Source organism: Anomaloglossus baeobatrachus, chromosome 2 (genome assembly GCF_048569485.1).
Source record: "Anomaloglossus baeobatrachus isolate aAnoBae1 chromosome 2, aAnoBae1.hap1, whole genome shotgun sequence".
In the NCBI taxonomy this organism is placed as follows: Eukaryota; Metazoa; Chordata; class Amphibia; order Anura; family Aromobatidae; genus Anomaloglossus; species Anomaloglossus baeobatrachus.
The window spans coordinates 125513235-125585323 of record NC_134354.1 but is presented as its reverse complement, the minus strand read 5'-3'; positions in this window follow the sequence as shown (position 1 = coordinate 125585323).

Genomic DNA, 72089 nt, shown 5'->3' with positions numbered 1-72089 from the left:
AATTTGACCCCACCAACATCGCACCTGCGATGTCGTAGTGTGCAAAGTGCCCCTTAGTCTCAGAAATGACACAATCAGGCTGAGCATGCTCAGTAGGCAAAACACCGAGCTTAGACTCTGGCTGGGGTAAATCGGAGCACGCATGCGCACTAGCCGCCTCTCCACACTTAGACGTGGTGGAAGGAGCAGCCAACTGGACAACCCGAGGCACGGCCAAGAACGGCAGCCGGCGCCTGGGCGCAACAGGAACAACAGCAGGCTGCTTGCGGCTATGGCGGCGCCGGTTCGTAACAGCATGTGTATGTATCTGTGCATGTCTATGTGTGGATGGGGCCCACTGAGACTCTTTCACCTAGGGCACACAAAAACCTGGAGTCGGCCCTGTTTGTATATTTGTCATGTCTATGTATTTCTGCACATATGTGTATATGTTACCCGTGTATTTATCTGTATACATCCTTGTATTCACCTGTATGCTAATATTATTTCAGCTCCATTACAAGTGTGAACAAGGCCAGATGTGGTGAAGTCACATATGAGCATATAGTTTGAATACATTCATATAAAGAAGCCTCCTACTCACTTTTTAATTAATGGAATTGTTGAGGATAACAATTAAGTAACCAAAAATACTTAATTCAGCCATTTCATAGACTCGCGTATATAGTTTAGTAGATGTAAACTAACACACATATTTATGAATGCTTTTGTTTCTTACTAACACTTATATATGTATATTGAATATTTAGTGATTTTCCTTAATACAATATACCAGCACATGTAATTTAAAGATGGCTGCTGCATCCTGGACAACTCCCAAAGAAGTTAAAGAACAAAGGAATTCCTAAAGTTTTGACTGACCAATACAGCAGAGACTATGCTAATTCCTATACGTCCTGAGTCCAGCCTGCGATACTTGATTGGACTGTATTTTGTCTACACCCCTTACTTCTCCTGAACTGTATAAAGTTTCAAACAATAAAGAGAGCCAGTTGCTCAGCGTCCGTCATGGATAAGGTCCATAACTGATATAGTGTCTGTTATCGTTCTTTCTCGCGTGCACTCATGACAATATAATTTGGAACAGCAGTCAGATCCCGAGAGACCGCTTGAGTCTCGTCCTCAACAGCTGGCGCTCCAAAAATCGTGGGGCTACCGTAAGAAATATTGGCTGAATCTCTCTCTCAGATCCAGGAGGCTGTTTCCCAGTACCCGGTGGGTTTAGCTTTTTCAAGGTGGGGAGCCTAATTTGAAAAAGCCTTGAAAAAGCTAAACCCACCCGCGAAACGCGCGTTGGATGGAGATCCTGGGCGTTTTTTAGGGACACCACTTGGTCCAGGGACTGCATTTGGGTTGCTGGCACCTCAGGCGCACTGTGGACTTTTTGATCCTGCACTTGCACTTTAGGTAAGTGAAGCGTACTTCATTCTGTGCCTTGCTACAATAGTCACTTTATTTATCATGTAACTTTAATTGTACAACTGATTACTATTGGTGCCTCATTTACTAGCCACCATGGCCTCTCCTCGCCTCCTGCTGGAGACTCCGTGACGACTTATTTGCACCGCAATCCCATATAGTCCCTGTTCACACTCCCTTTACTCTTTGTGGTCCTGACTAAAGACTTTGGCCAGTCCTTATTTCATCTATCCTCTACTCCATTATTGGTTGAATCTATATACAATATTTGGGCTGCAATCTGTCATGACAATGCGACTACTACTTGTATCCCTATTGACTTGGTAGTATACCTCTTTTAACTTGTCTTGTTGTGTCTGTTCTAATAAAATATAGATTTTGCACTTTACTCTTTCCTCCTGTGTTTGATTAGTACTATGAGTAGTGCTGACACCCCTCCCGTCTACCTTGGTGGGTACGGTGTTTATATAAATGGCTCTTAAATTGAAATATGTGTTTATAATATATGTAGGTAGGGGCTGCTCCAGCGAGAGAGGAATTTTTTAGCAGCAGAGGGAGGGGGGCTGGGAGCTCCAACCTTTTCACAGGGAGACTCAGTGGGCTAGCATACAGGACGCAGCTGCAGCCTTTACATTGAGGAACCAAGAAGGAGGAAAGCGAGGAGAGGAGGGAGACAGAGGGGGCTGCTTGCATGACAGTCTGTTTTGGATTGGAACAGAGAAATAAGGGAATCGGCGTTTCCCCCTGTGTTTGTATCACATCTATTGTCGTGTTTATAGCCGGAGAAATAGGAACACATGGAGAACGGTATATAAGTATCCATGTGTTGGACGCGAGAATTGTGTCCCCTTTACATGGCAAGGAGGGGGAGGGATTCAGGTGTTGGAGGATAGAGTTTGAATCAGCGTATTCCCCTGAGTATTAACTCATGCACTGCTGTGTAAGAAGCCGGAAATAGGGACGTATGAGGAATGGTATTGTATTCATACGTTGGACGTCGTAAGTGTGTCCTTATTACACAGCAGGGGAGGTGGGAAAAGTATTCAATTGGAACCGTCCGGTCCAATTAGAGCACTATGTATACTCTGTTCAAGAAGAGATTGTTTTTTCCTACAGGAGCTGAGAATTTCAAGAGGTTGTATAAATTGGTGGGTTATGATTGACATGGGTAGTGTAAAGAATCTAAGATGAGATTGTGGAGTTATCACTCCTTAGTTCAGTTTCAAAGATTCTCCTAACAGGATCCTTCTCCAAAGAAAAGATGGGGAAGAGACTGGCAGCACCTCCCCCCCCCCTCCCCTTCGCGAGCTTTAATGCACACTGCCCGAACATCTGTAAAGGGGGGCTAGATAGCTACGGAGAAATAGCAGAAAAAAAAACTGACCAAGTGTTAAATGTACATGTAATTGTGGTAGGTTTTCTATCTTAAGAGCACGTTTTGATAATTAGGAGATTTTTGTGGGATTCTTTTAGCCTAGTGAGAGTATTGAGAGTTTACAAGTACAAAATTTGTTATTTTGAGTCCCTTGTCCTGCATAGGAATTATGCATAAATGTAGGCGTTTATAGAATAGTAGCCTATAGCAGAGCGCGTAAATGCATAATAATGTAGACACTCCCCATATACACCCAGCTTAGCCACGCCTCTCTTTTAATGGTTCTTTGTCCAAAGTTCTCAACCCATCCCCTTTAAACTTTTTTTCTTTTTTAGGGGGGGGAGAGGTGAGAGGTGTTTCTGCCCGGTATATACGTAAAACACTTAAATAGTATATTTGCTTACTCAGTTATCCAATAAATGTAAGTCAGAGATAAATAAGTGAAACTTTTAAAGAATTGGTAAATAGAAAGAGGTAACTGCCCACATAAATCAATTGGTATTCTAAAAGTCCAGCAGTATTATATCTTAAAATAGAATAGAGGTAGGTAAATACATATCTTTGTATCGTATTGGCTAATCTAAAAATCTTAAAAGACATACCCTACTGATGTCAGAAGGTATTATATCCATTTGTATAAAGGAAAATATATAATGCATCCAGCGGAGATGTGTATTGTGGAGAGTAGATGTTTCAAGGCTATGTCTTCCTTAACACAGAAGGAGTTTTTTTCTTTGCTCTGGCTTATACTAAAAGATAAGGATGGAATGTGGCCTTCCCAAATGATGAAGTAAGTTCTGTTTAACCCTTTAAGTTCAGGATTTCACATTTTAGTTTTCTGTTCATACCTGAATGATTAAATTAACTTTGTAGAGAAAATTAGATTTCATGAGATATGTGAATTAGTTTTTGTGTTGTTTTGCTTTTTATGGTGATTTATTCGAACAATATGTTTTTATTTTGTGACTCTGTATACAGACATCTACCCCCTTTTCTATTTCTACAATTCTTTCTAAACAATTTATATTTTTTGCAGGTTAGGTGCCCAGTCACAGCTGTTATCTAACCATGTTTCAGTTATTTTTACTATCAAAGGTTTTCTTTCCTTATAGATACAGTATATACGAACTGTGTTTATCGTAAGGATCCCCAGCAATGTATATTGTTGTAAGATATACATTTTTCAGTGTTTGTCTAAGTTTAGTTTCTAGTATGTAGCTAATTTATTACCTGCTGTCTTATTTTTCCTTTTAGGGAATACCAGTATAAAACTCTGAATTTTGCCACATTGAAAACAAAAAACAAATAAAAAAAAAGGGGGGAAAGAAGTTATTTATTATATTCTCCAACAGTAGAGGGCTCAGCAGGCATATTAAATAAGCTTTGAAGCTGGCCTTTCCCTTGCAACAGTTATGTTTACTAGACTACTATGAAGCATGACTGTTATAAGAATAATCTAATGTATATTTTTAATCTAATGTATATTTTTTTAGTTTTTGTTTTTATAGATGGAATAAGATGTTGGTCGATTCTACACTGGATATGCTACAGTTTATACAACATGAGGTAGTCTAAATTTGAACCACTCCCTCCCCTCCTATCGGTACAGTAGGCAGTGATGTATTAATGCCCTCTCTAGATGGGTACAGCACTAGTGGAGGAGTGGATTAGATGGTTAGAGGTGTTTGTAGGTTGTAGATTTTTTCCTGTTGTCAAATGAACTAGGTATGCTGAAGAGAAAGTCTAGATCTGAGCTGATGGAATCGGATGGAGATCCTTGCACAGGTGCAGCTGACCAAAAAGTAGTGAACGGGCCTAGAGTTGAGAGTTTTTCACCAATATGAACCATACCTCGGTGACACCTGTCACATCAGTGACTTCTGTCACTCCTTGTGTTCTTAAATCCCTACAGGAACAAGCAAATCAACAAGGAATGGAGTGGGAGATGCAGGGAGCCAGCTGACTGAGGAAGGTCTGTGGATAAAGGGTGGTAAGCTTTCTCTGCCATGAGATCTCTTCTTATTGATGGCCCAGGTAACCTATGGACTAAAATCTGTGAAAGACAATTGTCAGTGTGTGACACCAGGGTTCAGTACTCAGGTGGACAGACTCACCCAGTCTTGTAAGACATATGCCTAAAACGAAGTGAGAAAAAACTGTAAAGAATCCGCAGAAACACCCTGCACTTGCTCTACCTATTTTTAGAGACTGCAAACTGATTATAGATGTATATCATGAGCACATTGTATGCAAGTTCGTGCGTGTTGTGTAAATTTCTCTCCAGGTTTGGTCAGAGGCATTCCAGTGCAGAAAACGACGTTATTGCTGAAAAGCACATGATGAAGGTGGTATGTAAAAAAAAAGGGTTTACAGAAGTAAAAAAGTGTATATTTTATAGAAAAGTAGAAACTGGCAACTTGTGAATAAATTGTATGTTTTATTTTCTTTTCGTGATAAACAGGTCTTTATGTAAGATATTTTTTGGTTTAGCACAAGCATGCACATTTTTATATGATTGACTAAATAGTGTGATAATCAGGTGTATTTTCCAATTCCAGATCTTAAATCAGAGCTAGTAGTATATGGTTTTCAGTCAGGGGACTGATTGATCCTAAAGGACAAGTGAGGAAGAGCCATGAGTCAACACTAGATGAGCCGATCCAACCGCAGAAATATCTATGGATCCACGCCTCGCATTGCAAAAGGGTCGACCAACCAGAGCTGCACTGAGCGTTCTGCTCATATTTATCCTTTTCAAAAGACCTGTACAGTCTCAGACCATCATTGCCAAAACAGTTAGAAGAGAGGACTTAGAGAGCCTTGAGACATGGGAAAGTCCAACTACAAAGGGTGAGGACTCGCCTAGGAGTCCTTGGTCTCAAACCGGTGAAGAAAACCCCTTTCCCTTTCCGCCCATGCCTCAATGTTCAGTTATGTACAGTGCCTACAAGTAGTATTCAACCCCCTGCAGATTTAGAAGGTTTACACATTCGGAATTAACTTGGCATTGTGACATTTGGACTGTAGATCAGCCTGGAAGTGTGAAATGCACTGCAGCAAAAAAGAATATTATTTCTTTTTTTATTTTTTTTTTAAATTGTGAAAAGTTTATTCAGAGGGTCATTTATTATTCAACCCCTCAAACCACAAGAATTCTGTTTGGTTCCCCTAAAGTATTAAGAAGTATTTCAGGCACAAAGAACAATGATTTTCACATGTTTGGATTAATTATCTCTTTTTCCAGCCTTTTCTGACTAATTAAGACCCTCCCCAAACTTGTGAACAGCACTCATACTTGGTCAACATGGGAAAGACAAAGTAGCATTCCAAGGCCATCAGAGACAAGATCGTGGAGGGTCACAAGGCTGGCAAGGGGTACAAAACCCTTTCCAAGGAGTTGGGCCTACCTGTCTCCACTGTTGGAAGCATCATCCGGAAGTGGAAGGCTTATGGAACTACTGTTAGCCTTCCACGGCCTGGACAGCCTTTGAAAGTTTCCACCCGTGCCGAGGCCAGGCTTGTCCAGAGAGTCAAGGCTAACCCAAGGACAACAAGGAAGGAGCTCCGGGAAGATCTCATGGCAGTGTGGACATTGGTTTCAGTCAATACCATAAGTAAAGTACTCCACCGCAATGGTCTCCGTTCCAGACGAGCCTGTAAGGTACCTTTACTTTCAAAGCGTCATGTCAAGGCTCGTCTACAGTTTGCTCATGATCACTTGGAGGACTCTGAGACAGGCTGGTTCAAGGTTCTCTGGTCTGATGAGACCAAGATCGAGATCTTTGGTGCCAACCACACACGTGACGTTTGGAGACTGGATGGCACTGCATACGACCCCAAGAATACCATCCCTACAGTCAAGCATGGTGGTGGCAGCATCATACTGTGGGGCTGTTTCTCAGCCAAGAGGCCTGGCCATCTGGTCCGCATCCATGAGAAGATGGATAGCACGGCCTACCTGGAGATTTTGGCCAAGAACCTCCGCTCCTCCATCAAGGATCTTAAGATGGGTCGTCATTTCATCTTCCAACAAGACAACGACCCAAAGCACACAGCCAAGAAAACCAAGGCCTGTTTCAAGAGGGAAAAAATCAAGGTGTTGCAGTGGCCTAGTCAGTCTCCTGACCTTAACCCAATTGAAAACTTGTGGAAGGAGCTCAAGATTAAAGTCCACATGAGACACCCAAAGAACCTAGATAACTTGGAGAAGATCTGCATGGAGGAGTGGGCCAAGATAACTCCAGAGACCTGTGCCGGCCTGATCAGGTCTTATAAAAGACGATTATTAGCTGTAATTGCAAACAAGGGTTATTCCACAAAATATTAAACCTGGGGGTTGAATAATAATTGACCCACACTTTTATGTTGAAAATTTATTAAAATTTAACTGAGCAACATAACTTGTTGGTTTGTAAGATTTATGCATCTGTTAATAAATCCTGCTCTTGTTTGAAGTTTGCAGGCTCTAACTTATTTGCATCTTATCAAACCTGCTAAATCTGCAGGGGGTTGAATACTACTTGTAGGCACTGTAGGTCTTTCGCACAGATATCTCCACCTCTCTTCCTAAGGGAACACAGTACCCTTAGAATTCAGAAATGGCAGAAATAAGTCTTTAGGGGGGACTGTTGAGGATAAGAATAAGGTAACCAAAAATACTTCATTCAGCCATTTCATAGACTCAGGTATATAGTTTAGTAGATGTAAACTAACACACATATTTATGAATGCATTTGTTTCTTACTAACACGTATATATGTATATTGCATATTTAGTGATTTTCCTTAATACAATATACCAGCACATGTAATTTGAAGATGGCTGCTGCATCCTAGACAACTCCCAAAGAAGTATGCTAATTCCTATACTTCCTGAGTCCAGCCTGCAATACTTGATTGGACTGTATTTTGTCTACACCCCTTACTTCTCCTAAACTGTATAAAGTTTCAAACAATAAAGAGGGCCAGTTGCTCAGTGTCCGTCATGGAGAAGGTCAATAACCGATATAGTGTCTGTTATCGTTCTTTCTCGCGTGCACTCATGACATAATTTGGAACAACAGTCAGATCCTGAGAGACCGCTTGAGTCTCGTCCTCAACAGAATGAGTCTGTGCAATTAATGTAGTGTGAGTGTATTTATATATTCACCTAATGCCGCTCTTTTACTTTTCTGAGTGCAGTCACCACTCTCCGGTAACTCGGGTCACACTACACTCTGAGTCAGTAGTCTTTTACAATTAAAGCCTTTCTGACACTCCATAAACTTACATTGTAAGTCACTTTCAGGTCCTGCAGAGCAGTGTGACCCGGAGATGCTTGAGAGTGGGGATATCACTGAGAAGAGGAGCAGAACAGCGTTGGACACTGGAGAGCGGTGACATCACTGAGAAGAGCAGAATAGTGCTGGTCACCAGAGAGAGTGAAGGTAGGTGAGTATATTATGACACCACATGCATATACACATACTGTATTACATCAGTAAACAAATTAGTGAGACCTTCTTTAATGAGGTCCATGGTGCCGCTGTTGTTTGTTGTATTTCCTCTGTTTCTCTTCTGTCCCCACCTGTGGTATAGAGCGCGGTTTAGGCTGCTTTCACACTTACGTCTTTTTCCATCAGTCACAATCTGTTTTGTGACTGATGTGACGGATGCGTTGAAGATTGTGATACAACTTATGGGACGGATCCGTAAAAAAACCAAATCCGTTGTAGCAGTTTGTACCTGGCAAAGAGAATCCAGCTGTGGCCGCGGGTATCCTGAGTGATGTGACCACTGACAGCGCGACTCACTTCAGTTGCTCCGTGGAGCACACAGCGAGCGGCGGTGCTCTACGGCTGCTCCTGTCAGCTTCCGATTTAGCAGAGCAGAAAGCGTCGTGGGACCTCGTGTGGATAACGTTGGACCTGGAGGGGTATTTTGGGATTAATAAAGTGGTGAAAGAGGGTGTTTTTTGTCTTTTATTTAAAATAAAGGATTTTTCGGTGTTTGTGTTTATTTACTTTCACTACAGTTTAGTGATGGGGGGTGTTTCAGACACCTGCCATCACTAAGGTTGGACTTAGTGGCAGCTATGGGCTGCCATTAACTCCTTATTACCCCGATTGCCACCACACCAGGGTAATCGGAATGAGGCGGGTAGTCTCGGGACTGTCGCATCTAATGGATGCGGGAATTCCGGGTGGCTGCTGGCTGATATTTTTAAGTTGGGGGGCTCCCCATAACGTGGGTCTCCCCATTCTGAGAATACCAGCCCTCAGCTGAGTGGCTTTACCTTGCCTGGTATTAAAATTGGGGGACACTTTTTTAAATTATTTATTTTACTGCAAGATATAGACCTGCCCATCGGCGGCTGTGATTGGTTGCAGTGAGACAGCTGTCACTCAGGGTGGGGGCTCATCTGAATGCAACCAATCATAGGCGCCGGTGGGCAGGGGAAGCAGTGAATACGAGATGGAATAATGAGCGGCCAGCATTTTCAAAAGCAAGAGAAGCCGCCGGAGCAGTGTGACAGCTGCGCAGCGTAGCACCGGTGATCGGTGAGTATGAGAGAGGGGGAGAGAGTAAGAGACTGCCAGACAGAGAGAGACCGACTGACAGACAGAGACCGACAGAGAGAGAGAGAGACTGCCATTGACAGAGAGAGAGAGATCGACTGACCAACAGAAAGAGAGAGACCAACCAACAGAGAGAGAGACCGACAGACAGAGAGAGACCAACCGATAGAGAGAGAGAGAGACCGACCGACAGAGAGAGAGAGACTGACTGACAGACAGAGAGAGACCGACAGACAGAGGGCGAGACTTGCCGCCCGACAGACAGAGAGAGAGATATTTTCTAACCAGAAAGGAATTTACACATCTGAGCATGCTCGGTTGCTAAAAGACGGAACTGTCACCGGAATACGTCATTTGACGGACTGCACTGCTGCCCCCTCCCTGAAATAAATTGTCATCAGTGACGTCCATTTCAGGGGCTACGCTCATCCCTGCTCTATTGAGTATACGTCAGCTGTCAATTACCACAGATACCCAGTAGAATCTTGTAACTGTGCAGAATTCTTCTCAGTGCATAATGGCAGCGCACTCCCTCGCTGGCACTGATTAGAAGTGACAAGCTGGCAGCAAACCACACTGTCAGACTGTCAGTGCACATAGTAACTAAAGAACGAGCAAGCAGAGACCAGCGCCATCCCCGCAAGTCACGTCACTTCTGATCAGAGCCAGTGAAGGAGTGCACTTTCGGGGGGCGTGGCCTGGACGGCAATGTGAGGAGACGTGTCTCTGGAGCTCTCCTGCAAACACCCACAATAAATACCTGAACACCGCTGTTATCGCTGCCTCAGCCGGCTGTCTGGAAGATACGGTGGTGGGGACTTGTCTGAGGTGAGTCTGGTGGATCCGGAGTGGTGCCATTGTCCGTCGCAGGCAGAAAGATACTGGAGGCGGGAAAGTCCCCAGCTCTCAAGATGGTGCCATGATAAGGGAGGACGCTGAGAAAGCTGATGCAGCCTGTCAGTAGAGGATGCAGGTCGCTGCAAGGCTGGAAAAGTTTGCTTGGAATTCAGAGAGATCCCTGCAGCATACAGATAATGGAGGTGAGGAGGAGGAGTGGATAGACACTGCCAGTTCTGATGAGATGGGGGATGGTGAAGAGCAGCAAGATAATACACTGGAGGTGGAGAAAGCCCATAGTACAGAAGAGGCTACAGAAAACCCCACTCTAAAGGACATTTTTGCAGTGGTGTCCTTTTGTAAACAAGCTCTGACTACCCTGACAAAACAAGTTACAGGAATACAGGCAGAGGTGGCTGGCATTAAGAAAGACCTCAAAAAAGCTGACCTGAGAACAGGAGCTGTGGAAGAAAGAGTTGGGATAACAGAGGATCATATCACAAAACTACAAAAGTCTGAAAAAACATTTGCACAGCAGATAGCTGAAATCATAGCAAAAAACGATGACTTGGAGAATCGCTCTAGAAGGAATAACATCAGGATTGTTGGCATCCCTGAGAAAGCGGAAGGAAGAAACCCCACTGAATATGTAGAAGGCTGGCTCAGGGGGAAAATTGGTGCTGATGCCTTATCCAAGCTCTATGCCGTGGAACGTGCACAAAGAGTCCCGATGCAGCCACAGCCAGCGGGCAGGGGCCATCGCACTATGCTAGCCAAGCTCCTTAACTACAGGGACAGGGACACTATATTACGAAAGGCAAGAGACATGGAGGATCTTATGATTGACGGCCAGAGAATTTCCATATACCCGAACTACTCCATTTCTGTTCAAAAGCTACGTATGACTTTTACTGGAGTAAAGAGGCGCCTGCGAGAGATTGGGGTGCAATGATGTTCCCAGCAAAGCTAAGAGTGACGGCGTTGGAGCGGGTGCACTTTTTTACAACTCCGGAGGAAGCCATGCAGTGGTTGGACGCAAACGAAAAGCGGATCCGTTTGAAGGAATGAGCTGACTGTCTGAATCTGCAGTGTATTGGAGAAGGCCGTCTGAGACTCTACAACATCCTTAGGAGCTTACAGGGGACCCTTCTTGTTTTTTCTTTTCCCCCCTTTTCTTTTTTTTTCCCTCCTTCCCTTTGGGATTGAGGTAGTATGCAGGGGGAAAGCGAAGGGTTTGATGTGAGCTTCGCAGGACATGGGGACTGCCTAATTAGGCGAGGTGGTGGTGTTTACAATTTGAGATTCCAGTTTAATTACTGTTCGCCATTTTACTGTTATATTGGTTGAGTGGAATATGATTATATATAGAAAGGGTGGGAGTGGAGAATTGTTGGAAAAGGGACAAGTTTCAAAATGTGTCTAAGAGGGGAAGGTGAGGGAGGTGGGGAGGAATTTAGTAGGAATTCTGGACAAGGTTTGGAAAACCCGATGCTTCACGGGAGTACTCAAAAACAGGAGGTGGTGGGGAGCAGGAGGGGAGGGGAGCAGTGGGTGAGGGGGGAAAGGGGTAGGGTAGAGGCTGCATGGGGAGATACTACAAGGTTTGATGGTTTTACTGGGTGGGATAGAATTAATGTGTTGAGTTGGAATATTAGAGGGTTATCAGATAGGTCTAGGAGAGCGGCAATAATTAAATATGTTCAAGACCAGAATCCGTCAGTAATATGTCTACTAGAAACGCATTTAACAAAGGAGACAACACATGTTTTAAATAGGCCTTCTGCACCCGTCTCCTATCATTCCACCTTTTCCAACTATGCAAGGGTTGTATCACTGCTGATCCATAACTCTGTGCAATATGAAGAGATAGAAGTGTATGTGGATAAAGAGGATCAGTGTGTAGCCGTCAAGTGTAAAATATTTGGCAGACTCATGTGTATAGCTGCAATATATATACCACCTCCATTTATGTGCACCAAACTAAGGGAGATAAGCGAGTTCTCTGAGAAGGGGGGAGTAATCCCTTTTTTACTGGTGGGGGACTTCAATAATGTGATAGACCTGTACTGGGATAGGAGTAGTAGACCTCCAGGTATTCAGAATAGTTGTATGACTTCGTTTGGCACTCTTATTGGGGAACTTGGAATGGTGGATGCCTGGCGAGTGAGGAATGGGAGGGTATCCTGCTTCTCTTGTTATTCGGCTTCACATAACACTTTGTGCCGCATTGACTTGGCTCTAGCTTGTGATCTGATGGATGCAATGATAGGCGAAGTGCAATATTTGACAAGAATAATTTCAGATCATAGCCCAATTCTAGTGTCCATACGACGGGGGACTCTAAAAGGGGGAAGGAGGGGAGAGTGGAAGCTTCATCCAGCATGGATGCGTCATATTAATATGGGGAATATAGAACGGGATCTCGGAGAATTCTTTATCCACAACGAGGGTAGCACTGGTCCCCTGGTGGTATGGGATGCGATGAAGGCTTACCTCAGGGGGCTCCTGTTCAGGGATATCTGTAAACGTAAAACACAGATGAGGCAGGATGAGAAAAATAGCCTGGAGGCCTTAGATAAGGCAGAGCTGGAAGCAATTCAGAGTAATACTACGGACGTGAAGCAAAATCTTAGGCAGGCGCATGAACAGGTTAATAAGATGCTTTTGGAGAAGGCGGTAAGGAAGCAGGCATTCCAAAAACTGCATTTTTATGAAAAGGGAGAAAAAGTTGGTCATCTATTATCGGTCAAAGTGGCAGCTCAAAGGAGTAGCTCATTTATGCATGGTATGGACACGGTGGAGGGGACAAAGGTCACTGAGGTTGAGGAGATCCTTGGGGTCTTTAAAGATTTCTATCGCACGCTATATTCTTCTAGCGGAGAGATGAGGGTGGAAGAGGTGGACTCATTTCTTGAGCGAAGTGAGCTTCCTGTGTTGTCTGTGGCAGATAGAGATAAATTGGAGTCACCTATTACTATTGATGAACTGGAGGACGCTCTGCATGGTGTGAGCAATGACAAGGCACCGGGAGCAGACGGGCTACCGGTTGAAATATATAAACAGTTAGAAGAAATCCTATTACCCAAACTATTGAAAGTCTTTGAGGTGGCGGAGGGGGAAGGTGTATTGCCTGAATCTATGAGAGAAGCAATAATAGTAGTAATTCCTAAAGAGGATAAAAATCCAAGGCTTCAGACCCTAATCCGCCCAAAAGAGGTGGGCGGGACAGGCCTGCTGGATTGTCGTCGCTATTATTTTGCTGCCGCACACGCTCGTGTATTGGACTTAATCCATAACCATGCGTTGAAATTATGGGTTTGCATGGCGACTGATGTACGCCCGACTCCGGTTGGAGCCCTGCCGTGGCTACGCTCATCTTCCCCCCCAAATAGTCCAGACATATCCTACACAACAGCTAACACACTGAAAACCCTGAGTGGCCCCTATATGAAAAAAAAGTTGCTGGATGGAAACGGCCCTATGTTCCCCATTTCAGGAAACCCTAAGTTTGGTCCGGGATGTACCGCTCCGACATTTCTGGGTTACCCCAAGACCCGCCCCCTACGACTATGCCACGTGGCTCCTAACGGGGAGTTGTTGCCAATCAACACGATCCTAGGTGACAATCCTCCCAACCCACGCCACAAATTTGAATACAATCAGCTCCAGCACTTTTTTGCATCAATCCCTGAGAAAGAAACACTAATACGCCCCCTGTCAACATTTGAATCTCTTTGCCTTACAAAATCTTTTATTCCACACACGACCTCGGTCATATACAAATTGCTCTTTGAAAAAGACCTCCTCTCACTTCCCCCATTTTGCAAAGCTTGGGAATTAGAATTACAGAAAACCTTCACGAAAACCCAATGGGATAAATGTTTTTCCCTCTCACACAAATCAGTTATAGCATCTAAATCACAGGAGATAAGTTATAAGATCATATCAAGGTGGTATAGGGTTCCAATTACATTAAATAAATGGTTTCCAGGGGTTCCGGATATATGCTGGCGTTGTGGAGCAGAGGTGGGAACGATGTCGCACATATGGTGGTCGTGCCCAACCCTGAGCGCCTTTTGGAAGGGAGTTCTCAGGGCTATTCTGGAGATGACGGGAATCTCAATCCCGCCGTCGCCGGAAGCAATCCTGCTATACATGTTCCCCATGTCCAAATCCAAGTATAAAAAATCATTGCTCAAACACCTACTGCAGGCTGCGAAAACAGTGATCCCCAGACACTGGAGATCGCTGGACCCCCTGTCCATGGAGGAGTGGTTTTCAGAGGTGGCTACAACTTACCGTATGGAGTGTCTGATTGCGTGCTCTCAAAAAGACAGAGATATAGTTTCCAAGACTTGGTTTTATTGGGAGGCGTTCTTATCCTCTTCTCTATACCGGCAAATCCTGACATAAAGTGCAATGCCCTGTGTTTCTTCTTCTTCTCCTCATCTCCTCTTACTTTATAACTTACTCCTCCTCTTTCCCTATTTCAAATGTTCTTCTTCTTTCTTTTGGGAATAAGAGTTCCCCATGTAGGGAGATCAAAGTTGATAAATCACCTGTATACATGCTTGAATGTACAAAATATTTTTCTTTTTGTTTATGTTACTCCCTGATTTGGGGATTTGCTACCACTAATAATTCTGGTGATACAACATGTCAGAAAGTTAACACTGTACTAAACCAAATTCCTTCCAAATTGATATACCAAATCTCATGGTGTAAGTGACTAATCACATCTCTTTAATGTTTTTCTTTCTGTACTTTAATACTCTGAAAATCAATAAAAATCTATTGAATAAAATACAAGTCCAGTGCTGCTTCGATATCCAGCTCATATTCCTTAAGATTAGCAACAACCAGGACAGTTAAAGCAGACTTATATAAGGTAAAAGGCAACAACTTCAGGGACATATTGAAACAGCAGAAAAAAAGTCTTTAAATTTGCCTTATATTACATCATATCCCATGGCCCAAGAACCACCAACACCAAAGTAAGTTGCACATAGAAAAACTTTAATTGGTTGGGTCAAGCATATAAATATTACATGGGATATAAAAATTGTGACAAGTAAGAAGGTTAAATGACACAAAAGAGCGAATAAAGAACCCCATGTGGGGCTGCATGGATCAAATTAGGTGCACACAAAAGGGTGTACTCCCAGCAGGGCCAGTGTAAGTGCCTTTTACAAAACGCAGGTTCACCTAATCAGGAACTCTAGGCACATTACAAATAAATGAACAGGAATATATTCCCAGCAGAGCCAGTGTAAGTGCCTATACAAAAGATAAATTCACAGTCAGTGACAGAATAACACTTTAATAGATGACAATAGGCATGTTACTCACACACATCATCCGGTGAACAGGGATATGTTCCCAGCAAGGTCAGTGTAAATGCCATTGCAATAAACAGGTTCACAGTGAGTGATAGAGTAACACTTAAGTATATGAACATAGGCACACTGCCCAGGCATCTAGTCCAATGGACAGGGATATATTCCCAGCAGGGCCAGTGTACGTGCCATATCATAAACAGGTTCACAGCAAATGACAGAGTAACACTTTAGTGCATGACAATAGGCACATTACACAAACACATGGTCCAGCGAACAGGGAAGTATTCCCAGCAAAACCAATGTAAGTGCCTTTCCAAGTTCACAGTAATGACAGGATAACACTTAGTACATAATCATAGGCACATTACCCAAACACATAGCCCGGTGGATATTCCACCAATTATAGCACTCACATGCAGTCACACAAGGGGAAAAAAGTCCCAATACGTATTTCGTGATGACTTCCTCAGGGGACCAAGAGGAAGTCATCACGAAATACGTATTGGGACTTTTTTCCCCTTGTGTGACTGCATGTGAGTGCTATAATTGGTGGAATATCCACCGGGCTATGTGTTTGGGTAATGTGCCTATGATTATGTACTAAGTGTTATCCTGTCATTACTGTGAACTTGGAAAGGCACTTACATTGGTTTTGCTGGGAATACTTCCCTGTTCGCTGGACCATGTGTTTGTGTAATGTGCCTATTGTCATGCACTAAAGTGTTACTCTGTCATTTGCTGTGAACCTGTTTATGATATGGCACGTACACTGGCCCTGCTGGGAATATATCCCTGTCCATTGGACTAGATGCCTGGGCAGTGTGCCTATGTTCATATACTTAAGTGTTACTCTATCACTCACTGTGAACCTGTTTATTGCAATGGCATTTACACTGACCTTGCTGGGAACATATCCCTGTTCACCGGATGATGTGTGTGAGTAACATGCCTATTGTCATCTATTAAAGTGTTATTCTGTCACTGACTGTGAATTTATCTTTTGTATAGGCACTTACACTGGCTCTGCTGGGAATATATTCCTGTTCATTTATTTGTAATGTGCCTAGAGTTCCTGATTAGGTGAACCTGCGTTTTGTAAAAGGCACTTACACTGGCCCTGCTGGGAGTACACCCTTTTGTGTGCACCTAATTTGATCCATGCAGCCCCACATGGGGTTCTTTATTCGCTCTTTTGTGTCATTTAACCTTCTTACTTGTCACAATTTTTATATCCCATGTAATATTTATATGCTTGACCCAACCAATTAAAGTTTTTCTATGTGCAACTTACTTTGGTGTTGGTGGTTCTTGGGCCATGGGATATGATGTAATATAAGGCAAATTTAAAGACTCATATTCCTTAAGACCCTGGTTTGACTGTATGCGACTTTTCCTGTCCAAATTTCTGTGCATCTCAAGCCTTTACTAAGAGGGGGAAAGTCCCGTACACAGACTGTTTGAACGGAGTGTGCGGAGCTTGCGGAGCAGCGGTTGGAGGCGGCTGCCAAGGGAGCATGATCTGAGCTTTGAAACAGCACTGCAATAATAATAGAAAAATTAAAAAAAAAAAAATCCAAGGCTTCCAGACTCATATAGACCAATCTCGTTATTAACAGCGGACGTGAAGCTTCTGGCTAAGGTGTTGTCAAACCGGCTGACTGGAGTTATATCTAACCTAATACATACGAATCAATCAGGGTCATGGCCAATAGGTCGACAGCTGCTAATATCAGGAGATTATATCTTAATGTACAGTTGCCGCCTGACAACCCTGGCTGGAGGGTGATCGCTTCGCTAGATGCCCAGAAAGCGTTCGATAATGTTGAGTGGGGGGTATCTGTGGAAAGTGTTGCAGCATATGGGTTTTGGCCCATGGTTTGTAAAGTGGGTGCAGCTGTTGTATAATAGGCCTACTGCTAAAGTTAGAGTTAACGGCATGACCTCCGCAGAGTTCGAGTTGCATCGGGGTACGAGGCAGGGCTTCCCGCTCCTATTTGCTATTGCAATAGAGCCTCTGGCTGTGGCCATTAGGAAATCGAAGGAGATCCATGGATTTACATATGGGCATTTAGAGGAGAAAATAGCTCTTTATGCTGACGACTTATTACTTTTCTTGGGTGATCTGTCAGCCTCATTGGATCATGCCATGCAGATAATAGAGAAATTTGGAGAAGTTTCGGGACTGACCATTAATTGGTCTAAATCGAGCCTCTTTAAAGTGGATGGGGAAGTAACCTGGACACATGATGATACTGGGGCTAACAAATTGAAGAGTGTGGACGAATTTAAATATCTAGGTATCCAGATATCTCTGCCAGTAGAAAAATACATACAGGTGAACTTATGGCCGCTCCTTAAAAAATTGAGAGCCAAAGTGGATGCCTGGAACAAGCTACATTTGTCAGTTGTTGGAAGGGTTAATTTACTAAAGATGGTAGTAATGCCTAAACTCCTATACATACTGCACAGTGCCCCTGCTTGTATTTCAAAGAAAAGATTTAAAAGGGATAGATTCTCTGTTTAGAGACCTGGTGTGGGGTAAAAAGCAGCCTAGGGTGCGATTAGAGACTTTACAAAGGCCGAAAGATGAGTGGGGTCTAGCAATCCCAAATCCGGAATTGTATTATATGGTGGCGCAATGTCAACACCTCAGTGCTGGAATACATAGTGGGTAGAAGTCCATTGTTACTGGGACTAGAGGATGGTGCGGTGGGGCTCCTGGGTGGAACATCGCCTACAATGGCACTTATAAATAAGACCTGGGAGAAGCTGAAAAGGGTGAGAGGGGTGACCTGGTTAACTAAGTTTACACCTATCTGGTATGACAGTAATCTCCCGGAGATTCAAAAAAATGGGGAATATTGAGGAATGGAGACGCAAGGGTGTAATATACATGCATCAGATATTGGACGGAGGAATTTTGAAATTGTTCCCAGTTACAGAGTGAGTTTTAGTTGCCGGCGTCTGGCTGACTCCACTACAGTCAATCGAAACATGCGATTGCAGCCCAAGCGGCTAAAAAAAGTGTGGACATACAGACTGACCTGGTACTGGAGTATGTATGTAATGGGGGAGGAAGCACTAAAGGGATAATTTCTGGCATGTATAAAGATATACTACATACCTTTCTTTTAGACTACCCACTTAAGACTAAATCTAAATGGGAGGAGGAAGTTGGGACGATAACAGAGGAGGTGTGGGAGACTATCTTGGAGTATGTCCCTAAACTTTCCATGAGCGAACCGGCCAGACTATCTCACCTATTCGTGATTCACCGGGTATATAGGTCTCCCTTACTGATGTTTAAAATGGGGTTGAAAAGGAATTCGGAGTGTCCAAGGTGTCAGGGATCTGACGCAGGTATTTTTCATATGATGTGGTCTTGTCCGAGACTGGTCTCCTTTTGGACTAAGGTTATTTACAAGATAGGAAGAACATATGGGTGTGTCCTTTCCAGGGAACCATTGATATGCCTATTGGGATATGTTGAGGAGCTTGGGGTGGAAAATACTATGAAAATTGCCATTGCTAGGCTGCTGTATGCGGCAAGAAAGCTAATTGCCAGGTCCTGGATTAAAAAAGACCCCCCGGACCAGGGGAGAGTACATTAAAAGGGTGAAATGTATTCTTTAGCTGGAAGAGGGAGTGTATGAAAGAAGGGGGAATGTTAAAATGTTTGAGAAGCTATGGTCTCCTTGGCTGCAATGCGAATAGGATGAGTGATGGACCAGTAAACTGGTTTGGGAACGGGATAGCCATCGGAGACCTCTGATGTGTGTGTTTTGTTTTATTTGTGTTACTAGTAGTTCCTCCTGCACATCGGGGGGAACGGGATGGTTGCTATACTGCAGTTGGAGGGTATTCTAAGTGTGTACTAAATGGGATGTAGTATCGGGGAGGAGTGTTGCTGCCGGGGAAGGGGGCGGGAGGGGGAGTTAAAGGGGTAATAGATATGATAAACTTAATTTGGATGTCGATTTGTTATTCTGTTGTATGTATTCTGTTTTAATAAAAAAGTATCTGATTTAAAGGAGTGCACTTTCATTATGCACTGAGAAGAATGGTGCACAGTGACAAGATTCTACTAAGCATGTGTTGGAATTGACAGCTGGTGCATGCTAAGTAGAACAGGAATTAGCCTGGTCCTGAAATGAAGGTCACTGATGATACTTTGTTTTAGTGAGGGGCAGAGGCTGCAGATTGACCACAGTGTCTGGCCCTTAATGACGTTTGCGTATCCCAGGGTGCATTGGGGATTTTCAAACAAAGTGTCATCAATGAGGAAGTAGTAAATACAAAAAAAATAAAGCAGAGTAGTGAGGGAAGGAGAGGGAATTTTTCGTTAACATATATTAGAAAAAAGATTGGCTTATAAGAGAGATTTAGGAGTAAAGTAAAATTCAGTTTTAGACCACTTTTATTGAATCAGAACCAATAAGTATAGGCCCCTGCTTTGTGCTTGACCCCCAGGCCAAAATTTGCCAACCAGCCCCTCATTCCCAGCCAGGCTGAGTGTCAGACTGGCAGTGTGGCGCCCCTGAGGCTTCAGTCGCCACAGGGTATTGCATCTCACTCAAGGTGCAGTATTCATCCTGGGTAAGGAAGAGGTTAACCAGTGGTGTTCATCACTTACACAACATACTTTAGGTTCTTTCCCACTGGATCTGGGCTAGAGGTGGTCACCATATCAACTGGACATCCCCTGCCACTAGTGAGTCATCAGGGAGGTGGGGGCAGCATGAGAGAAGTGAGGAACACACAGACTTTTACCTCAGAACAGTCTGGGATGCAGGAGAAGCAGGGTCGCTGAGGGGCATGCTTCAGAGTTCCCTCAGAGAGACCGACCGAGGGGAGTGCTTTAGAGCACCCTTGGGGGGAAAGAGGAAGAGAGTGCCATGACATCAGGGACTCGCAGAACCACGGCCACTGAGGGTAGTGCTTCAGAACACCCTCAGTTAGGACCAGGCAGACTGGAAGAAGCAGGAGATGACCAGTAGAGCTGGTGAGACAAAGGAGCAACACGGTAGCCGAGTAATGAGCCTAGCAGCCCCTTCGGGACCGGCGCAGTCAGGGTGCAGAGCCCTAGGGTGGCGTACAATCCACGTTGTACCATCAGAATCTGCTGGGAAGGGGGATTTAATGTCCTATTGCACGCCACAAAGGTCCCGGGGCACAGCAGCATATTTCATCAGGAGTCGGGCCCACATTTGATTCGTGCTGCCTGCGAATGGAATAGGAACTTAATTACCAAACGCAGGGGTCTCCAAGCAGCTTCACGCCATGGGGATCTGCACTACAGAGCACAAGGAAGGAAGGTCTCACACTCCACAACATCGGTGGTGGTCTCTGAATCATCCGGAATCGGCTGGGGCCCATCACGGCGGAAACCGGCACTCCAAGGGTGACGACCTGACAGTGAGTAAAAGAACTTTGTCCCCAGTCCTGGTGTTGTCCCGTCATTGCTGGCGCCCCACACTCGGGCACCTTTGGCCGCTAACCCCCATCATCGTCCTCCCTGGGGACTAGCTCTGCCTGTGGGGAGCCGGACCATCTGAGCTGAGTTTCGATCTGTTCCAGAAGAGAGCAACATCTCGCAGCGGCGGCTAATTGTTGGCCTCATACCACAGGTGGCGCTGCAAAGCAAACCCCCATCAACACCTATACTTGTCACCTTGCACCTTTTATTGACTCCAATGGGGTCACGGAGCCGGGTCAGGCCATTCACAGCAACCCCAAATACCACTGGCCCAGTGACAAGTAGCCCTGAGGCACTGTGGGCGCATCAACAGCATCTGCAGCTCAGCGCCGGCGCACCGTGTACACTTCCTAGAAGTGTCCTAGAAGTTCCTCCTGCTCTGTTGCTCTTCTTCTTTGGCTCAACTTGCATGTGCCCCTGGCTGACATAGCTTTAAAGCAAGAGAGAGGAGTTTTGGAAGCAGGTGGGTGGGCGGCAGCCATTGGTGGTTGTACTGCTAGCGGGTGGCTCAGCATGGCGTCTGCACCCAGCAGAGACTCAGACAGGCGAATCATACACAGTCACAAAACAGGCGCATACCATTACGTAGACTGGTCCTCTGCAGATGGAGCCGGGCCCGGTAATAGTCAACTTACTGGATTGGTAAATGTATAGCCTGGCTAGGATTAAGTTTAATTCATAAAGTGTATATACGCCTCTAATACCTTGTATGCTGTATGTGTGGTTTGAAGGTCAGGGCAGAGTCAAGGGTTACTATGAGGCAGCAGACAAGAAAGATTATGAGTTTGGTTTTGTCCACATTGAGCTTTAGGAATCGAGAGGCGAAGGAGGATAAGGCTGATGGACTTTCTCAGATTCCGGACAGCAGTGAGGGACATCTGGGCCAGAGAGTAAGGGGTACTTTGCACACTACGACATCGCAGGTGCGATGTCGGCGGTGGGGTCAAATTGAAAATGACGCACATCCGCCATCGCAGGCGACATCGTAGTGTGTAAAGCCTAGATGATACGATTAACGAGCGCAAAAGCGTCGTAATCGTATCATCGGTGTAGCGTCGGCGTAATCCATAATTATGCTGACGCGATGGTCCGATGTTGTTCCTCGCTCCAGCAGCAGCACACATCGCTGTGTGTGAAGCCCCAGGAGCGAGGAACATCTCCTACCGGCGTCACCGCGGCTCCCGTAGGATATGCGGAAGGGAGAAGGTGGGCGGGATGTTTACATCCCGCTCATCTCCGCCCCTCCGCTCCTATTGGCCGCTTGCCGTGTGACGTCGCAGTGACGCCGTACAACCTGCCCCCTTAATAAGGAGGCAGGTCGCCGGCCAGAGCGACGTCCCAGGACAGGTGAGTCCATGTGAAGCTGCCGTAGCGATAATGTTCGCTACAGCAGCCATCACAAGGATATCGCAGCTGCGACGGGGGCGGGGACTATTGCGCTGTGCATCGCAGCATCGGCTTGCGATGTCGCAGCGTGCAAAGTACCCCTTAGATCTGAGTGTCATCTGCAAAATCAGAATTAACAGTTTGCAAGTTTTTCCTATGAATGTGTGCGAGCAAGACCTGGAAGACTACCAATGTATTTTGAAATGGAAGTAGAAGTGCAAGAAACCAGATCAGCAGATGAAGATTGGGACGCTACTCTTCAAGCCCAATATAAAAGAATACAAGACTATGTTGAACAGAACGTGAATCGCAGTCGAGAAAAACCCTCTTACACCTGGAGAAACTGTTCTCAAAAGAAAAAGAAAATTTCACAAACTCGATGACCAATGTGAAAAGGAACCCTATGTGGTACTACTTTATAATTTTCATAATCAGAAAACCTGCCTAATCAGTATAGACCAAGGAAAAACCACATCCACTGTTTCACGGGATCACTCAAAAAAATGCCCAGAACTATTGAAACTAACAGCAGAAGTGTCAAACCAACCTCAAGTCACAGAGAAAAAAAGAAAAAAGTGATCCACCCCATCTTCGGAGACTTTCCAGAGAATTGGCCATGGTACAATGGAGCAGTCATCGTACCAGTCATCACATTCCCACAACCTGTGGAAGAACCAGTTCCAGAAGGGCCTTCAAACAATATACTTGCTAATTTACCAAGGGTACACAGACAATTGCCAAGTCCACCTACAAACAGTAGTGAGACACTTGTGTAGCGCTCCTGAGACCATCAAGGTGCTACAAGGTTCTGCATCCCCACCAGGATGCGGGGCCTACCCCCTTAGGTACCCAGAGCCCCAGTGCCGGTACTATCAAAAACCCAGGTAATCCCAGTTTCCCCCAACAATCCCCCATACACTGGTACCTAGCTAGGGTGGGACCATGGATGGCCGCCTAGAGGTGGAGCCACTCCAGTCCACTAGTTGACCAGGTGGGAGAGGCAGACTGTTGAGAGTAGTCGGGAACACAAGAAGTTAGTAGGCAGTCTAACGGAGTTAAGAGTTGACAGCAGAGGTGTGAAGAGGCAAGTGAAGTGACTCCCTGACTCGGGTTGACGGTGACCTGGTACCCAGGAGAGGTGGTTGCCGGTGGAGTATGCTGGAGTACTCCCGGAACTATGCACCAACGGGGTACAGGACCCTAGGACAGGAAAGAACTTCAAGCCGACCTGTTAACACCTGCACAGCAAAGGGGACTATCAAGGACCTTGCTGACCCTAAAGAATCTGAAGACTCAGTAGCAAAGAGAGAGTCGGGGACAGGACCAGAGACTCCATCCCCACAGCGTTCACGCTACCGTCAGGCGGACAGAGGTGGACAAACCACAAACCAGGGACCCCCAGTGTTCCATACCACGGGGATCCATTTACCAGAGACAGGTGCAAGGGAAGAAGGTACCAGAGAACCAGACTTGCACTGGGACAAAAGGGACTGGAGGCGAAACTAGTCAGCCTGGGCAACCAGTTAACACCCGAAAAGTGAGTAAACCAGTTGCACTGAATACCTGTCTGGACTCCTTCTTCCGACGTCCACTGCACCATACACCTGCTAGGGCAATACCCTACTTGCAGAGGGACTACCACACTAGCTGTCATACCATCAGCCCCAGTAGAGACACTGCAGCGGCTGCTCCTTATACGTAGCCGCAACACCGCAAGTGGGTTCACGAATAACTTATTCACAAATCCACTGTAAATAGACACCAGAACACAAAAGGGGTTAACTGAAAGATTAGAGTTACGTAGATCAACCCGTAGCAACTTAGGTCAGCCCCCACTTAGGCATGGAGAATAGAGGAAAGTAAGAGTAATGTACAGTCATTAATGTAAATAATGTTGAAAATGTTGAAAAAGTTACATGACCCTGTATAATACTTGAAACGTTAATATAAATATGGACCACTGGTCATTGGACTGGGAATGACCCGAACTCTCCTGCGATCGCAACACAGCCGGGGAGGAGGGGGTGCGCACTGCAGAGGAGAGGGAGGGACTACTCTCCCTATCTCCTACATTGTCAGCTTGTTACGCTCACCGAGGAGCGGCGAGCGTCCAGAGGTGGACCCACTGGACCGTGCACCGGACTCCCCTGAGAAGGCGACCAGCAGCGAACCCCTATACAGGGACTGTGCGGCGCCTCCCCAGAAGGCCTAAATGCACAGCAGCCAGGAACCGGTAGTAGGAGTCTCTGTAGGGCCAGGTGTAGCAAGGTTGTGACGTCCACAGCCGGCAGAACACGGAAACTGCACCGGAGATGTTCACAGCAGGTGACATCCACAGCAGGTACGGCACAGATAATGTCCACGGCAGGTAGGGCACGGTGACGTCCACTGTCGGTATGAGCGGTGACATCCACAACAGGTACGGCACAGATAATGTCCACGGCAGGTAGGGCACGGTGACGTCCACTGTCGGTATGAGCGGTGGCGTCCACAGCCAGAATCGTACAGATGGCACTACGGTGAGACAAGTATTAGTAACGGGCAGATAACAAACAGGTAACAGAAGTACAAAGGGGCCTGAACACTAGAAGAGCTCAAGTAGAAGCGTTACTCGGGTGCCTGCTGCCGGGGGAGGTGAACCTAAATACCTATTAGGTAACAGGTGACCTCTGAGGTCACTTCCAGAAAACGGAGCATACCACTTTAAGAAAGGGGGCATGGCCTCGCGCGCTGCCTAGAGTCACTTACTGCAGTTCTGTGTGAGGAAGGGAGACAGGAAGAGGCTGCAGTAGGCCTGGGAGTAGGAGCAGCGTCTGCAGAGCCATGGGACCGGTAAGAGGAAGGCCTTCGCTGCCTGGGACTGGGACCAGGAGTGCACGTGGGAGCCATGCTGGGACTGGGCAGATGTGAGGGAGAGCTCCCCCCCCTGGGGTCTGGTGGGACCAGGCGTTACAGTACCCCCCCCCCCTGAAGCCCCCTCCTCCTCAGGAAGCTCCGGAGGAGACGAGGAGCATCCACGTCCTCCGCAGGTACCCACGTCCTCTCCTCAGGACCGAACCCCTTCCAGTCTACCAGATAGTAGGTTTTACCTCGGACCTCCTTAGCCGCAAGGATGGCTTTTACCTCATAGACGTCATCATCACCAACAGGAGGAGGCGAAGCCCCAGGATCACTGTGGAAACGGCTTAGGACCATCGGCTTGAGGAGGGACACATGGAAGGAGTTCGGGATGCGAAGTGTCGACGGCAGCTTCAACTTGTAGGACACCTCATTGATCCGTCGGAGCACTTCAAAGGGGCCAATGAAGCGGGGACCCAGCTTGTAAGACGGCTGTTTCAGGCGGACATACTTAGACGAGAGCCAGACTTTATCTCCGGTTTGAAAGAAAGGAACATCCAGACGGTTCTTGTCAGCGTGTTTCTTCATGCGGACAGAGGACCCTTCCAGAGCCGACTTGGTCTCAGCCCAGACGGCGGAGAAGGACCTCATGAGGTCATCAGCTGCAGGGTTGCCTGAAGAACATGTCACAGGGCATGGCACTTTGGGTCACTGTCCATACACCACCTGGAACGGGGATTTAGCAGAGGACTCACTTTCATGATTGTTGTAGGAGAACTCGGCCCATGGAAGCAGTTTGACCCAGTTGCTGTGGTGTTTGTCCACGAAGTGGCGGAGATAGTTAGTCAAGACTTGGTTAATGCGCTCCACTTGCCCATTGGACTGAGGGTGGTAGGCAGAAGAAAAGTCCAATTCCACATCCATCATCTTGCAGACTGCTCTCCAAAACCGAGCGGTGAACTGGACCCCTCTGTCGGATACGATATGGAGAGGCAAGCCGTGAAGCCGGAAGATGTGTTGAATGAATAGTTCAGCAAGAACCGGAGCGGACGGTAGCCCGGTGAGTGGTGTGAAGTGGGCCATCTTGGAGAACCGGTCCACCACCACCCAGATGACTGTGCAGCCAGACGATTTTAGCAGGTCTGTGATGAAATCCATGCTGATATGTTGCCATGGAGCGGATGGTACGGGTAAAGGAAGCAATGGGCCTGCTGGAAGAGTCTTTGGGACCTTGTTCCCGGTACAGGAGGAACAGGATGAAACAAAGTCCTGGACGTCTTGACGTAGCCCTGGCCACCAGTAATACCGGGATATCAATTGCAGAGATTTCTTTTGACCCACATGACCTGCTATTCGGGAAGAGTGTCCCCACCGGAGAACACATTCTCTATCGACCTCAGCGACAAACGTCTTACCGGGAGGAAGGTGGTGCATGTCAACTGGTGCCGCCATTAGCTTGGAAGGTTCAATGATGTGCCGAGGTTCATCTTCCTGATCCTCTAACAGGAATGATCGAGACAGCGCATCGGCCTTCAGGTTCTTCTCGGCTGGACGGAAATGCAGAACAAAATCAAAGCGGGCGAAGAATAATGACCATCGGGCCTGTCGGGGGTTTAGCCTGTGGGCTGTCTGGAGATATGCCAGATTCTTGTGGTCAGTATAGATGGTAACTGGATGCAATGACCCTTCCAGCAGGTATCGCCACTCCTCCAGGGCCAACTTGATTGCCAGCAACTCACGGTCTCCGATTGAGTAGTTTCGTTCTGCTGGGGAGAAAGCCTTAGAAAAGAAGCCACAGGTTACTGTCTTACCCTCTGACGTTTTCTGTGTAAGAAACGCACCGGCTCCGGATGAGGAGGCATCTACCTCAAGGATAAACGGCTTGTTAGTGTCGGGTCTGTGTAAAGCTGGAGCAGAAGCGAAGGCTCGTTTAAGGGACAGGAACGATTCTTCAGCTTCCGGGGTCCATTTCTTTGGGTTCTCCCCTTTGCGAGTGAGAGAGGATATGGGACGCACCAGAGACGAGAAGTGTGGAATGAATTGCCGGTAATAGTTGGCGAATCCCAGGAATCGCTGGATAGCCTTCAACCCTTCCGGACGGGACCAATTCAGTATGGCTGATACCTTATCGGGGTCCATCTTCAGGCCGGTATCAGAGACTATGTGGCCAAGGGAGGGTAGCGAGGTCTGCTCAAACAGGCATTTCTCGAGTTTGGCGTAAAGGCGATTCTCTCTCAATCTCCGCAGGACAAGACGGACATGTCTTCGATGGGTATGCAAGTCCGGAGAGAAGATAAGGATGTCGTCCAAATACACGACTACACAGGTGTATAGAAGATCACGGAAGGCATCATTCACGAACTCCTGGAAGACCGCCGGAGCGTTACTGAGCCCGAAGGGCATCACTCGATATTCATAGTGCCCATCTCGAGTGTTGAACGCAGTCTTCCATTCGTCCCCCGACCGAATGCGGACCAGATTGTACGCACCCCGGAGATCTAATTTGGAGAAGATCTTGGCACCTTGAAAGGGATCAAACAGTTCCGGTATCAGGGGTAGCGGGTATCTGTTCTTCACCGTGATCTTATTCAATCCACGGTAGTCAATGCAAGGCCGTAGACCCCCGTCCTTTTTCCCCACAAAGAAGAAGCCCGCTCCGGCAGGAGAGGAGGATTTTTGGATGAAGCCTCGTGCTAGATTCTCTTTTATGTAGTCAGACATGGCTTGGGTCTCTTCTCGGGACAGAGGGTAGATGCGCCCACGCGGAGGAGTTGCCCCGGGGAGCAGGTCGATGGGACAATCATAGGGTCTGTGTGGCGGCAACGTGTCAGCCTCCTTCTTGTCGAAGACATCGGCATAGGCCCAATAGGCAGGGGGTAACCCGGGCAGGGGGTAACCCAGGAAGGGTGACCGGTTCAACGGGTCGGTGCGGAGGATGCACTGGTCTAAGGCAGTTGCTGTGGCAAGACGCACCCCATTGCAGGATGTCTCCAGAATCCCAGTCCAGTACTGGCTTGTGTGACCGAAGCCAGGGTATGCCCAGTAATAGGGCATGCGTCATGCCAGGGAGTACGTGGAAGGCGATTGTCTCAGAGTGTAGCAACCCCACTTGCATTGTACAGTTCTCAGTGATGTACCGGATGGGTTCGGAAAGCGGTTTTCCATCCACGGAAGAAAGACTGATGGGGGTAGCAAGACATCGGACGGGAATCTGGTGTAGGTCCACCACAGATTGTTGGATAAAGTTCCCGGCAGAGCCAGAATCCAGGAACGCATGCTCTGACAACCGGATTGAACCGCAGGACAGGGATACAGGTACATGGAGAAAAGGAGAGGACTTGGCATGACCTAGGGTGGATTCTCCGATGGACCCTAGGCTCTGCAGTTTCCCGGCTTTACTGGACAGTCCTGAATCAGATGTTTGGCACTTCCACAGTAGAAGCACTCTCCTGCCATTCTCCGATTTCTCTGTCGCAGTCTGGACTCAGTGACGCGATCGACCTCCATGGGCTTGTGCCGAGCAGTAGGCCTGGTGGAGGGAGGTGACATCAGCCTTTGGAAGGTGGGCGCAAGCCGCGGGGTTCTTCTCGCCCGGGTGACTTCTCTGGCACGCTCTTGGAAGCGGAGATCAATACGGGTAGCCAGAGAGATCAGCTCTTCCAGGGTGGTAGGTACATCCCGGCCAGCCAGTTCATCCTTGATTTTTCCGGATAACCCTTCCCAGAAGGCAGCTACCAAGGCGTCATTGTTCCACTTGAGTTCGGAGGACAGAGTGCGGAATTCGATTGCATACTGTCCCACGGTGAGATTCCCCTGGTGGATTCTCATGAGCGAAGAGGCAGTAGACGAGAGACAGCCTGACTCATCGAACACCTTACGGAAGGTGGTCAGAAAGACGGACAGGACTTGAACGGTCGGGTCATTCTTCTCCCAGAGCGGATTTATCCAAGCCAGAGCCTGACCAGTCAGATTAGACATGATAAATGCGATTTTCGAGCGATCAGTCGCTCGCTGCAGCGGCGACAGCTCAAAGTGCAGGGAGCACTGGTTTAAGAAACCGCGACACAAACGGGGATCCCCTCCATACATGGGTGGAGAGGCCAGGCGGGAAGGAGCCATGCATGTCGATAATCCCGCAGAGTCGGGGGTTGTTGAGGAGGCCGGATTCTGCAGGGCGTATAGATGGGAATCCACGGACGCCATATATTCTTTAGGTCCTTTCCCAACCAAGACCCGACTGAAGACAACAGCCCAACCAGAGGGATAGAAAGCCACCGCCCAGGCATCGAGATCCCACGGGCCAACGTCTGCGGGCAAACGGGCTCTGCTGGCACACACAAAGCCGGGGAGTGGACTACCGTTGCTCAGGCATAGGAGTCACCATTCTTCTAAGGCCTCTGCCACACTCACGTGAATTTCACGCACGTGCCGAGAGACACGTATTTTCCCTGCGTGTTGCGTGCAGGTAAGTACGTGTCTCTGGTACGTGCGTGACTCGTGTGTTCTACGTGTGCTATCCGCGATAGCACACGTAGAATCAGTAATTATTATACTCACCTGGTCCTTCCTGATGTCCGCGCTGCTGTCCGTGGTGCTGATCCTCGGTCTCCAGCCCTCCCGTCTCCCCGCTGCTGCTGCTGCCAGGCAGTGAAGTGAATATTCTATGAGATTAATGAGCGGCGGTCGGCAGCAAGAGGCAGCAGCGGCAGAGACAGGAGGGCTGGAGAAGGTGAGTTAATGTTTTTTATTTTTTTCCCTGACATGTGTGTTTACTCCGGCGCGTGTCACACGGGACCGCATCCACACTACACCCGTGTGGTACGGGTGCGGGCCGTGTAACACCCGTGCTGCCGGAGAAAACACTGACATGTCAGCGCTTTGAAAATCGCACACACGTACAAACGCACACGGACACACGTTCCGTGTGGTTTTACGTGTGTGTGCCTGCTACCATAGGGTAGCATTGCTGTACATGTCTCCGTGCCGCCGGTACGTGTAAAAAATGACAAACACGTGCCGGAGGCACGGATGTGTGGCGCAGGCCTAAAAGTGAGGTGCAGGAGAAAGGTGTAAACCACCAACCTGAAAAAGGGGAGAAGCGCAGCCGGCTGCGGGCACCGTCCACCATCTTGTTTGGTTTACCAGAGACTCCAGCGTATCTGTCATAGTGAGTACAACAGTGCCCTCGGGCCGCGCAGCGCACCGCACCACACCAACAACCCAGCACGCATCCCTCCTCCTCAGCAACCCCCTCGGGCCCCGGGGACCATCACCCCCTACCCACGGAGGGGTCAACACCATGCTGTGCAACACTGTGCCCGAGAGCCTTGTCAACAGCAGCGGTGGTGTTCATCCATTCACCACAACCCGTGGGTTGCGTCATGAACTTAACCCCCCGAAAACAACCGCGGCCTCGGCCGTGGACCTCCCCACCGAACACCACCCCTCGCGTAGCACCAGCATCCCTTCAGAGCGACGTGACCCCCGGGTCCGGGAGGAGCTCGAGCCACCCACCGACGAGCCCGGATCCGAGCGGCTCGGCAGCCGGCCGGGTCCCAGGGCGGTACACATCGACCTCTTCTGGCGTCACGAACAGGATTGAACCCATCCACTTACTGGTGGAAGTGCGCCTTGAAGTTACAGTCAGCGGTGTCCCGCTGAAAAATTGCGGAGTCCGCCATCTTTGGGCGTGAAGTTTCCCACCAGAGCCGTCTTCTCCAAGAAAAGAGCGGGAGAGTGAAGCTTCACCCCCCATAGAACAGAGGGGTGCAGAAAGAAAGTGGAGTGCCCCGAAAAGACCAAGGGGGGTGGGTGAAGACCCTGTTCCATGTGACCAAGTGGATAAAGGGCAGGGACTCCAGGACTCTGCCACCCGTTTGGTTCCTGGACCTCGAGAGTGCACCATGTCCGCCCCGTCTGGAGAGCCAGAATTCCCAGAGTCCGCGACCGGAACCGCGGCGTTGGTGGAGGTCCGGATGACCTTGATGTGCTGCCGTCTCCACGCACAGGTGCGCTTCCTCATGGAGCGATGGGCGGCCGAGATGGAGGGGATAGCTGCCGCCGTGCGGGCACGCGAAGTGGCGGCAGTTTTGGAGGAAAGGGTATGCGACCCACGCCCCTATGTCCCGGAGGGACCGGCCGCTGCTACTGAGGGACCCGGTCTGCTCCTGCCCTCCATACTGCCTCCCTCCCCGCCCATAGCGGTTGCCGCTACCTCTCCACCCGGTTCCCCACCCCCGTCACCGGTGGCAGAGCCCGTCCCAGACGCCTGTGAGGATCCGCCTGTGGAGGCAGCACGCAGACGGCCGTATGTTCGGCCTGCACCACTCCCGCTCCCGTGGAAAGACAGTTCCCGGAGGATGCCCGCTCCTGATGTGGTCCCGTCAGTCCCGGAAGTGACCGTGCTACAGGAGGTCCAGGCCCCGGCAGTCCGCCCGGCCAAGAGGGAAGTGGGCACGACCCGGAAGAAGGCCCAGCAGGTGAGGATGGTCGTTCCCAGGTCTCAGGCCTCGGCTGAGGTCCCGCGGGGTTGCCGCTGCCAAACAGCAGAGCCGGCCGCGACACAGCAGAGTTCCCCGCAGAGGGTGTCGGTCGTTGCCGACGCCGGGGAGCTCCGGCTGGGCACCAAGAGACCCCGGGCAAGCAGACGCCCCGTACTGGGAGCGGCAGCCAAACCAGCTGGGCCAGGAAATCGAGGCCCGGGAGAAACGGAGAGCGGAGATCCTAGCCCGTACTATCCCCGAAAAGGAGAATCTGAGGAGCGCCACCTACCGGGTGCGGGGCCCGAGGTACGAAGGCCAAGTCTGGCGGTTCGACTCCGACAGAGGATGGGGGTTTGTGTTTGAGCCCGGTCTGGAGGCTGACGTTTTCGTATCCCATCGGGATGTGTATCCGCACCTGCCCATGGGTCACCCGGACCGTGACCTGGTACCCGGTGAGCTGGTCACCTATACCCGCCATTGCGGGGAGAGGGGCTGGTTTGCCCTCAGCGTCCAGAGGAGGGCGCGCCAGGAAGGCTCGGGGCGCTCCCAGCCCCCTCCCCCACCGTATAACTCCGAAGTAACGGTGGAAGCAGAAGTAGATGATGAGTAGAGGGTAGCGGATTCCGGCTGCCCAGTTGGAAGTCCCCGTTGGGACTTTGTTGATTTTCTGCTTTAAAAAGATACATGGCTGAGAACTTGCAGGCCACCCAAAACCTTTTGGGCTTGTAAATAATTCTGGACCGGCCTGCCCCGTTTCACAGTCTCCAGAGAGGCAGGTTGGAGGATGGGCCTGCGGGAAAGTGATGTCCGAGGCCCGCCACCAATGCAACCGGTGGAGATCCTCCGGGTCCAGGGGTCCCTCGAACATGGGGCCCCAGAGAGACAGCCGGGTGTTTCCCCGGTTCGGTACCGGCGGGCCACTACCCGATCCCAGTCCCTTACGGTTCCGCCGGCTGTAATCCCAGCTCCTGCAGGCGGCCACCACCGTCTGCCTCCTGGCCACAGGGTATCCGGGCTCCGATCCAGATCCCTGACAGACGTCTACTCTTTGCTACCACTCTCCTCCACTCCTGTCACTGAAGGTGTTTGTGTAAGGGCTACCTGTGACTACCTGGCTAGTGCAGGGCATCACATCAACAATTTGGCCATATCGCCAGAGACTGCTCTGCACAAATGGGGGCCGAGTCGGCGTTAAACTACCGGCCGCCGCAGTAGTTGGGTGTCCTGTTGCGGTACACCAACAGTCAAGCCCAGTGTATGAGGAACACGACCTGTATGCCAGAAGCCCCGTAATAGAAGCCGAGTTAGAAGGTCAACTGGTACGCTGCCTAGTCGATACCGGGTCGGAATACACAATTATGCCGCTGGAATTCTTTGAAAGACAATTTGGGCACTTGATGGAACCAGAAGATGGAAGTGTCATTCGGCTGACAGCTACCAATAACCACGAGATGGATGTACAAGGGATAGTCTGGATGCATATCCAATTGTTCGGCCAGAGCATTGGCAAGAAGGGGGTTGTGCTTGTGAACCATTTATGTCGGAGAGGATTGGACGTGACGCTGGGAATGAACGTGTTCAGAGATCTAGATCACCACATGTATGCCAACGAAGGGCCTAAGTATTGGCAACGGGCCACCACGCATCGGCCGACACAGAAAGTTCTACAGCAAATGGTGAGGAGCTGTAGCTTGCAAAAGAGCGCAGTCAGCCCATTGGACGAGTGAGGGTGCCGCTAAAGACTCAGGTGAAGATCCCACCAGGAAAAAATATTGATGCTGTCTGTGGGTGCTGGGAGACAACTGAATGGGCTGGAGGTCCTGATCGAGCCTGTGACTCAAGGGGAAGCATCGACCCGACCACTGATAGTCTGGGCTCTTGTCACCGTAAAGAATGGATGCACACCTGTACGATGCATTAATGTCCTAGACAGTGAAATAACCATTCCTGGCAATGCCCTGCTGGCCGAAGTCTATGTGCTTGATGGGGAAATTCTTTGGCGGAGGGGTTTCACGCTACATCCAGATAGTAGGTCAGCCTGGACTTATGCCGTAGGTGTCCAACAAAGAGAGACCCGGACAGCTGAATGGAATGGCCAAGTGATCATGTCTCTGATGGGAGTGGACTGACGAACCCTCACTCCAGGGCAACAAAAGCTTCTCGAAGACACTCTTTGGGAATACCAGGAAGCGTTCTCAAGACATGATGAAGAGTTTGGGTGTACTTCCGCCATCGAGCACGAAATTCCTACCGGTGATGCTGTGCCAATCCAGGAACGCTATCGGCAAATTCCACCCAAGATGTATCAGGAAGTGAAAGATATGTTGGCCAGCATGTTGGAAAATTGGGTTATCCAAGAGAGCCAAAGTCCATGGGCAGCACCAGTGGTCTTGGTGAGGAAGAAAGACGGATCCCTCCGATTCTGTGTGGACTACCGGAAACTGAATGCCCAGACTGTCTGGGATGCCTACCTTCTTCCGCGGATTGAAGCGTCGTTGTCCCCCCTAGGCCATGCAAAGTTTTTTTCGACTCTTGATTTGGCCAGTGGGTACTGGCAGGTACCGGTGGCCGAGAAGGACAAGGCAAAGACGGCTTTCATTCTACCCATGGGACTCTACGAGTTTAATCGCATGCCATTTGGCCTGTCCAATGCCCTGGGGACCTTTCAGCGATTGATGGAGCACTGACTGGGTGATCTCAATTTTGAGTCGGTATTGATATACCTGGATGATGTGATAGTGTTCGGAACTTCATTCGAGGATCACCTCCAAAAATTGCGACAGGTTCTAGGGCGGTTACGAGACCATGGTCTCAAGATCAAGCCTAGGAAGTGTCAATTGTTTCAACATCGGATAGCGTACGTAGGACATGTGGCCACCCCAGAGGGGGTGCAGCCAGCCACCAGTAAGGTGGAGGCAGTTTAGAAGTGGCCGCGGCCAAATAACTTACGAGAGGTGTGGGCCTTTCTGGGTCTGGCCGGGTATTATCGAAGATTTATACCCAAGTTTGCTCATCTGGCCGGCCCAATAAATGAGTTGTTGAGAGGCACGGCTGGGGAACCCAAGACTCGGCCCATCGAGTGGGGACCACATCAGCAAGAAGGCTTTGAAGCTCTGAAAAAGGCTTTGATGAGTGCCCCGGTTTTGGCCTATATGCGGTTCGATGCTCCATTCTTGTTATATACGAACGGAAGTTTACATGGTCTGGGGGCAGTACTATCACAAATTTAGGATGGACGTGAGAGAGTAATTGCTTATGGCAGTAGGTCTCTGAGGGAGTCAGAGCGCAACCTCGTCAACTATAGTTCCTTTAAGTTGGAGCTTTTGGTATGGGCCATGACAGAAAAGTTTGCTGAGTATCTGACGGGTGCCGAAGTGACTGTAATGACCGATAATAACCCATTAGCCCACTTAGGGAATGCCAAACTAGGAGCTCTTCAACAGAGGTGGATGGCTCGCCTTTCCAAGTACCAATACCGCATCCAGTTTCAGTCAGGAAGGGAGAATAGCAATGCTGATGCACTCTCCCGAGTTCCTGTAGGATTGCCCACCCAGAATGCTGATGAGGAACTAGAGGACACTGAAACACCGAATCTCGGTCAATTACATCTATTCCGGGACTTGGCACATTCAGGTGGGGTGGCTTCTGGGATGACAATGGTGTTGGGAAAGACTTTGGATGATTGGGGGAGAGTCCAGGATGGTTGTCCGGACCTACGGAGAGTGAAAGAGTGGGTCTGGACCAAAGTCTGGCCACGGCTGAAAGAGAGGGCCTGCCTGACCACAGAAGGCCAGAAGTTGCAGAGGCAATGGGATAAGCTAAATGTTATCCAGGGAGTCCTGTGTCGGACTGTATACTTAAAGTCTGAGTTGCAGTACCGACAACAGATTGTTATTCCTATGTCTTTGGGACCAGAGGCCGCCAGAGAAGCCCATGAAAAGGGCGCTCATTTTGGTTGTGATAAGACCTACAAGTGGCTCCAGCGGCTAGTGTGCCACCCCCGTGCCAGCAGCCGGTGCTGCTCGGATCTGAATCTACAGTATGGCTCGAGGGGGTTCTCTGGACCCGGGGGTCGCGCGGACACTCCGAATAAAAAGGGGACGTATTTATACGGGATTGATTGTAAAATGTCTGTGACGCCACACACGGTGTGTGGTGAGATGTAGCACCACCGCTGCTGTTCCGGGGCTCCCAGGCACGTTGGGCTGGCAGCTAGATGTTAACCCCTCCGTGGGTAGCGATGGATGTCCCGGGGCCCAGTGTCTCTATGCTGAGGATGGTGATTGCAGGGGCTGGCGCACCCGGCCAGGCCGGGGATATTACTCATGGTCGAATAAAGCACACAAGTCCTGTGGTAAACCAAGGTGATAGTGGCTGGCTGCCGCAGACGGTGTATCTGATCCCACACCCGAGTTGGTAGTCAAAGTCTTTCTCCTCTGCACTTTGTGTATTGTAAGTAGGACTTCCTGGTCTGAAACGTGGGAGTCCGCTCCCGATCCTTTGGTTGGGAACCGTGCCCGTCTGACGCTGACCCTTGGGATCTATGGGCCCTGTCGGTGGCCCTATCCCTTTCGGTGGGTGGTTGTCTACTTTTCGGGACTTAGGTTGGGACAGGACCTAAAATCCTGTCCTCAATTGGTTAATTAGCTAGGCCGTCGGTGCCGATCCTGACTTCAGGGTCCAAGTACCCCCTCTGTGCACACGGTTTCCGGGTCGATTCTCCGGTGTCTGTACCGGCGGGCTACAACCCTATCCCGGTCCACCTCGGATCTCCAGCAGCCATCTTCCCGTCTCCTGCAGACTCTGGCTACCATCTGCCACCTAGCCAATGCACCAGGACTCCGACCCTGGCGCCTGTCAGCTTTTACCTCCACTCCGACTTAAACTTGAACTCACACTAAACTGAACTCTGTTTTCCTGCCCCAGGTTCTCTAGACCCCTAGGTGGGCATGTCCCAACCGCCTGGTCCCGCCCACTGGTGTGTCTGTCCTACCCTGAGGGGGGGTGACTAGGGTTTCAGGTCGGCTGATTATTTTTTTATATTTATTATTTGTGGGATTGGTGTTGTGCGGGGGCCTATCTGTACCTCTACCTAGTTCTCCAGGGCGTTACACTAGTATATTGCCCTGACTTGGGAGATATGGTAACTGAGGCATGTCTGAAGTGCCAAGCTTGCGGGTTGAGTAAGAGTCCCGAACAACAGGCCCCTATCCAGGCCATCTTCACGTCTGCACCCCTAGAAATCTTGATGATTTACTGTGTACAGATTGGGTATTCTGCCTCAGGACACTCATTCTGCTTGGTCATGACAGATCATGTTACAAAATATGCAGTGGCTGTACCTACCATTGACCAGACAGCAGAGTCAGCAGCTGAGGCAGTTTGTAAACACTTTATACAGGTGTTTGGGTGTCCAAAGAGGATTCATTCAGATCAGGGGGCATGCTTCCAGGGCACCCTGATGACTGACCTGTACCAGCTTTATGGCATAGAGCATTCCCGCACGACCCCATACCACCCCCAAGGGAACGGGACATGCGAGGGTTTCAATCGCACCTTGCTCCAGATGCTGCGGACTCTGGAGGATAGTCAAAAGGCTCGGTGGCCTGAATACTTACCTGAACTGATGTGGGCCTATAATAACAGGGTACACAGCACCACTGGTTACTCACCACATATGCTCATGTCCGGGAGAGCCGGACGGGAAATCAAGGATCTCCATATGCCTGATCCAATGGAACCGCCTCTGAGAAATACCACTGGATGGGCGCCAGAGCACCGAGTTGCTGAGGACGTCAACCTCAAGTGGGGTGGCATGTGATAGGGTGAGGGTGTATTGATGACTGTTCTTCACTGTAATGCAAAATGCTTATTTACTGTCCATTGTATGCATTGTTGCTGACTGGCCACAAGGGGCCGTTGTTTTGCATCTGCCTTTGACTGTTTGGTCACTATAGCAACAGCTAACTGTCTTCTGCTGCCGACTGACAGACCGGAGGAGGTGCTGCATGTGAGCTAAAGGGAAAATGAAAGGTGTGCACAACAGAAAGAAGCCGCCGCAGAAATACTTAGGTGGATTGTGAGAAGACTCGTGTTAGAGTTTGGTGAGGAGGACCGTGACGCGTGTGAGCAGCATCCTGTGCCAGTGATCACCATTCTTCAGTTGCTGGCTATACTGATCACCGTGAGAAGATCTTCAAGTCTCCATTTATAACAGCTGGACACCATAGTACCCGGGGACGGTAGGCTGGGCTCAGAAGTGCGTGCACACAACACTTTGTTTTGGTACCAAAACACATATCTGTTCTGCTTAGGTCGACTATATACACAGTGGGACTTGCTGGCTCTGCCTTGTTAGTTTGCCAGTTACAGTTAAAACCTTAAAGAAGGCAGGTTCGCTTCTGGCACGAATGGCAAAGGGAATAACTCCTTTAACATCCATAACTCATTTGAGGGACCCATCTGGGGCTAGCCACAATGACCCAAAGAAAGTCAATGACATATTTGGAGAATTCTACAAAAAACTATATGAACAAGGGCCAGCAAATGACACAGAAGGAGGCATCTTCCTAAACAATCTGTCATTACCCACAATTTCGGAATCGGACAGGGAAATGTTAAATGCCCCAATAAACGAGGAGGAAGTGGGAACAGTTGTGAAAAACCTTAAAAATAACAAGGCCCCAGGCCCCGATGGAATGACGGGGGAATTTTATAAAATACTACAGGAAGATGTTATGCCCACTTTAGTAAAAGTTTTCAACTACACTCTCCAAAATAAAATTCTACTACAGTCTGGCCATATGGCGTATATAAAGGTAATACAGAAACAAGGAAAAGACCCCTCGGACCCTTCATCATATAGGCCCATATCGCTGATAAATCAAGACATTAAAATAATCTCTAAAATCCTGGCAGACCGGCTAGCATTGATCCTCCCATCGATAGTAGGACCATATCAAGTGGGGTTCGTTTAAAAATAGGTCAGCAGTATTCAAAATTCGCACAGTGTTGGCGGTACTAGATGGAACAAAAAGACCGGGCCTGATAAAGGGGAACCCTGCGTTATTGGCCTTAGACGCGGAAAAGTCCTTTGACAATGTAAATTGGCATTGGTTAGGGCTAGTATTAGATAAATTTGGCATAATGGGTACTTTTCGGAACTATATGGAGGCACTTTACGCTACGCCTGAAGCTAGAATTTCCACAATGGGCTTTCTGTCAAAATCTTTTCAGCTACAGAAGGGGACTAGGCAGGGGTGCCCCCTGTCCCCTCATCTGTTTGACTTGGCCCTTGAACCACTAGCCCAATACTTAATAAAATCAGAAGATTTCTCAGGAATCAAGGTGGGGAATAGTGAGATAAAACTAACCTGATTTGCAGACGATATGCTTTTATTTATGTCAGACCCAGACAACCATCTGAAGAAGGTAATAGACAAACTGACGTACTTTGGCTCCTTTTCAGGCTACAGGATAAATATCAGTAAAAGTCAGATTCTATATTTGACACCCCTGGGAAATAGGCAAGGTGAGAGAATAGAAGTAGTCATAGCCCAGCACTACATCACTTATTTAGGAATTAAAATAGGGAGAGACTCAATGTCATTATATAGACTTAACTATCCACACCTAATTGAAAAAATAACTAAAGAGCTAGACAGGTGGAAAAATCTTTCCCTGTCCCTGTTTGGCAGAGCACATCTGATAAAGATGATCAGCGTCTCCCACTTGCTCTATCCTCTACAAACTATTCCCTTACTGCTGAAACACACCGATATCAACAAGTTGCAAAAAGAGTTTGTAAAATTTTTATGGCAGGTAAAGAGACCAAGAGTATCCTACTCAAAGCTGTGTCTACAGAAAAAAGACGGAGGGGTACAAATGCCCATGATTAGATTGTACAACTTAGCGGCACTTGCCAGACATATAAAAGACTGGATCAATGGGACAACCTTCTTTTCTAACGTTCAGCTGGAGAGGGAGCTAACAAGCCCTTTTAACTTGGTAGCGGTATTACATATGAAGCTAGATAAAATACCAACGTACGTGAAACAGAGCTGTTTAATAAAGGACACGGTGGGGGCCTGGAGAGCACTGAGCAAACTGTATAGACTCCCTTATTGTCTTCCAAATTTACCCCGCTGTGGGAGGATCCAAATTTTATTCAAGGTCTCAAAACAAATTATTTCAAGGATGGAAGCAGAGGGGGATACGGAGGTTGGGTGATTTACTGAAAACAGAGGAGGGGAGAGTTCTGAGTCGGGCGGAGGTATCGGAAAAATTTAACATGGAAAATCACCATTACCTACAATATTTACAAATAACAACACATTGCACATCAGTGGTAAAACAGGTCGGCAAGGCTGAAAAGAAGGGGAGTTTTGATGTGTTGATTGGTCAGGGAGCGGGACATGAATCCCTTTCAATCATATACCAACTATCGAGAGATCAAGTACAGGGCCCCTGGAAAGAGCAAATATATAAAACCTGAGAGACGGCTCTGGGCAATCCGGACATCTATGATAAAATTCTAAGGCTATGTGCCCACGGGGAAAGTGTCCTGCGGATATATCCGCACGACATTCCGCAGGTGCTCCCAGGAAACAGCACCACAACTTTTGTCTGTTTCCATGCTGCGGAATGTCGTGCGGATATGGTGCGGGCATTCTGCATTGAGGATACAGTACCATGGCTTCGGCACTGCATCCTCAATGCAGAACAAGTGCTGCCGTGATCGGGGAAATTTATACTTACCTCCATGATGCAGCACCTCGCTTTCCGGCGGCCGGGTCACTGTCAGGCAGCGTCTGGTTTCACTGTGCTGGAGGTAGGCGGGCCTGAACCAGCTCCGGCTGTCACATGACCGCAGCTCGTGCAGGATCCGCCCACCTCTTTCTTCCTGTACCTGGCTGGATCCGCTGCCGCTACACCGGACGGAGAAAGTGACTCGGGTCTCTATCAAGGCAGGCAAGTATATGGGACCCTGCGGAGAAATCCGCTACAATAATTGACATGCTGCAGATTTTTCCGCACGGAGATCCACACGATTTCCGCTGCGGAAAAATCCGCAGCGTGGGTACAGCATTTCCCAAATGCCATAGAAATGGCTGGGGAGTAGCTGTGCTGCAGATTTTCGGAAAATCCGCGGCTTTTCCGCGAGAAATCCGCGGCAAAATCCACGCATTTTCCGCAGCGCGGGCACATAGCCTAAGGGGGTTGGAATCTGTTAAGAAAGTAATGATAAATGAACAATGGAGGGAGATGCAATTTAAGCTAGTACACAACGCAACATACGCCTTTAATATATCACATAGCAGCTCACCAGTGCATTTCTTGGACCATTGCCCTAAATGTGGACTCCATAAAGCAAAACTGTTTCACTGCATATGGGAATGCCCACAGGTGAGGGGGGTATGGGAGGAAGCGGTGGCGTACATATTGAGGATTTGGAAAGTAGTTATACCCGTCACCCCTCAGGCCTGTTTGTTTCACTGTATAGAAGCCCCTACGGAAACTGACAGAGCAAGTGCTCACATTCCAGGTGTAATACATATAGTATTGCTTGTAGTCAAGAAATGCCTACTTAGGAATTGGCTGATAAGACAGACTCCGAGAAATACAGAAATAGTTGATACCCTAAAAACAATAATGATGTACGACAAACTGGATTCGGAGAAACATAAGAAGTCCACTAAAAGATTCTTCAAAAAGTGGAGAACATTTATTGAGCAAAGCTTCACACAGACGGAAATCACCCAGTTAATTAAAGCATTTGAACACACGTCTTGGTATTGTTTGCAAGACACTGCAGGGACACTAGGGACACTAACAATATTGTTAAGATAATTCTATGGAGATGAAATTGTTGTGACAATGAAAAAGAAAATGATGTAACAGAAGCATTGTACGATCCGGAGAAATTTTATGGAATGTAACAACTGCTCTCTTGTTGATGATATGTGCTTGCTGACATCAAATAAAATATGTTTAAAAAAATTAAAAAAAACAACAGCAACAAAAAAAACCTTAAAGAGACAGCGCCACCTGTTTGCATTGACTGTTGCTTTAGAATATTTCCAGGACTGTATTTCTAGCTGTGTGGTTTGCCTTTCCACTTTTACCATCTGCCTTATCTGTGAGGCTTCAGCAATCAAGGGTATTCAGGGGGGTTAGAGGGTTTTGTTTATGTTTAGGTAGATAAGATGTAAGCTCTTATGCTGCACCACTGGTAGGGCGTGTTTACACGCAATTACTCCTGCTACCCAGAGGGATTGCCAGGTATTCGGCGGCTGTTTAGACAACCCCTTGGTTAGGCAAAGGTTGGTGAGAAGGCGGTATAAGGCTATGTGCGCACGTTGCGTAATTACATGCAGTTACGCTGCGCTTTGTAGCGCAGTGTAACTGCATGCATCCTGCATCCCCTGCATAATCTATGGAGATTATGCAGGGGCCGTGCGCACGTGGCGTTTTAGAGCACAGCGCTTCGGCTGCTGCCCGAAGCACGCGTTCTAAGAAGTGAGATGTCACTTCTTCCGTGCGCTCTGCCTGCAGCCCCTGCTCTGTCTATGGGAGGGGCTGCAGGCAGAGCGCATGGAATCGGCTTTTTTTTTCACTACGGACATTTTCTGCAGCGATTTGAAGCGCACGTGTGCTCTTCAGATCGCTGCAGACATTTCTGCAGTGACTGTACGCAACGTGCGCACATAGCCTAAATCTCCATTATGAGTGGCGCAGCATAGGGGTGTAGGCTTTTGGCCTTGTGAATATATTCTTCTGTTCTTTTTGTTTTCTGCATGTTTTTTTTTGTTTTGGTAAAGTAAAACAATCATTTATCAATCAACTGCCTAGAGTCCTTTTCCTGGTGCGTGGTTTTGCAGTATACTGGGGAGCCCACCCTGTACACGACTTACATAAACACCCCTTGTGGCCGTGTTAACATGCTAATGAATGCGCAGCATCAGAGGCATGGTCGGGCAAACCCTAGGTGTCACCGCTGGTTTTCGGCTCAGTGCGCATGATCAGAACGTCCCCGGCACTTCCAGTCATGCGCACTACACCAGTGTGAAGCCAGGGCGCTCCACCCGGCTTCATAGTGCACATGACTAGAAGTCTAAGATTTCTGATCACACTCACTGAGCCGAAATCCAGCGTCTGGTGCGGTGGCAGCAGAGAGCAGTGAGATCGACCATGCCTCTGACGCTGTGCATTTATTAGCATATTAGCACGCCCACAGGGGTGTACTAACATCCTGAGGGGCCTACTAGCAAGGGAAGCAACACACTTGCGACTAGTCGCTGGCCTCATTAGCATATGATAAAAGATCTTTACAAATACTTTTTCTAAAGATCTCTTTATCTATGCTACCAGATACAGGGACAGTTAGGCAGGGATTAGCAATATGCACCCAGAACTGCTCGTGGGTGCATATTGGAACTGACAGGTTCCCTTTAAGTACAATGAAGACAGGTATTGCACATACCACTGCAGTAATTGTAGTATGAGCAAAATGTCTATGGTGTGTGTACAGCATGTAAGTCATGTGTAAAGGTGGCTTTACACGCTACGAGATCGCTAAAGCGATCTCATTGGGGTCACGGACTTTGTGACGCACATCCGGCCGCTTTAGCGATGTCGTTGTGTGTGACACCTATGAGCGATTTTGAATCGTTGCAAAAACGTTCAAAATCGCTCATTGGTGACATGCCCCCCTCTTCCCAATTATCGTTGCTGCTGTAGTAACGAGGTTGTTTGTCGTTCCTGCGGCAGCACACATTGCTATGTCTGACGCAGCTGGAATGACAAACATCTCCTTACCTGCGTCCACCGGAAAAGGAGGAAGGAAGGAGGTGGGCGGCATTTTCCGGCCGCTCATCTCCTCCCCTCCTTTTCTATTGGGCGGCGGTTCAATGACGCTACTGTGATGCTGAACAAACCGCCCACTTAGAAAGGAGGCGGTTCGCCTGTCACAGTGACGTCGCAGCACAGGTAATGTGTGTGTGACGCTGCCGTAGCGATAATGTTCGCTACGGCAGCGATCAACACATATCGGCCGTACGATGGGGGCGGGTGCTATCACGCTCGACATCGTTAGCATCGGCTAGCGATGTGGCAGCGTGTAAAGCCCACTTAAGTGACATGTGAAAATAAAAAGATGGAAAAAAAACTGTGATTCATAAATGCTAAACACAAAAAAGCGATACATGAAAATATGAAGCTAGAGGAAGTAAGGTACAAAGGTTTGAAATGTTAATACTTTGCCACTATGCGTGGCGCTGAAGCATGAGACACAACACTGATAAATTGTGAATGGAGTGTGAGGGTACGTGGGACATCACATCGTGTCTCCATGGCAACGGCCTTCAATGATCATGAAAGTGGCAAATCATAAAGCTACATTCCTGAAAGCTATAACCTTGCGAAGAAATGCATGTGTGGGCACAGAGGAAGATCAGAGCGTGTGTCATCATTTACGTTTTTATGAGATAATCAGTATTCAGTAACAAAAACTTACCAATATGTTCTCTGCAGGCAATGGCTGATGGAGTGGGACTTAATGGAGCAGACTGTGTCTGATGATCCTGACTATAATCCCCAGAACACGCATCATGTCCTACCCAAAGTGGATCCCAAGAACTGATTATGTAAAACAGTACATGTATATACTGTATTTAGATTATTCTATGTTATTCTTCTTCTATTTTACACACACATTATCTATCTATTATCTATTTATCTATCTACCTATTGTCTATCTATCATCTTCTATCCCTTTAACATGCTTTTTTATACACAGTCATGTGATTAATTGAAAATTGACCCCAGCTGTTTTTCATTAGTGCCATTTACTTTTCCAGCCTTTTGAGATGTGCGGTTTTCATCAATTTTTAAAGTTTTTTTTTTCTTTTTTTCAATTAAATAAAAAATGCTAACTCTCACCTTCAGATCTGTGTCTGTTGTGAATAAAATATAGCTATAGGAGATTTCTAAAACATTGCAATATTTTTTTTACATTTTACACATTGTTCTAACTTTTTTTTAAATTATTGCTGTATATGTTAGGCCTCTGTCACACGTTCGTGCCTCTGGTACGTGTTTGCCAGTTTTTTCACGTACCGGAGGAACGTACACACATGGACATATGATGTCATAATTGTTTGGACACACATAAGTATTTTGGAATGGAACGTGTGTCCGTTCCGTACTTACGTGTGTCCGTGTGTTCCTCACGCCGACATGTCCACGTTTTCTCCAGCAGCACGGGTGTCACACGGCCTGCACTCGTACCACACGGATGTAGTGTGGATGCGGTCCCGTGTGACACGCGCCGGAGAAACACATGTCATTATTTTAAAATAAAAAAAACTACATACTCACCTCCACCAGCCCTGCAGATTCTTCAGCTGTAAACAGTTGCTGCCGGCCGCCGCTCGTTATGAACGTGTTATGGAGGTGGGCGTGCTGTCACGGGCTCTAATCTCCGCCCCTCCGCTCGGCCGGAAGCAGCATCAGCAGGGAGTGAGTGGGGCTGGAGCCGAAGATCAGAACCCAGGACAGCAGCGTCTACCACGTGAGTATGCAAATTAGCGGTTCTCCGTGTGTTATCGCAGATAGCACACGGAGAACACACGTGGACCGCACGTACCAGAGACACGTACTTACCACCTGCAACACGCAGGGAAAATACGTGTTTCGCAGCACGTGCGTGATTTCCATGTGAGTGTGGCAGAGGCCTTAGGGAGAGGACTGAAATAATATATACACATGTGCCGCCCCAGCTGCGGATGGAACCGCTCGGATCCGGGGGTAGTGATAGTTCGTGGCTCGAGGGTCTCTGTACCCAGGGGCTTAGGGGCCACACTCAAATGGAAAGGGAGTATTTACAGGGGATTTGGTATAGTTCGTGACGCCACCCGTGGAATACGGTAATTGAGAATACCACCGCTGCTGTTGGGAGTACCCGGGGTGATGGAGTGGGGCAGCTAGGTGACGTTGCCTTCCACGGGTAGGGGTAGGCCCCGGGACTCTGGTTGGTGATACGGGGACGCAGTGCAGGGGTCAGTCGAGTACTCACTCAGCAATGAAGCAGACACTGACAACAGGGTAAACCAAGTCTCTGAACGCCGTTGCCACTCGAGGGGAGCTCGTCCGGGTCCCATCCCCTACAGTACTGCCGGTGGTCCGTAACCTGCCTCCTGGCACTAAGTTTTAGATTGTCCGTTGTGACCCGGTAGCTTGGAGCTGTCTGGGCCCCGCTCCCCACTGTGGCTAAGTGGAGGAGCCTGCTCTCAGGGGCTCACGCTTGGGATTTCAGTGGGCTGCTTGCTAGGAAAGCCCCATCCCCCTCGTTGCACTAGTGCCCCGATCTCTGGGCTGGTGGGAACAGTCCATAAAGGCTCTGTCCTCCGCAGGTTAATTGCCGGGTTGCCGGAAGCTTCTCCCCGACCTAGGGTCCGTGTACGCCGTCATGCCTTCGGTCCCGGACCGGTGATAGGACCAGGCTGATGACCATCCTCCTTGACGGGTCCCAGGCATCTAGCTTAATCCCCTGCGACCGGGGGTCCGACTCCTCTAGGTCGAGACCACCATCTGTGACCTAGTTTACTTCTCCCCTGGGAGCTCCAACTCCCAGCTTCCTCAGAGCTTCTCACAGCTCGAGGGCTACCACTCTACTCAACTGACACCTCCCACCTCCCTGTCTGACCCCTAGGTAGGCGGGCCTATTCCTGCTTAAGCAGCCCACTGGTGTGCTTGACAGGTGTGGTGCAAGGTGTATCTAGCATTTGTGAGTGCTGGTGGAGGCAGTTCTGTAGGATAGAGACCCAGAACCATGGGAGGTTGAATACTGCACGGGGAGGGCAGTTTGCGCAGTACCTTGTGACGACCTGAATAGTCCAGGGGCATCACACACACAGCATTTTTCATTTTATAAGAAGCACTGTATTATAAGACGCACCCCAAATTTGAAGGAGGATAATAGGAAACAAATAATTTTTACTATTAAACCGAGGGTCCGTCTTATAATCCTAATGCCTCTTATATTAGCACACCAGGGGAGAGCGGCAGTGGTGCAGCGGCTCAGGAAGGTCACAGGAGGCAGGGTAGGTGATGCTGTGGGCTCGGAGGAGGGGGTGTCACAGCTAAAGAGGATCAGTGTGCAGAGGGTCGGCAATAAAGCAGGCTCTTGGAGTGTCACTGTGGTGGGCGCTATTGATCTGCCAGCAGGCTTGGAGGAAAAGATGTTGCGGCTCAAGAGGGTCAGTGTGTTGCAGCGGAGGGTCGGTGATACTGCAGGCTCATGGAGTGCCATGGCGGTGGGCTCCATTGAATCACCGGCGGTTGATGCGATAGACTTCAAGAAAATGGCCGTGGAGACAACTTGTGTGTAGATTGGCCTCATCGCGCCAACTGCAGGTGATTCAAAGCAACCCACAGTCCTCCGGCATATCAATGGTGCCCGCCGTGACACTCCATGAGCCCGCAGTATCGCCAACCCTCTGCTGCTGCACACTGACCCTCTTGAGCCTGGCCAACCCCTCCTCCAAGCCTGCCGGCAGATCAATGGCGCCCACCGCCGTGACACCCCATAAGCCCCAGTATCGCCGACCCTCCGCTGCCACACACTGATCCTCCTGAGCTGCTCCACTACAGTGACAGCCAATCCAAGCCCTCCGCATAGCTGACCCTGCGCCACCACTGCTGTCCCAGTAAGCCATATGCGGTTAGTAAGATGCACCACCATTTTCCCCCCAGTTTTAGGACAGAAAAAAGTGTGTCTTACAAACCGGAGAAAAAAGAAGCAATGTGCGCACAGCACTTCAGAGTTCTCATTGACTTTAATGGAATGAGGAGAAACATGCAAATCTGGGCAGCAAACTGCATCAAAACTGCACCAAAAAGGCATCAAAAACAGCATTGTGTGCACAAGGCCTAACAGTAGCTCTATAGGAGCTCCATAGTAAACCTAATGTGACACCCCTGGACTATCAGGTCTTCACAGGGTACTGCACGCTCTTTCCCCTTAGTGCAGTATTCAAATCCCTCATGGTTCTGGGTCCCCCTCTTACAGTGCTGCCTCCAACAGCAAATCAAATCCTAGGAACACCCTGCACCACACCCACCAGACACACCAGTGGGCAGCTTAAGCGGAATATGGTCGCCCACCTAGGGGTCAGGAAGGAAGGTCAGTAGAATGTCAGTGAAGTCAGTGAAGGGAAGTGAAGTGGAGGAAGCAGGGAGCAGTGGCTCCCAAGAGTAGCTGTCTAGGTTGCAGACGGTGGTCTGGACCTAGAGGAGTCGGACCCCCGGTTGCAGGGGATTGAGGCAAGGTGCCTGGCCCATTAAAGTGGACGGTCGGCAGCCTGGTCCTATCACCGGTCCGGGAGCGAAGGCATGGCGGGGTACACGGACCCTAGTTCGGGGAGAAGCTTCAGGCAACCTGGCAATTAACATGCGGAGAGCGGAGCCTTTATGATCTGTTCCCACTAGCTCCAGAATCGGGGCACTAGCGCAACGAGGGGGATAGGACTTTCCAACCCAAAACGGTCCACAAAATCCCAAGCGTGAGCCCTGAGAGAAAGCTCCCATACTTAGCCACAGCATGCTGCTGGGCCACCAAGTTGAAGTTAAACTTAGTGCCAGGAGGCAGGTCAAGGATCACCAGGCAACACCATAGGGGACAGGACCCAGACGAGCTCCCCTCAGCGGCAGCGGTACTCAGAGAATTGGTTTACCCGGTTGTCAGCGTCTTCTTATGAACTGAGTACGAGAGTGACCCCTGCATCCCATGGCACCCCCACACCGAGTCCCGTGGCATCCCTCCTACCCATGGAGGGCTACAACACCTTGCTGTCCCACTTCATCACCCCGGGTACTTCCAACGGCAGTGGCGGTACTCCCAAATTACCGTACACCACGGGTGGCATCACGAACTGTACATCAGCTCCCCTGTAAATATCCCCCTTTCATTTGAGTGGCCGCACGACCCCGGGTCCGGAGACCCTCGAACCAAAGCGAACCCGGATCCGAGCAGCTCAGCTGCTCCCACGGGGGCAGCACACCGGATGGTATGCAGGGTACTGTGATCAAAGTGTGGTTTGACAAAAATCTTTTTTGCTATGCTGACATAGTGGACTCACACTCCAAAGTTCTTCTCCCCTTCACTACCATATCCACTAGATTTAATCTCTCTGATAACTCCCAATATCGGTACCTACAAGTTAGACACCTGATGCACTCCCTTTTTTCCTCGGTAGGCGTTTCTACCCCTACACTTTTTGAAAAATTATGCAGAGCTGGGGTTTCTACTAAGGGCCTTATCTCAGATATATATCGTATTCTAGTTATTCCCTATCCAGACGAACACCCAAATCACACATATATAGGTAAATGGGAGGATTTCCTGGGTGAGATCATTCCCTTATGTGTGTGGAGACGGATCTGGGATCTAGTGCCTCAAAAACATCCACGTGCTATATCTACAAAGAAAATCAGTACAAGTTACTCATGTACTGGTATCATACCCCATCGTTATTACACAGACTAAATCCGACTATACCTGATAACTGTTGGAGATGTGGAGTTAGAGGTGGGGATGTCCCACACCTATTCTGGGTATGTCCCAATGTCCAGTGCTTTTGGAGGTTGGTACAATCCCTTATTTATAGAGTAACTGATCTCCAGATACCCCTGGATCCTAAGTTCTATTTATTAAATATTCCACCTGTTCAGTTGGGTGGGAAAGTGAAACGGTTACTGTTACACATAACCACAGCGGCCAGGTGTTTGATTGCTCGTAGATGGGGGTTGGCTCATACACTCTCACTCAACGATCTCCATTCTCGGACCCAAGAAGTGAGGAGAATGGAGTACTTATCAGCTATGTCAAATAACATGATAGATCACTTTGAGTATTTGGTCCCTTTGGGATGTTTACTGTGCCAATAGAGAATAATGGATCTCTGTGGTCTTTACGGAAATCTTATATACCGTATTTTTCGCTTTATAAGACACACTTTTGTTCCCCAAATTTTGGGGGAAAGTAGGGGGTGCGTCTTATAGTCCGAATATACGGGGGTGTGATATATATATATATATATATATAAAAATATATATATATATATACTGCAGGGTACGCTCTGGAGCGGTTCTGGGGGCTGGTGAAGCTGCGGGATGGAGCCTTTGACCTCCTGCTCATATAATATGCACTGCCGCTGGCCATCACAGTGGTGCTGAAACCGCATCGCGGCGATGGGCTGGGGGAGCGGCGCATATTATATGAGCCTGTGCTCCCCTTTGATGTCACATGCCTCCCCTGTGTTAGATATTGCCTCCATGCTGCTGCACACAGTAAAATAAAACACTCTTTACTCACCTCCTCCAGCGCTGATCTCCCAGTCTCCCTCCTGCTGCTGTCTGTGATCAGGCACGCACAGATGATATCACTCTGCTGTGCCGATCACATGACCGGCGCCGAGAACCAGGAAGTGGAGGGAGACACGAGGAGGGACAGCGCTGAGAACGTAAGGAAAGAGTGTTTTATTTTACTAAAAGCAGCAACCTGTGGGCAATATCTAACACAGGGTGATGTGTGCCAGCCACAGGGGGCCGTGTGCAGCAATAGTGGGCCGTGTGCCAGCCACAGGGGGCCGTGTGCAGCAATAGTGGGCCATGTGCCAGCCACAGGGGGCCGTGTGCAGCAATAGTGGGCCGTGTGCCAGCCACAGGGGGCCGTGTGCAGCAATAGTGGGCCGTGTGCCAGCCACAGGGGGCCGTGTGCAGCAATAGTGGGCCGTGTGCCAGCCACAGGGGGCCGCGTGCAGCAATAGTGGGCCGTGTGCAGCAATAGTGGGCTGTGTGCCAGCCACAGTGGGTCGTGTGCCAGCCACAGAAGGCCGTCTGCCAGCAATAGGGGGCCGTGTGCCAGCCACAGTGGTCCGTGTGCCAGCCACAGGGGGCCGTGTGCCATCCATAGGGGCCGTGTGCCAGCCATAGGGAACATGTGGCATCACTGGGGGACGTGTGCCAGCACAAGAGGGCTATATTCAATATAAGGTGGCCATATCCAGATTAAGGGGGCTAATTTTAGGATGGGGGGCTATGAGGGACATATACCCTATATGATTTGTTAGACGGACACTGGCATTATAAGACGGACCCCATTTATTAAAAAATTCTCTATTCCTTCACCAAATTTGGGGGTGCGTCTTACAATCAGGTGCGTCTTATAAAGCGAAAAATACTCACCTTTACTTTCTTTATCTCTTTGCCCCTGTTTTCTTGTCTCATATTGTAATGTGTGTCTTGTTATAGTCCTTGTCTTACTTATATTAATGGATAATAAGATGTATACCCTGAAATATGGATTTTTGCTATTGCTCACATACTTGTGGAGCATATTCATGTTATTTTTCTTTGTATGCTTTGGAAAGATGTAATAAAATTTCAGTTATAAAAAAAAGTGTATTATAGTGAAGGACAATGTAACACATTTTGACATAATTTCATTGAAAGGTCACATTGTAATGATTAATGGAACAGCATTGGTCTTATAATTTTTTTCCCCCGTTTTATTAATTGATTACATTAAAATTCTAACAAATTTACAATATGAAATATTACTGTGCTGACTGTGATTTATCTATCATTTAGCTCCAAACGTTTCTGGAGGCTGAGCCACTGATGAAGTGACTATAATGCTTATGATCTATAATTTGTGAATAGGTTTTATTTATTTAAGACCGGCGGACAATCCTGCCACTTGTGCTCCCGCTGCGAACCTCACATTGTTTCAAAATAAATCTACTTAAACAGTGATGCTTGATGCTTATCCAATTAAAAGGATTACTAATGGAAGGAGGAACTATGTAATCCAATACAGTGAGCACTAACTTGCACATGGGATTGATTACAAAACCACATAGTCGATCAATGCTTTTTAGTAGATTCCCACAAACACATTTTGGTAGCAAATTTGCCAGTGAGAACTGTAAAAAAAACAAAAAAATATCAGAAACTAAATGAAAGCTGACAATGATTAATATAAATAAATGTACAAAGGATCTACGTTACTTTCTTTTCCTCACATATAAAAAAATAAAATATGTTTTTGAGTCTCATCCAAACCACATCATAGTAACATTAACCATGCCTGCACCATAGTAGGTAGTAGATATTACCACAATACTCCGCAGAAGGGGAGTGATGATGTGATAGAGGAAAACCCCTTTCTCTAGGTAACAGATTTTGTACATTGACACCCCACACCATATCCCCTGGAGTAGAGTTGGTGTGATGATCCCTTGTGAAGTTCTTTCAAATAAAAAAAATCATAAGAAGTGAAGTAAAAACAACACATTCAGGGATTAGATGTATAAGGAGAACACTATAGGGCCAAAAATAAAGCTGTGTGGCGTCACTGTACCCGACCTCAGTCAATATACAGTTACGCAGCTGTGCTGTGCACCTCCACAGCTGAGCACTTTAGGTTGCTGCAGGCACTGGGAACAGCAGATTGGCGGAGATACTTGATGTTGCACCTCCACCAATCAGATGTTAATGACCTATAGTAAGGATAGGCCATCAATGTCAAATTTCCAACCTAAAGGGGGCTTTACACGCTACGATATCGCTAATGCGGAGTCGTTGGGGTCACGGAATTTGTGACGCACATCAGGGCGCATTAGCGATGTTGTTGTGTGTGACACCGATGAGCGATTTTGCATCGTTGCAAAAACGTGCAAAATCGCTCATCGGTGACACGGGGGTCCATTCTCAAAAATCGTTACTGCAACAGTAACGAGGTTGTTCCTCGTTCCTGCGGCAGCACTCATCACTCTGTGTGACACCGCAGGAACGAGGAAGCTCTCCTTACCTGCCTCCCAGCCGCTATGCAGAAGGAAGGAGGTGGGCGGGATGTTACGTCCCGCTCATCTCCGCCCCTCCGCTTCTATTGGGCGGCCGCTCAGTGATGTCGCTGTGACGCCGCACGGACCGCCCCCTTACAAAGGAGGCGGTTCGCCGGTCACAGCGACGTCGCCGGGCAGGTAAGTATGTGTGACGGGCCTGGGCGATGTTGTGCGGCACGGGCAACGATTTGCCCGTGTCGCACAACAGATGGGGGCGGGTACCCACACTAGCAATATTGGGACCGATATCGCAGTCTGTAAAGTGGCCTTTACCCTTTAACCAACAGTAAACTCACTGAACTAAACTTTTAATAACTTTTCACTTAACTATTTATGTAAAACAGTATCAAAATTTTGCTGAAATCCAAAAGACAATATCAGTAGCACCAGTTTCATATAAGGCCTCTTTCACACGTCCGTGAAAATAACGCACGTTTTTCATGGACGTGTCAAAGGTGCATTTTGCCCTCCGTGAGCCGTGTTTATGGCACACGTGTGTTCTCCGTGTGTTGTCCGTGAGAACGGGAACTTTCTACTCACCAAGTCCCTGACATCGCTGTCCGTGGTGCTGATGTTCGGTCTCCGGTCCTGCCAACTCCCCACTGCTGCTGCTTCCGTCCACAGTGAAGTGAATATTCAATTAGCATAATGAGCAGCGGTCGGAAGCAAGTGACAGCAGCGGCAGAGACTGCAGGGCTGGAGAAGGTGAGTAAAGTTTAGTTTTTTTTTCTCTCAGACACATGTCTTCTCTCCGGTGCGTGTCACACGGAACACATCCGTGTGGTCTGTTTGCATTACGTGTGACACATTTGCGTTCCGTGTGATACCCGTGATGCCGGGGAGAAAACGGACATGTTGGTGTGAAAAACACATGGATGCACGTAAGTACGGAATGGACACACATTCCGTGCGCAAATACTTACGTGTGTCCAAAACCATAGGAATACCTAGGTCTACGTGTGTATGTGTCTCCGGTACGTGAGAAAACTGACAAACACGTACCGGAGGCACGTACGTGTGAAAGAGGCCTAAAGGTGTTTTTCCCACGAACAAAGTTAATCTTGGAATAATAATAATTTCCACAATTGGATATGTTTTAAAAAAAAAAAAATTGTTCTTACTTTGAGATAATCTTATAAACAGTACAGACCAAACGTTTGGACACACCTTATTCAAAGAGTTTTCTTTATTTTCATGACCGTGAAAATTGTAGATTCACATTGAAGGCATCAAGACTATGAATTAACACATGTGGAATGAAATACTTAATAAAAAAGTGTGAAACAACTGAAAATATATCTTATATTCTAGGTTCTTCAAAGTAGCCTACTTTTGCTTTGATTACTGCTTTGCACACTCTTGGCATTCTCTTAATGAGCTTCAAGAGGTAGTCACCGGAAATGGTCTTCCAACAGTCTTGAAGGAGTTCCCAGAGATGCTTAGCACTTGTTGTCCCTTTTTCCTTCACTATGTGGTCCAGCTCACCCCACACCATCTCGACTGGGTTCAGGTCTGGTGACTGTGGAGGCCAGGTCATCTGGCGTAGCACCCCATCACTCTCCTTCTTAGTCAAATAGCCCTTACACAGCCTCTAGGTGTGTTTGGGGGTCATTGTCCTGTTCAAAAATAAATGATGGTCCCAGGGCTGTATATTGCCTTCATGCTGCCCTAGGCACTTTAAGTGGTCGCGCCCCTTATTGACAACATAAAACTGAGTTTTCGCACACGACATCTGTTTAAGGCAGATCTACTCTGTAAAACACTTTAAAAAGTATCAATGAGAAACGAAGGGCACTAACCCCCCCCAATGGGGATAACCACAGGCACATCAAAACATAGCATGAGTATAAAATATATACTGTGACTGTCACACTGCCCCTAATATACTACACACTGCCCTCCCTTATAAATTATATCCACCACACCTTCCTCGATTATGAAATATGATCTGCACATTGTCCTCACATCATGCTGCCCCCTCCTCACAGTGTCCATGCATGCTGCCCCCTCCTCACAGTGTCCCATGCATGCTGCCCCCTCCTCACAGTGTCCCATGCATGCTGCCCCCTCCTCACAGTGTCCCATGCATGCTGCCCCCTCCTCACAGTGTCCCATGCATGCTGCCCCCTCCTCACAGTGTCCCATGCATGCTGCCCTCTCCTCACAGTGTCCCATGCATGCTGCCCCCTCCTCACAGTGTCCCATGCATGCTGCCCCCTCCTCACAGTGTCCCATGCATGCTGCCCCCTCCTCACAGCGTCCCATGCATGCTGCCCCCTCCTCACAGCGTCCCATGCATGCTGCCCCCTCCTCACAGTGTCCCATGCATGCTGCCCCCTCCTCACAGTGTCCCATGCATGCTGCCCCCTCCTCACAGTGTCCCATGCATGCTGCCCCCTCCTCACAGTGTCCCATGCATGCTGCCCCCTCCTCACAGTGTCCCATGCATGCTGCCCCCTCCTCACAGTGTCCCATGCATGCTGCCCTCTCCTCACAGTGTCCCATGCATGCTGCCCCCTCCTCACAGTGTCCCATGCATGCTGCCCCCTCCTCACAGTGTCCCATGCATGCTGCCCCCTCCTCACAGCGTCCCATGCATGCTGCCCCCTCCTCACAGCGTCCCATGCATGCTGCCCCCTCCTCACAGTGTCCCATGCATGCTGCCCCCTCCTCACAGTGTCCCATGCATGCTGCCCCCTCCTCACAGTGTCCCATGCATGCTGCGCCCTCCTCACAGTGTCCCATGCATGCTGCCCCCTCCTCACAGTGTCCCATGCATGCTGCCCCCTCCTCACAGTGTCCCATGCATGCTGCCCCCTCCTCACAGTGTCCCATGCATGCTGCCCCCTCCTCACAGTGTCCCATGCATGCTGCCCCCTCCTCACAGTGTCCCATGCATGCTGCCCCCTCCTCACAGTGTCCCATGCATGCTGCCCCCTCCTCACAGTGTCCCATGCATGCTGCCCCCTCCTCACAGTGTCCCATGCATGCTGCCCCCTCCTCACAGTGTCCCATGCATGCTGCCCCCTCCTCACAGTGTCCCATGCATGCTGCCTCCTCCTCACAATGTCCCATGCATGCTGCCCCCTCCTCACAGTGTCCCATGCATGCTGCCCCCTCCTGACAGTGTCCCATGCATGCTGCCCCCTCCTGACAGTGTCCCATGCATGCTGCCCCCTCCTGATAGTGTCCCATGCATGCTGCCCCCTCCTCACAATGTCCCATGCATGCTGCCCCCTCCTCACAGTGTCCCGTGCATGCTGCCCCTCTCCATGAGCTCCTAATGCTGCCTTCCTCTTTTCTATAATGACACCTCTATGCTGCCCCACTCATCATACTAAGACCACCACACTAGCGCTTATGCTGAGACACACACACACACACACACACACACACACACACACACACACTACCCCACTCTTGATATTGACTCACCTACATTGTTCCACTCCATACTGAGCCCACACATGCTGCCCCTTCTCCATAATGAGCTCCCAATGCTGCCCCCCTCTTATTCTGAGTCCTTACACTCCCCCCCCCATCGATATTGTCATTGCTCTATCCCTCAACCCTTGTCCTCTGTCTCTAGCATTGGCCTCTTTCTCCCATTCCCCCAGCAGCAGCCTCTCTCCCCCCGCCTCCAGCAGCAGCCTCTCCCCCAGCATCAGCCTCTCTCCCCCCAGCCTCCCCCAGCATCAGCCTCTCTCCCCCCAGCCTCCCTCAGCATCAGCCTCCCTGCTCCCAGCTTACCCCAGCATCAGCCTCTCTCCTCCCAGCCTCCCCCAGCATGAGCCTCCTCCAGCATCAGCCTCTCTCCTCCCAGCCTCCCCCAGCATGAGCCTCCTCCAGCATCAGCCTCTCTCCTCCCAGCCTCCCCCAGCCTCAGCCTCCCTCCTCCCAGCCTCCCCCAGCCTCAGCCTCCCTCCTCCCAGCCTCCCCCAGCCTCAGCCTCCCTCCTCCCAACCTCCCCCAGCATCAGCCTCCCTCCTCCCAACCTCCCCCAGCATCAGCCTCCCTCCTCCAAGCCTCCCCCAGCATCAGCCTCCCTCCTCCCAGCCTCCCCCAGCATCAGCCTCCCTCCTCCCTCAGCATCAGCCTCCCTCCTTCAAGCCTCCCTCAGCATCAGCTTCCCTCCTCCAAGCCTCCCCCTCCCCCTCCCAGCCTCCCCAGCATCAGCCTCCCCCAGCATCAGCCTCTCTCCTCCCAGCCTCCCCCAGCATCAGCCTCCCTCCTCCCAGCCTCCCCCCCATCAGCCTCCCTCCTCCCAGCCTCCCCCCCATCAGCCTCCCTCCTCCCAGCCTCCCCCAGCATCAGCCTCCCCCATCCTCCCCCAACATCAGCCTCCCTCAGCATCAGCCTCCCTCCTCCAAGCCTCACCCTTCCAGCTTCCCCCAGCATCAGCCTCCCTCCTCCCAGCCTCCCTCAGCATCAGCCTCCCTCCTCCAAGCCTCACCTTCCCCCTCCCAGCCTCCCCCAGCATCAGCCTCTCTCCTCCCAGCCTCCCCCAGCATCAGCCTCCCTCCTCCCAGCCTCCCCCAGCATCAGCCTCCCTCCTCCTAGCCTCCCCCAGCATCAGCCTCCCTTCTCCCAGCCTTCCCCAGCATCAGCCTCCCTCCTCCCTCAGCCTCCCTCCTCCAAGTCTCCCTCAGCATCAGCTTCCCTCCTCCAAGCCTCCCCCTCCCCCTCCCAGCCTCCCCCAGCATCAGCCTCCCTCAGCATCAGCCTCCCCCTCCCAGCCTCCCCCAGAATCAGCCTCTCTCCTCCCAGCCTCCCTCAGCATCTGCCTCTCTCCTCCCAGCCTCAGCCTCTCAGCCTCTCTCTCTCCCCCCCAGCCTCCCCCCAGCCTCAGCCTCTCTCCCCCCAGCCTCCCTCTCTCCCCAGCCTCCCCCAGCATCAGCCTCTCTCCTCTCAGCCTCCCTCTCCCCCCAGCCTCCCCCCCAACCTCAGCTTCTCTCTCCCCCCAGCCTCCCCCCCAGCCTCAGCCTCTCTCCCCCCAGCCTCAGCCTCTCTCTCCCCCCAGCCTCAGCGTCTCTTTCCCCCCAGCCTCCCTCTCCCCCAGCCTCAGCCTCTCTCCCCCCAGCCTCAGCCTCTCTTCACAGCCTCCCCCCAGCCTCAGCCTCTCTCTCTTCCCAGCCTCCTGCCAGCCTAAGCCTCTCTCTCTTCCCAGCCTCAGCCTCTCTCTCTCTCTTCCCAGCCTCCCCCCAGCCTCAGCCTCTTTCTCTTCCCAGCCTCTCTCTCTTCCCAGCCTCCCCCCAGCCTCAGCCTCTCTCTCTTCCCAGCCTCTCTCTCTTCCCAGCCTCCCCCCAGCCTCAGCCTCTCTTCCCAGCCTCCCCCCAGCCTCAGCCTCTCTCTTTCCAGCATCCCCCCAGCCTCAGCCTCTCTCTTCCCAGCCTCCCCCCAGCCTCAGCCTCTCTCTTCCCAGCCTCCCCCCAGCCTCAGCCTCTCTCTTCCCAGCCTCCCCCCAGCCTCAGCCTCTCTCTTCCCAGCCTCCCCCCAGCCTCAGCCTCTCTCTTCCCAGCCTCCCCCCAGCCTCAGCCTCTCTCTTCCCAGCCTCCCCCCAGCCTCTCTCTTCCCAGCCTCCCCCCAGCCTCAACCTCTCTCTTCCCAGCCTCCCCCCAGCCTCAGCCTCTCTCTTCCCAGCCTCCCCCCAGCCTCAGCATCTCTCTTCCCAGCCTCCCCCCAGCCTCAGCCTCCCTCTTCCCAGCCTCCACCCAGCCTCAGCCTCTCTCTTCCCAGCCTCCCCCCAGCCTCAGCCTCCCTCTTCCCAGCCTCCCCCCAGCCTCAGCCTCTCTCTTCCCAGCCTCCCCTCAGCCTCAGCCTCTCTCTTCCCAGCCTCCCCCCAGCCTCAGCCTCTCTCTCTTCCCAGCCTCCCCCCAGCCTCTCTCTCTTCCCAGCCTCCCCCCAGCCTCTCTCTCTTCCCAGCCTCCCCCCAGCCTCTCTCTCTTCCCAGCCTCCCTCTCTTCCCAGCCTCCCCCAGCCTCAGCCTCTCTCCCCCCAGCCTCCCCTTGCATGATTATAGTGGACAAAAAGAGGCATCGCAACGATCATCAACTAACCTGTAAGGTGCCCATACATTCTAGGCTCTGCCTTACCTGCTCCGGTGCCCACCGCCCTGCTCTGGCTGGCTCCTCTTCTGGCTGGCTCCAGCTTCAGACGCGTCCTCCTCCGCGGCGTGTGTCGTCTGCAGCATTGGACGCTGCAGCACGAGGCAGTGAGCTGATTGTCGCGCCCGCGCGCCTCTGACCCCGGAAGTGCAGGCGATGGAACTTCCGGGGTTAATCAGCTTGCTATGCCTGGCGCCCGCCATGTATTTAAATAGACAGAAGTGCGCCTCTCCTCCCTCTCAACCCCCCCCCCCGAACACAGCCGAGTGTAACGGAGGGAGGGACGGGGGGCGGGGATGTAAAAAAAAAAAAAATTATATATATATATTTTTTTTTTTTCTGCCAGAAAGTGCCGCCCCCCGCAACGTGCCGCCCTAGGCACGGGACCACGGGTGCCTAGTGGCAAATACGGCCCTGGATGGTCCGACTAAACGCAAACCAGATGGAATAGCACGCCGCTGCAGGATGCTGTGGTAGGCATGCTGGTTCAGTGTGCCTTCAATTTTGAATAAATCCTAAACAGTGTCACCAGCAAAGCACCCCCACATCATCACACCTCCTCCTCCATGCTTCACGGTGGGAACCAGGCACGTAGAGTCCATCCGTTCACCTTTTCTCGTCGCACAAAGACATGGTGGTTGGATCTAAAGATCTCAAATTTGGACTCATCAGACCAAAGCACAGATTTCCACTGATCTAATGTCCATTCCTTGTGTTCTTTAGCCCAAACAAGTCGCTTCTGCTTGTTGCCTGTCCTTAGCAGTGGTTTCCTAGCAACTATTTTACCATGAAGGCCTGCTGCACAAAGTCTCCTCTTAACAGTTGTTCTAGAGATGTGTCTGCTGCTAGAACCCTGTGTGGCATTGACCTGGTCTCTAATCTGAGCTGCTGTTAACCTGCGATTTTTGAGGCTGGTGACTCAGATAAACTTATCCTCCACAGCAAAGGTGACTCTTGGTCTTCCTTTCCTGGGGCAGTCCTCATGTGAGCCAGTTTCTTTGTAGTGTTTGATGGTTTCTGCCACTGCACTTGGGGACACTTTCAAAGTTTTCCCAATTTTTCGGACTGACTGACCTTCATTTCTTAAAGTAATGATGGCGATTCGTTTTTTCTTTACTTAGCTGCTTTTTTCTTGCCATAATACAAATTCTAACAGTCTATTCATTAGGACTATCAGCTGTCTATCCACCAGACTTCTGCACAACACAACTGATGGTCCCAATCTCATTTATAAGGCAAGAAATCCCCCTTATTTAACCTGACAGGGCACACCTGTGAAGTGAAAACCATTTCCGGTGACTACCTTTTGAAGCTCATCAAGAGAATGCCAAGAGTGTGCAAAGCAGTAATGAAAGCAAAAGGTGGCTCCTTTAAAGAACCTAGAATATAAGACATATTTTCAGTTGTGTCACACTTTTTTGTTAAGTATTTCATTCCACATGTGTCAATTCATAGTTTTGATGCCTTCAATGTGAATCTACAATTTTCAGAGTCATGAAAATAAAGAAAACTCTTTGAATGAGAAGGTGTGTCCAAACTTTTGGTCTGTACTGTATGTGCCCCTGCTATTTATTGTGTAATGGCCGTGTCTGACCATACAGGGAGATGGTCTGATCATACCACATCTCCTGGGTCGGGGAGGAAGTAATGAAATATACAGACATTACAGCACAGGATCACAAAGTATTCTTGCTTTGAGGTAAAACATTTTTTAAAAACAGGCAGGAAAATGTTTTACCTCACAAAAAAACAATTAGCTGTGATCCTGTGCTGTAATGTCTTCATACTCTTTTGTATCCTCGTATGCCCAGATGTGGTATGATCAGAACATGTCCCTGTACAGTCAGACACGGCCATTACACAGAACATAGCAGGAACACATATATAAGATTATTTCAGCACAGGAACATTTTTTTAAAACACATCCAATTGTATAAATTATTATTATTCTAAGATCTATTGATTAAAATTAACTTTAAAATGAACTTCGTTTGTGGGAAAACCACTGTAAACCTTCTGTCACTTAATCAAACAAATCAATAAGCGTACTATGATATGACATGACTGATAAAGTCTTACGATTTAGGGTCCAACAAGTGATTTTCACAACTGATTTAGGTGGTCAACTGTCTTTTTTTTAGGATAGCTTTCAATGTCAATTTTACTAGCCTATACGTATCTGCTTTTTGACAATTCAACCAATGGATGGCTACAAGAATGGCCATTTTCTAGTCATCATATCATTAACATCGCAACTTAGAGATGCAGCAATCACAAACTGGAGTTCCTTAAGAATTTTGAGGTAGATGCTATCTTCACCTATGCAATTTTCAATGGGGAAAGCAGCTAAGGCGCTAACTACCAGGCTCTCCATTGGTCAATTTACTGCTAGTTTAGGGGATGTAGAAGTAAATGCAAGGAAACCTCGCTTGTCGAAACTAATAAGAGCAGAAGATAATGCCAGTACACAGGAACTAAACAGTAATGTGTGTGTTTCCTGGAGGTTAGAATTTAGAGGAGATGCCGGGTCACATGATAGTTGCTTCACAGATACTGAATATAAAAGGCCTGGCAGGTCCAAGAAAGGTGCAGTTGGCGCCAGAATCCTATTCCAGAAAGGGCATGTGTCAGTGAAGTTGGCTTACATCCCCATCGCCACAAAAGGGTTCTAGAGCAGTCAGATCACAGGAAGGCCTGATCTGAGAGGAACATCTGTGACCCAAGCTAAGAGCAAGATTGATGACAACCTGAGAGGAATATCTCTCACCCAAACTGAGAGGAAGAGCAGTGACCTAAACTGAAAGGAAGATCCATGACTTGAGCTGAGAGAAAGCTAAGTAAGTTTGTGACCCATGCTAGTAAAAGACTGTGACCTACACCAGTAGAAAACTGTGACCTGCGCCAGTAGAAAACCATAACTAGCACCAGTCAGCATGAGTAGAAGATCGTGATCAGCACAAGTAGAAGACTGTGACCAATCTGAACTAGACGTGTTGTAGCAGAGGACCATTTCCATGGGCCGTTGCTTCCTGCACAGAGATACGGTATTGCGTGGGGCTTAGGCCATGCTCTAAAGAGTGGAGGCAGCCAGCCTGTATAGTGTGTGAGGAAATCCCGTCTTCAGTTTGGACTTACAGCCTAGCGAGTAATATCTTTGACTCCACTAGCACCTGAATATTGTATAGTGTTGGTAAGTTAAATAGACTACAGTAACAAATAGGCCGGGGCCACACGGGGCACTACTGCGATGCTCGCATGAGACTCGGCTCGCGCTGGCAGCACAGCAGGAGCCGAGTGTCATGCGAGTGTGCCTGCGTCTGAGGTCCGACCCTGCGAGCGGACCTCAGCTGCGGGGGGCGGGCCGGCGATGCGGAGGGGCGGACCAGCGCTGCGGAGGGGCGGGCCAGCACGGAGGAGGGGAGGGAGGGATTTCTCTCCCTCTCTCCTCCGTAGCCGGCTATTGTGATTCTCGCTCTGCACGCGCGATACACCGGTGTACCGCGCGTGCAGTGCGATTTTTTTACTCGCCCCATTCACTTGAATGGGTGTGAGAGAAATGAGTCTCGCATTACAATTGCAGCATGCTGCGATTGTTTTCTCGGTCCGATTAGGGCTGAGAAAATAATCGCTCATGTGTGCTGTCACACAAGCTAGAATTGGTCCGAGGGGAATTCGATGTTTTATCGCACGCCACTCGCACCGATTTTCTCGCCGTGTGGCTTAGGCCATAGAGTGACACTGACGTTTCCCTGCGAGAGAGATATAGATTACGAAAATGCCAACAGTGACCATTAGTGATAATAATAACAATGTATCAGTAATGTTGTGATTGTAATCTGTATTTGTGTGTCACTAATTTCTCACTGTGAACTAATCTTTTTTACAGCAACTACTTGTACATACCCTTGTTTCATCTTCAAAGCACTAATCCTTGAGTTTGATAAAGTTTAATTAATCATTGTTGGTTCAGTTAACATTGTCTCCTCATTGTCAGCATCGTTGCATTCTACCACCTGCTTACACTAGAACAACACATTGAGCATTATAGATCAGCAGAAAGATTTGTGATAACGTTGCTCCAAGCCCAAAAATCAGAAGAGGCATTGGGTATGCCATGAAGTAGAAGATGATTCACAGGGCTTCTATCATGTGGTTATAGAATTCTGACATCTACACCAGGCTCCTGCATATTGAGCGTGTTATAATTCAACATTCCCAATTCTTCTTTTCTCAACATTTGTCGTGGAACAATTAAGACTTACACATAGGCATTGGTTAATCAACCAACCCCACCAAAATTTGGCCAACTTACAACTAATGTAAATATAGCACCCTACGGGACAGGTGTTTTACCCTACTCGTTGCCGGCCCGGGGTGCAGATTCTTCTGCGTCGTCACGGGGTGGCCTGGCCCGGTTCCCTTACCCCGAGGCGTACAGGAAGGAGGATTGGAGGGTGGTAGGGAGGATGGAGGTAGTAGTCGGGGGTTTAGGAAAGTCTATTATGATCGTGAAGCCACCTGTGGTATGCGGCCAGGGATGGGGGCCGCGACGGCAGGGTCTCTCACTGGGGCAGATGTCGGTTGCAGCCGGGATGGTGTCGCTCCCCACAGGCGGAGTGGGATTATCCCGGGATGGCGGGGGCAGTGGTGGTAGCCCCCGTTGGCGCCGCAGTGCTGGGCGACGGTGATGGTTAAAGAGAGAGGCAGAGACAGGGGCTGCGGGTCCAGGTGTTTTTGTACCGCCCCTGTGTCAATGGCCGAGCCACTCGGATCCGGAACCGCGGTGGCTCAAGGGGTCTCCGGACCCAGGGGTTCGCACAGTCACTCGAGTTTGAAAAGGGGGTATATACAGGGGAGTAAGAAGTTCGTGACGCCACCCACGGTGCGTGGTAAGATATAGTACCACCGCTGCTGTTGGTGAGGGGGAGCCCGGTGGCGGTGGTATGGCAGCAAGGTGTTTAACCCCTCCGTGGGTAGGGGTTTTGTGCCCCGGGGCCCGGTGGTGGTGCTGGGGGTTGCTGTTGGGAAAAGGAAGGGTCTCTGCATACTTACTCAGTCCAAGAATACTGACACCGACAGCTTGTAAACCAAAGTTCTGAGCACCGCTGCAGCAAGGAGGGAGAACGTTGGATCCGTGCCCTTGGTGTTGCTTATTAGCTTGTGGCCTTTTCCGTGGCACCTCCTCACTTGTTGGACCCTATAGTCTGGAACTAATCGGGTCCCGCTCACCCGTATGGCTAACGGAGTGAGCTTGTTCTCAGGGTTCACGCTTGGGATTTGGTGGACTGTAATTGGGAAAAGTCCTATCCCCTTGTTGTGCTAGTGAGGTGAGGGATGAATCTTGAAGACTTCACCCCTGTCGGGTAAATTACCAGGACGCTTGAAGCTACTTCTCGGCCTAGGGTCCATGTACCCCGTCATGCCCAAGCCCCTGCCCGGAGATGGCTCAAGGTCGCCGGCTGCCCTCCTTGGCAAGTCCGTGCCCCTTGACACGATCCCCTGCGACCGGGGTTCCAGCTCCTCCCAGGCCCAGACCAACGTCTGCCACCTAGGATTCTACTTGGAGCCCAGCTCCTCACCCTTTGCTCTCCAGTTCACAACAACTCCTTTCACTTTCCTGACACTTCTCTCCTCCCCTCACCAACCCCCCAAGTGGGTGGCCCTATTCCCTTCAGGCCCCCCAATGGTGTGTCTGTTGAGTGTGGTGCAAAGTGTTCCTAGGATTTTGACTGGCTTGGCTCTAAGCAACACCAACAGACAGGGATCCGTAACCAAGGAGGATGCGGATACTTTGCAGAAGGGCAGATTGCACAATACCCTGTGACGACCTGATAGCCCAGGGCGTCACATTTTTACTCACAAGTCTTTCAGACGCTGCCCGAGGTACCATTCTCTGCCACGATAGGCTCCAGCCAATCCCGGATCTGTGGAAGGTCAAGTCCGGTGTGTGTGTCAGCCTTTGAGCTCTCTCCTCCTTTTATGTGCTAAGTATCGGACCACCGTGGCGTGGAGCACTTGGGGGTCCTGGTGTCAGTAAAGTGTGCCCCGTTCTGTATGCTGATAGCGCGGTTCCGTTATGGGGCTGGTCCTCAACCCCGGATCCTATGTGCTATTTGCTGCATACTCATGGGACGGGTCCGGTGACTTTCCGTAGCTGTTCCCCGCAACCCTTGCAGAGTTGGTAGACAACTTGAAGTGTGCCTGCCCTAGGATTGTGTATCCCGACAGCGCCAGTCCTGTGGAAGCAGCTGCTCTGCTTCTTCGCAGCGACTGTGTTGAATGCCTTGGCCCCCAGAGCTGTGCGCGGCACGTCCACTCTGCTCTGTGGCTGTAGCTGAGGTCTCTGTTGTATTGGTGTTGTGTGTTCTGAGCTGTTTTCCCCAGCCGCTGCCACCAGCCGGTTCACTACTCTCACTAGGTCAACCTGCTCTTCCCACTGTGCTCCTAACTCCCCCTGCTGGTTGCTTCTCCCTGACCCTGAGTCCCAAGTCCAGTGGATCTGGGGAGCCCTGATGCGGTGGCGTCCTGTAAACCCACCACTGTAGAGACCCCCTACTGTGATCCGAACCTGGCCTGGTCCCCATTGGAGAGGGCAACCCAATGTCTGTATGTTTGTATATGTGCAAACCGGCTTCGACCTTCCTCGGACCTAGGATTAGTACTACACCCTAATAGGGGTGCAGTATCTTGTGGCGCCTGAAGCCGCAGGGGCGCCACATACACATTATGCTAATAAAAGTTTTAATGTAGATCATTTCAGTAAAGAAAGGTTTTCTATGTGATTTGTATTGTTTCTCTTCAATCTCTCATATACAGGTATTGTACAAAAAAAACCTGGAAAAATTAAAGTGAAATAGGCTTTATTTGTAGAATAAAATCCATAAAATCCATAACCACAGGTATCGTCCTTAATGCCTTTAGTATAATCTCCTATTGATCTTCCAAACCTGCTCCACTGGAGCCAAAAGAACAAATGTTAAGTGGTTAATGATAATAACAATACTAAGCAGTTCAATTGTAGAAATAGAGTCACATATAAATAATTTTCCGTTTGAATAATTAAGTTACTACTTGAAGAAGCCTGCAATGTAGGAAGACGCAGCGCTCTGACAGTTCTCTATTAATAGACTGCTGTGTGCTGAGTCTGGTTTTCTAGTTCACTTGAAACCAGCACCGTGGAGCCAAATGTATGTTTGAGCGGATATCCTTCAGAGTGCTTTATTATGAAATATAATCCATAACTCTTTGCCTCTGTTTCTTTCCCAGCTTTCTTTTAAATTACACTCTGTGAAATCACTCACCATGGTGGAAAACTACAAATACTACAATTATATAAACATATGAAAAGATAAGGATTAAATGTAAAAGCCAACAATTCAAATCTCAAGAAACGGATCGTGGTTGCTGAGAAATAATCCTGAAAATAAGTGGAAATGTAAAAAAAAAAATGTACTCAGGTTAGAGTGTGCTCATAAAAGACATATACTAATGATATGTATATAATTAATATAGTGTAATGAGAATGAATTAAAAGATTGTTACACTAATATTTTGTACTAGTGGTATATGAATAAGTAATATGTACTCAGTATCACATATTATGTCGCCCAGGGAAGGGGGTACTCAGTCCTGGGCGGTTGCAAACAGGAATGTCACTTCGGGTGGCCGTTGCCCGGTCCCGTGCCCTGGGGACGCTTAATGAAATGGCAGAGGCTATTTACAAGGGATAATGAAATTAATGTTCGTGACACCACCTGCGGTAGTGCGGCAAGGAAATAGGTGCCGCCGCTGCTGCTTATGAGGAACTGGGGCTGATTGAATCAGCAGCAAGTGTGTTAACCCCCTCCGCAGGTAGGGTAAACCCCAGTGTCCTCTAGGTGCTGGATGAGGTGGATAGTGCAGGAACAGGCTATGAGACCTCTTGGTGTAGAATGATGTACACAATGCAGGAAACAGGGACAAACACTGCTGTTTACTGTGGTGCTGAATGAGGTGCAGGCTGAAAGGAATGCAAGCAGGCAAAGTCTGAGTGGAACAGGGAGTCTTTACTGATGATTTACTCACAGGTTACACTCCCCTTGTGCTTGAGACAGATTACTGGTTCCCTTTGTCCCGGCTCTGTCTATGTAGTCTGGCTATGGCCCCCTTGGTTCACTTCTCTTGCACACCTCTGTCAGAGTCCCCTGCAGACCCCGCAGCCAGCTTCTTCTCCCCTGGGCATCGTGCGATCGATCCACAGACCTTGCACCCAGACCTGACACCCAGCCGGGGGTCCTCCTCCTTCATTCTCCTCTCTCTGTCTGAACTCTCTTCCTTCCCTCTAGGGACCTCACTACCCTAGGGTTGGATTTACACCTTCTAGGCAACCTCCACTTCCTGGGCAGGCTTTACACCATAGGACGGCCAACCCTCTGATACTGCCCTCTTGTGGTCCAGGGTGGTGTTGTGTGAGTGTTTTAGGTGTGTGCGGGTTTAGTCAGAGCTAGGACTCCAGGAACCAGGTTGCAAAGCTTAGTAGCATGACTGTAGGGCCGCTTCAATGACATTAGGTACACAAATGGAGATCCGAAAACAGACCTTCCCGAATATTAGGAATAAGTCCTCTGGCCACCACTGCAATGGAATTAATGGGCGATACATTGCTCTGAGTGAGAGTGATGGTCCTGCCCATTGTAAATATCAGTGTCTCAGAGTCCATCTGACTATATTCTAATGACTGGATCATTATTATTTTACTAAGGTCTTCTATGGAAACCTGTTGTATACCGGAGCACATGTAGTGCTGTTAGCCACTAAAATATATATAAAGGTTAGAGCTAGGACTGTACAAGATCAAAGGGATCACAGGTGCTCTAATGACTGTTTTGGGGCTTTTTTTCCACCCTATTTAGACATAACATATTGGTTTGTGTCCATAGCACGGTGGCTTGGTGGATAGCACTGTTGCCTTTCAGCACTAGCACTGCAAGTTCATTAGTTTTTCTATGGTTTTCTCCCAAACTCCCACCCAATGGTAGGTTAATTTGAAAGCTATTGAACTCGTACTCGTGTTACCCAAATAATAAGCCTTAGCAGAAATTTTCAGAGTAAGGCCTAAATATAAGCACTACCCTGAAAATAAGCAATAGTTACAGTTCAATAATGAAATGTCCATGCAGCTAAAAAAGTTAAAGATACTGCAGGACACTTAATTATAGAAAGAAGACACCCCCAAAAGAAAGAAGACAGAAGACCCGACAATCATACTCATCAGAGCGAGACACTGTAGAACATGAGGAATTGCTGTGGAATGCATCAAGGACCAGCAGTGGAACGCACACACAGACATACATATACACATACACACATCCGGTGATACTGTACTGCTCTGGTGACCTGGGATGCTGTGGCACACGACGACCCGGTGATACTGTACTGCTCTGGTGACCTAGGATGCTGTGGCATGCGTGGACCTGCAGTGGACTGCATCGATGTGTTCCACTGCAGGTCCTCACATTCACAGTGTTCCAGGTCCCCCTGTCTGCCGAAAACAGTGCGGTATCACCAGATGTGTATGCGTGTAAATGTGTGTGTATCTGATGTATGTGGGAGTGCCGGCCAGCCGGCCGGAAGCAGGGGAGGACCACTGTGGAGAAGACAAGGACTTGCAAGGAGCACGCACTGAGGACCTGGGAGCAACGTAGATGTCCAGGATCTGGTAAGTAAGGTTTTTCGGGGGGGGGTCTGCTTTTTTGGGGGTAAATTAAACCCCCAACATGTGTTTCCCCAAAAATAAGCCCTACCCCGAAAATAAGCCCTAGCGCATTTTTGGGTGCAAAAAATAATATAAGACAGTGTCTTATGTTTGAGGAAACACGGTATTTATGGGTGTAAAATCAGATATAACTCAACCCTACTGCTAAGGACTGATATACACTGTATGTATATATTAGTGCTTAGGATAAATGAAATAGTGAAACAGGTTTTTGCCCAGCTCACCTGTGCAATGGAAGCCAGTAGTCCTGGGTTGTGCACGGAGAAGAGTTTGGAGAGCCAGTCCATGTGCATAAAGGTTGTTGAAGGATTTCACCAGCACAAAACTCCAGGCATGTTGTACTTTAAAATAAAAACTTCTTTATTTTCTTATCATTAAAAAGTCCATGCTATAGTGGTAAGCCCATGTCAGAGAGGACGCGTTTCGAACATCCAGTTCTTATTCAGTCTCTAAACCATCTAGTCACAGAACTGTTTAAAAAGGGCTGATCCCAAACATGTGATCAAATGCAAGGAGAGAGCAGTGCAATACAAAACTATTAACCCATTAGGGTAAGTCAATCCATATAGTGCCATGAACACTTATACATACATAGTATCAAAGCAAGATTAATATGCAAACATCAATTCATTTCTTTTATTTAAACCCTTGGGAAATCTTGTACCCATTAAAAACATCCATTTTATTTCCCTCTGAAAAAGGATATCTTTCAAATTTCCACCTCTCTTAGGTAGTTTAATTTTTTCAATAGCATTTACTTTCATGCCTTTCAAATCACCTGCATGTGCGTCACGGAAATGTTGAGACGCTCCTGATAATTTTCTTGTGGTAGCATTATTCACATCATAGATGTGTTCAGATATTCTTTTTCTGAGGGGACGACAAGTGCTGCCTATATATTGTAGCTGACAAATGGTGCAAGATATCAAGTAAACCACATGGTCTGAACTGCAGTTTATAAGTGACATTATTTTATAAGTTTTTTTATCAGTGAATGAAGAAAATTCTTTCACATTTAACATATAACCACATAATCCACAAGATCTATGGCTGCATTTGAATGAACCTGTGCTTGGTAACCAATTACTGGCATTTTTTTCCTCATTGTTGGAACCGCACCTGTTCATATGATCACTAGGTGATAGCATGGATCCCAATGTAATGTTCCTTTTTGAAACAAATTTAACTCCATTTTTTAAAATCTGATATAATGTATCGTCCGTAGTCAAGATGGGCAAATATTTTTTCACAATTTTGATTACATCATAATAGTTTTTACTGTATGTTGTTGAAAAAACAACTGAAAGATTTTTTTGGGGATTTTCTTTGATTTTGTTCATCTCCAAATACTGTGACCTACTCGCTTTATTTGCCTTGATTTTGGCTTTTTGAAGGTTTTTCATTTTATAGCCTCTTGCTAAAAACCTATTTTCAATAATGTTACATTCCACCTCAAAACCACTTTGGGTGTTGCAACATCTCCTGGCACGGACATATTCACCTGTAGGAATGTTATCTATGACATGCCTTGGATGGCAACTTCCCGCATGTAACAGTGAATTGCCTGATATAGGTTTTCTATAGAGGCTGCAATTGATTTCCCCATTATCACCCTTCCCATGAAATTGTATATCCAAAAAATTAATTTTTGATACATCATGAAAAAAAGTGAAAAAAAGGTTATGGGCATTGTTATTGATGTAAAATATAAAATCCTCAATTTTTTTATTTGGGTTTTGCCATACAATAAGTACATCATCTATAAATCTCAGATATAATGCTATGTCCGAGAAAAAAGGATTACATTGATTGAAAATATATTGTTCTTCCCACCAAAACATGAATATGCCCGCTAATGAAGGGGAAAATCGTGCGCCCATTGAACATCCCTGTAGCTGGACATATCCCTTGTTGAGAAAGGTGAAATAATTGTTTTTGAGCAAAAATTCAGTCACATCCACCAAGTAATTTTGTAATTCTAGCGAGTAGTCAGAGTATTTTTTGAGTAAATCTCTCAAGGCAAAAATGGCAAGAGAATGTGGTATGGATGTATACAGTGATTGGACATCACAAGTTAACCAACTGTAATTATCCTGCCATTTCATCTGAGAGATAATATTCAACACATGTTTGCTATCCAATACATAGCCAGGAGACATTTTGGGAAGAAACTGGAGGTGGTTATCCAACCACTCTGCCAAATGCTCAGTATAAGGGTATGTGCGCACGTTGCTTTTTACCTGCTTTTTACCTGCTTTTTTGCTGCTTTTTCTTCTGCGCTGTTTAATGCCAAAATGGATGTGTTCTTCTATTCAAGCAAAGTCTATGGGAATTTGGGTTTCTTGTTCACACTATGTTGTTCAAAATGCTGCCTTTTTGTGGCAGAACTTTGGTCAAAAACTCAGCTTTTCAAAGAAGCAACATGTCAATTGTTTTTGCCATTTGGGTTTTGCACTGCAAAGCTGAGTTTTTGACCAAAGTTCTGCCACAAAAAGGCAGCATTTTGAACAACATAGTGTGAACAAGAAACCCAAATTCCCATAGACTTTGCTTGAATAGAAGAACACATCCATTTTGGCATTAAACAGCGCAGAAGAAAAAGCAGCGAAAAAGCAGGTAAAAAGCAGGTAAAAAGCAACGTGCGCACATAGCCTAAGAATCAATACCTGAAACAATTGGTCTCATTTTTGGGGGAAACTGATTTTTATGTGACTTGGGTAAAGCATGCAATAATGGTATTAAACAATAAGAGGGATTCAAATAATCTCTCAATTTTTCATCCATTAAACCCAAATGTACACCTTCCTCCAAAATTTTTTCCAAAGATTTTTTTATATCTGCAGAGGGGTCACGATGGACTCTCCTGTAGGTATCACAATCCTGTAACATAGTCAATACTTCCCTTTCATAAAGTCCTGTGTCTAAAACTACGACTGCCCCCCCCTTATCAGAATTTTTTATTATGATGTTCAAGTTTTTTTGCAAGGAAATAACTGCATCCTTCTCAGTTTTAGACAAATTTTGAACCATGGGTTCTTGTGAATGAGAAAGAGCAGTTAATTCCTTCTCAACTATGTTCTGAAAGTCAGTCATCTGGTCACACCTCGAGGGGATGGGATAAAAACTTGGATTAGGAACATTAAATTGGGAAACCGCACAATGTGAATTAGATCTAATATCACTATCACTTGATAAATCATGCAAATTCTGTAAAGCCATTTGTTCTTTGAATGACATAGGAGAAAAAATATGTGTCGGCTGATGCATTTGAAACAGTAGGAACATTAGAATTATTTTCATCTTGAAAAAAGTGTTTTTTTACTGTTAATTTTCGGATGAACTTATTAACATCTAATATTGTTTTAAAAAGGTCAAACCTCTTATTGGGAACAAAATTTAAACCCCTTTTCAAAACACTTATTTCACTGTTGTTTAAAATGCATGCCGACATATTTATAACAGAAAAATTATTATTATCACTATTTATTTCCTTTTCCCCCTCGTGTAATGATTGTGTTGGTACACATGATTTTCTATGTTTCCGGCCGCTCCTCCTTGTTTTTTTCGATTTTTCTGGAAAAACGGCTGATTTTTCAAGTTTTTTGACACACTTGATG